This window comes from Augochlora pura, chromosome 2 (genome assembly GCF_028453695.1).
Source record: "Augochlora pura isolate Apur16 chromosome 2, APUR_v2.2.1, whole genome shotgun sequence".
NCBI classification, from domain to species: domain Eukaryota; kingdom Metazoa; phylum Arthropoda; class Insecta; order Hymenoptera; family Halictidae; genus Augochlora; species Augochlora pura.
In genome coordinates this window covers 1438800-1510888 of record NC_135773.1, presented here as the reverse complement: position 1 = coordinate 1510888, position 72089 = coordinate 1438800, and positions in this window count along the sequence as shown.

Here is a 72089-nt window from a genome sequence, read left to right as displayed (position 1 = left end):
AAGGGAGACGTCAATTATTAACGACACGTATTACCGATCGATAGGTCGTTTTATCGTGCTTTCAACGCGATGGAATTGTCCCTTTGCCGGCTTTGCGAGCGTTAATTCGGTAAAAACGTTTCTCGAAATTTTATTACACCTGACACGTCGCTCTCTGTCGCGAGCCCTGTTTGGCGAAACGGTCGTGGATCTATTACACCGCGCTTAAATAAATTACACCGTCATTGCGACACTTGTGTCACCGGCGTGTCCTGTCCTCTGTAATCGGCAATTATTAATTCGCCAATCTGCGTCGCGAAAGAAGCGTCTCGAATAATGTACGAGCGATCGATTATTCACAAAGATCCGGGCGACTACAATGCCGTTTTATAAATATTTTTAGTATTACATTCGCTCGTCGTTGTTGCAATATTTTGCATCTTTTTTTCTGGAACGTTGTTATTCGATGAACTTTCATCTGTTTACAAAATTGCTTCGCTATTGTCCACAGTATTGAAGTGAAATTCATGAATTTTTATTTCAATTAATTGTCATCATTAAATCATAACATGTTAAAGCAAAGTGCGAAGCCGCGGCTCGATCGGATATGTAGCTTCTTTCACCGGGTCTCCCGTAAAATTCAGCGAGCGGAGACAAAAGGATGTTGCGGCGAAATGCGGGTTAGGCTTAAGGCACCGTGACAAATGCGAAATCCTGATAGCATAACTCGCGAAACGGTAGAAACTATAAAAAAACAGGTGAAACGCCGAGGCGAGCGAAACCTGACGCGAGACCCGACCCGGCGGTGAAATATCGCGCGCCGCTGAGATTTTATATTTCCCTTGCCCTCTGACCCTGCGGCTCGCCTTTCGCGCCCCCGTATAATGGTTTAATTGGACTCCAACACATACGTCTAACAATTAACCGCACACGCGGGAACGCCGCGGCACGGTCTCCCTTGAACGCGCGCGGCAACGGCTAAATGTCACCATAAAGCCGAATTATATTCGGATTAAGCACAGTAAAAATATATTTCCCCCGGTGACGGTAACCAGGCTTTCCGCTCGGCGGACCTTCCCCTCGTTCTTATCCGCGATGATTTTGTTATCAATTCCGGCGTGGCGGCCGATGGAAAAAGCATACCCATTTTTCTCCGAGAGATTATGGCTTCTTGCCGCCGCCGCCGCAGTACAGGACATCGACGTCTACTTTATATATCGATTGAACACAAAGAAACACTGTGTTTTGCGTTCAGCGCCTCCATACTTGGTCGATCCAGCAACCACGAAAATTATATAAAATCATAATAATATAGTAGACGAAAGAAAAATTGGAAAGCAAAATTCCTAATTAAATTCAATCGTAAACACTAAATATATAAGAGCAGAAATTCATTTGTAAATCTGAACTTGTCGTGTGTATAATTATTTCGTTCATATAACTGTTTCTTATTAATAATAGGAAGCTTCTATTACAAATTATACATAAAAAGTATTCTATTACTTTATCTTTCATAATTGTATCGTAATACATAACCGTAAATGTGTATAATAAAATAGAAAAGTTTGAAATATTTAGAAAGATGCAGATATTGTATAAATTGCGATTCGAGCACGAAATTTTTATTCCAGCTAAAGGATTATTACTTGCGATTCGCCGTGTTGAACGTACGGAAACCGTGGACGTTGTCACGTCGAACATAATGTATTACGGGTTCCTAACATGCGTAACTCAATAATGGGCGCGTACGTGCAGACTCCGAAACGGTAAAACAGCTCCATGTACATTATGCGCGTAACATATGTACGGCGAGTGTGACACAGGGCGGTAATGGCCCTTTATATAAGTCCCCCGCCGGCGGCCCCGCGCAGCCCCGCAATATCTGGCGGAATTAGTTGTCGCCCAGGTTTCAGGGTTAAAGGGATTGCTAGACAACTCGTTAAAAGGATTATCCCCGCTTACGTTACTCGGCTCGACTAATGCTCTACACATTATTAAATCATTCCTCGGGCTGCGGCGGCTGGTGGCTCCTATTTCGCTCGGAACGCTGTAAGACGTTACGCTCCCTCTTATGGTTGCCTGTCGTGGATCTATCCGACGTGGGCGACGCGATTCGCCGAGCGGAGTCCAGAGCAAAGTGTAGAGAAATCTTCGAGGAGTGGCGCTGCGCCGCGGCAGAACACTTGGACCTTTAAGTTCATAAATATTTAATGCGCGCGACTCCGGGAGGACCCTCGAAAAGGGTAAGGTCAAATGCAATTTCAATGGGGAAAGATAACTTTGCAGGGCAAACTTCATTTTCTTGCCGGGGCTGCCCGCTGTCATTAGCATCGATAAGCCTTTAGAGTGCTCGCAAATTTTTTTTTTTTTCGGCGCAGAACCGACGCCGACGGCGAGTCAGAAATATTCGATCGTTTTCTTTTCACGATACCGTCGGTGTCGGTATTAACGATTACGTCGGTTACACTGCCGTTAGGATTCCACGATGATTGATTGTTCACTGAGAAACGGCAAACCTTTTTTTGATGGATGATGGGTCCTATGGCGAGGATGGAAACGAAGAGATTTTATCTCCCCTCGCTGACCAGTCCTAACGTCGTGATACACGAGAATGATTTTGTTCTTCGCTGTAATCTGTAGCAATTCGTTTATTCTATTATCTTATAATTTAACCCGGAATTATAGTTATAAATAATTAATATAATATAAATTATTAATCTTATAATTTAATTGCGGAAACCCAACACGATTTTTCAATACATTGGGATTAAAATTATAGAGTCGGTCATTGAGTCATGTTCCATCGATAGCAACTTGTCTGATCAAAGGGAATACACTACCACTTGTCTGATGAAAGAGAATATACTACTACTTCTCTGATCATTGAGAATCCATCACTACTGTTCTATCAGCCAATCAAGTAAAGTACACAATTATTTTCCTCGTTGGAATAATACGTCTGACATATGCTTGATAATACTACTTACTCGGTAGCGAATTCAGTTTCCTGATCACAATGCTGCTCGTCTGACCAAGCTAAGAATATACTACTCGTATCACCAATGATGAAACTATTGGTCCGTTTAGTAAAACAGACTGATTATAAATTGCATCTTTTCATCAAATCCGGTTAGAATGAAATCAAAAGGATCGGACGAACTTGTTCCAGTTTCACAGTTTCGTTTCTTAGCTTCGGTAAGCGAGTGCACGTCATAATTACGACCCGCTAAGATACGTCGTCTACGTCTAGCATGTATTTACACGGGAATATAATTCAAGCAACCTCGATCTCAGTCAATTTCGTGGATTCTCTATGTAAAGCGAATTTCCTTATCCTTACATAATAATTATAACTTTGTGCACACGGGAGACTTCTAGCTCAATTCCGCTCCTTCGACAATGTAACCAGACTACGGACTAAGTAACTCAAATAATTTGATTTCACGTTTCAGTAATTTCTTGATAGCGTTTCGGCTCTATGAATAAGTCCGATGGTAATACCACGGACGCTCCTTGGTAATTATCACGAGCACGGAATAGTTCACACTCTCTTTTCTATTCAACTTTCGTCGGCCGAAAGGTCAGGGTTCCCAGAGACCGTCGACGGCGCTTCAAGAAACAAACTATATTAAAATTAGGATTAATTTATGCAATTTTTATAAATCTGAAAGATATAGGAATTTAAAATATTTTGTGAATCGCAAACATTATGAAAAATACCAGCTAGATTTTTAATTTATAATAGGCTTTGTTTGTTATAGTTCCAAAAACATAAATTATTAATTACGGATAAATTTTTTATTTTTTATTTATCGTCTTAATTTTTGTTAAATTACTTCTTGTACCTTATTTTAAGAAGAAATATCAAACGAATAAAATAAAGAGGTTGTACACCGCCGGACAGCATCGTCATCGACAAAGTGCTAAATATTTCGCGAAATGTCAATTAGAGAAATATTCGTGGGTTACCAGAATCCGTGGGCCCGCGCGCGTTGTGTTTGACAGAACGTCGCCAGTTAAAAGGGTGCGCTTAATACAAGACTTCGGAGTTTATTGCCGAAAGGGATGGACCGGTGCGTCGAGCAATTTTAGACTGCTTTGGCTTCGCATGGGAATACATCTCTCCCCTTCGGCTGATGGCTCGACCTCTTAATGGTAATTGGCCCGTATTTCTAACGAGTCTCCGGAGGAGCGGCGTGACATTGATTTAAATAATCCATAGGGTTGAATGAATGCTTTAATTAGCCGGGATACAGCGGCACAGTTGCTCCGTGCCCTTACCACCGCGGAATTCTTTGTCCCGGCACAAACTCCGGCCGAGTATTAATTCTGCGAGCCTTTTATTGTTTCGCGGTAAATGAATATTCATGCCGCGGCACGCGTTTCTTGCTCTCCGCGGAATCGATTATGATTCCTGATTCGGGCTTCTGAAAGTCGACGGTGCTCGACTCCATTAAGTTCGCCGATCGATAACGATTAGACTACGGGAAATTATGCGCTCGGCGAACGCTTCGGAATGTTGCGAATAAACCGCGAATCTCTTTTTAAATCTACAAAAGTTTCTAAACATTTTATGACAAGTGGAAATTCAACAAAAATGTACATCCGCGTTTAGAAAATTCTTTTAGTAACTTTTAGAATTTATTATTTCACTAATTCATTTTTGTGGTGAATATCTTAAATCTAAAATGCGAAAGTAAAGATTTTATTCAATTCAATGATTAGTTTCCGTGCTATAAAAATATTTGTTCGTGCAACCTGTTCGATTCTGAGAGTGTATTGCACAATCCATTCGAATCATTCGCCCGGAATAAAACGGCGTTAAACGCGAGTGCAAAGTCTGCTTACGCGAGCAAACAACGACCGTGCACGACCAAGTCACATGGATATTAACTTATCAGATACCGGTTATCATGGTTCCGCGTTAGGCGAGCAAATCATGTTCGCGGGAAGAGAAATGTGTGACAGAAATTATCAAGCATTAATTAGCCGGCAATGGGTTGCATTCCATTTTATTCATTACCGGCGGTGCGAATTTTAAAACCGACCGCCGGGGGACGCATAATTCATCGTGTATCTGATTAATTTACATGCGCTCGACAACGTATCGTTAGTTGATTTAAAATCATAATGGTTATTTTATAGTTATACGAGACGTTAATGCCCGGCCGCTTGGAGCCCGCCGTCGGCTTGTTTAATTAGTATCTCGCTGCAATTAGACACAGTTTTAATTATCAGATAACGGGCTCGACGTTGACGGAAATTCTTTATGGCTACGCGATACACCTTAAGTGCTCGTTGCTCGATTGAATTAACTAGATTCGCTGTAACATGTGAATACCGCTGTAAAATTCTAATGCTTTTTGCGCGAGCGATGCGCGTTTGTTATATTAATTGTGAAACTATTGTGGAACTTCATTTATGACAGGATTATAAAGGATCAAATAATTCATTTCAGACATATAAGATAGTAACATATTTGAGATCCACGTTTTGCAAATTATGAAATTAGTTTAACTTGAATTAATGAGTGTGAAAGAACGTTTAGAGAGAATGCAGCTTGAACTGCGAGAGGAAGAAGATAATTGAATATAAATAAATTAGTGACTTGTAATTACAATGTACACCGAGTGTCGTAAAATATTAATATCTGTTAATTAAATATTTATAACTCGCTTTATTATTATAAATCCAACCATACGCGTGGCTTACTTTTGACCAGCATATTTGACAGATATTCGACGTCGACATATGTATAGAGAAAAAATCGGCAGGGAAAGGGTTCCGGTCGAGGATTGCGACTCGTTAGAAGAAAAAATAAGTGCAGTCAACTTTAAACGAAGCTGCCGGGTGTTCCTCCCGGTTTTATTTAAGATGAGGCTGCGTCAGGTCCAACAGAGGAGACCGACGAACCTTCGCCACGATATTATAATGCACCTGCCGCGATGCATACCGCCGAGTTTACGAGGTCGTAAACCGATATGGACCTTAATATAAGAATGTTATAGTTTGGTTTTCATAAATTTAGCGGGGAGGCGACGTGGCCTCGATGCAGCCGCGCGTTTACGATTTATTAGCTGGATAATCGAAAGCTGTCGCGTGAGCGCGCAGGATCACGCGGCGTTGACGACCGTTCTCTCCTCAACGAGTCCATGCATACGCTAAGAGACGTTTACGTGCCCGAAGTATCAAGCAGCCGTTAGATTTTACTACCGGTATGCCCGGCCCGTGTTTGCTAGTTTGTAATAATGCGATTGCCTTGATAAGGGCCGTCGTGTTTCCGTCGTGGACGAACGCGCGCGAGAAACTGAACCCGATTCATCGAATTTTCAATTTTCATCGTCGCTGCGCCCCACTCGGGCGACGTATTGGCACCTGCAACAATCTCATAAATCATTTCACGGCGTTCGTAAGTGATTTAAATAGCGTTCCGGAACTTCGAGCGAGGCTTTAACAACGACAGAGCTGTTCACATTGTTTCGTATGTTATTGGCGGACTCTAGAAGCAGAGAATCGGTGCAAACTGTATCCAATTAATACTCTTATCATTTATACTATTAAGTTATATATAAAATTCGAATTAATAATATTGGTGTAGATATCAAGCTAGCTTCTGATTTTTAATGTAAATTGAGACATCGGTAATTAATGCAATTAAAATATTTCGCAGGAATGGTGTAAGTAAAAAAATATCATTTGTAGATAACAAAGAATTAAATCTTTGTCAAATGCAATAACATAACATATTGATGCAACTTTTATACGTAATTCACTTTGAAGCTTCAACTTAAAATAATAAAAATAAATGGAATAAGATATTAAATTAAATTTGATTTACTAATACCAAATCAACACGTCAAGAATTGACTTGCATCACTTTCTCTTGGAACGATTCATACAATTCAAACTTCCTAATGTTATGAAAAATTACATCGTTGTACTTGTGAAAGTCTATATAATCTTTCTGCATAAGCGTTGCTAATATAACGCTTATGGTTGAAGCGGGAAAAATTGTTAAAAGTATCCCAAGTTCAAGATGATAGAGAAGAGCTGGAAGGAAATTATTCACCAAACAAAATTGTTAGCCTTTTCTATTTCCCGCGAAACGAATTAATTGAAAGCGACTGTTCCGCGGGGGAGCGGGTATTTTCGTGGAAATCTGACGATCGCCGGCACTGTTAAATCGACCCGACGACAAGTTTTCCACTTCCGGGAATAAAGTTCTCCCCGGCGGATACGATTGAGTTCGAGGAACAGCGGCGAGGATGTTTCTCGAACAGTTCCGTTCGGGGAAGAACGATTAGATGGAATCGGTTGACTTTCATGGGAGCGTCTCGATAAATATTTATGGGGATATTCGTGGGGTTAAGCGAAAACCAATAATCGAGGTTTTGCGTCGGGGCTCTATTACACCATTAATCGCCGAACCGGCGTGTCATTGGCTACCACGAATATCCCAATCTGCAACAACTGCAGAACGTGGTCGAGTCTCCGTTCATTTTTCATTCGTTCATCAAATGTCTTATCTGTATTTCGAAAATTTTCCACGGTGATTAATCGTGCTTGTAAAGTTTCATCGTCGACGGACCAAAAAAGAATAATCCATCGGAATTTTAACTCTAGCCAAAAATCGGAATCAATTATTCGCTGTCGATGGAAAGAATTTCTTAATTGAACCAGATAAACGCTTTCGGCGCGTCGAATGCTATGGGAGTGAATGGTGACCGGCGAAATCAAGATTGCTGGGATCATAATTGGAGTTTCCAATGCTCGAATTCGATGCTATCGTCGCTGCTAAAACGGTGAGAATACCCTCGATAAGACAAAAGCATCTAACATGATTATTATTATATGACAATAAGATATTCATGTTAGCAAAACGGAGAAATCGGGTAAAATTAGCGCGACATTCAACATGTTAAAACTGTATTCGAGGTGGACTCGATCAGTATAAAAGATTAATTAGAGCAATTATCAACGTGTCGATTATTCAATCGGGACGAGAATTGGTTCCACAGTTCTGATTCCGTTCTGGTTCCATTCTGATTCCAATGTAAGGGACACGGAAAGGTATTTCAGATCTCGTCCAAAGTTATCGCAGGCTAATATGATCACAGATTGATGCTCCGTTGAGAATAATAGGCAGGACCGAGTCAGATCTTACGAAGCTTTGATTTGTTCGAAGGAAGAAAATGGACACAAATTTTAATATGAATCATTGATGGACATTAATGTACTGTGATCAATCCAACATACGATACGCGAATCATGTTCGCCAAGAATGAGCAATTTCAGATATTTATCTGTTACATTCTACCACACTATTCTAGTTCTAATTAGATTTATTCCTCTTATTATTAACAGACTGTGAATTTTCATTCAATAAAAAAGGTTTGTAAGATTATTGTAAGAAACGAAAATTAAATAAAATGTCTTCAGAATTTTATATTACAGTTGCTTACTTTTGCCATGAATGCATGAAATCCGCAATCTACTTATTATCATAACTGTGATCATCACCAATCGTTAAACCGACGTCGTTTCACGATTATCGCTTTAGCAAACCATTCGTAAACGAACCCGTGTCGTTTCGTATTTCGTCAATTCCTTTAAACAGATTTTTCCGTATTAATTAAAACGGGAATAGTTCGGGCGATGCAGTAGCTCGGCGCAGCAAGTAAAAATAGAGGAAACAGCCGAGGATCCTCTGCGTAGCTATTTCGTAGGAACACGCGAGGATAAAGGTGAACCAGGAATCGCGTGCACTCGGTGCCGACGTTGCAAGAAGTCTGTAATCGAGGCGCGCAAGATGCGGCCGAGTCGCGGAACTTCGGATTCGCGAGAGGCAACGGTTTTGCAGGCCGGTTTTCGCGAGAATCACGGCTGCGGGATAAGAACGAATCGCGCCGTATATTTCCGTGGGACGTGCCGGGAGGGGGCTGCACACGGCGTTTAATAAACGCACTGCATGCAGTTCGCTTCTAAATACAGCTGGCGGCGTTCCTTATGGCGGTGTAAAGTCCACGAGATTAAAAATTCCCGAATATACCTACTTCGGAGATATACGAGCCGAGAGAGGCGCTCTTCCCTCTCCCGCCGGTCCTCGTTTCCTTCCATTTTTCCTTCGCGCTTCGTGCAACAATTACGTTAACTTGAAATTATCTTCCGGTCGGATGACGGAAGTCTAGCGTGCTCGAAGAAAAATTTTAATCAAGCGTCAGAACGGGCGCTGCGCGGCGAATTGTTTTTCCGGTAGTGATACCCTCTTCCACCGCTAGAAAATATTTGTTCGCTCACGGTGTACAGGATTCGGCGAGACTGAAGGAAATAAAAGCCGGTCCGATGTTTTACGATTATTATTTTACCATTTTTATGCGGGCACACGGCCCGCTCAATGCTCCCTGTATGGGGATAACGAACGCGATGAATATTTTCGTTCGGACTTTACGACCACGAATTCGGCTTATGTCAGTGATATTAAACGCGATTCGGATAAAAGTGTTATCGCTCTGCTAAGTTATCCTTCCGCGATCTAATTGGCCGTCATTGACGCGCTGTTGTTTTCGCAAACGGATTGACATTTAGCAGACGTTGTACCCCCCCATTAATTTTGCACATTTCGCGTATTCATTATTCATTTCAAAATCGGAGATCGACAGCCGAGAATTTTTTAAAAAGTCGTTTGAAGCCGATAGATATTTTATTCGTAATTTGTTATCGTTATACAGGCATCAAAATTATTGTAAGTGTATAGTAATTAATATTATTGCTATAATATTAATATTGCTATAATATTATAATATTAATTACTATATGATAGTAATAACATTACTACAATACTACTGTAAATTATTATTTGAAAGAAACTCCACGATCTTCATTTACTCTTAACAATTTGCACCGAAACTGTTATCGCGGATACAATAATTGTACGTGGATTTAATTTACTGAAAAGTTCGCAGGAAATAAAACGGGCACGAACAGGGTCTACCTCTTTGATTGTTCAACTGCTCAAATAAAAAAAATACTGCCCTTTTGTTGAATGAATGTTGAGTATGCTCAGCTTGTTTTATGCAACCCTGTTCCTTCCTGAACAACGACGGAATCTCTTCAAATAAACCGGCCGGCGTTTCGCGTAACGCGAGTTGTTAGAAAAAAGAGTTAAAAGAGAATGAAAAATCCATTTCGGTGGAACGAAGCAATGAGCCGGTCTACCTTTCCGCAACATTGTGTTGCGTTTCCCGTTTCCTGGGACGCGCTCGCGTGCGGTATTACTGTCAACGGGCCACCGAAGTGTGACGGCCGACGTAATTAAACAAAAGCTTAATTTTCGGAGGGACCGGAGGGGAAAGGCGAGGCGAAACGTTCGGCACGGTCGCGTCCCCCACGAGTCCTTTATTCGCACCCTTCCGTCAGTTTATTAATGCGCATTGCGAGCGTGCCGGCGCGGCCAAAAATTTTCCGTGCAATTAAACCGATTTGTATTTTCGGAAGTACCGGCGTCGCTGATAGCACGGCTCGCCGCCATAAATCACCGTTCAGCCGCATTTTTTCCCCCGCGATGGAAAATTACTGCTACCGCGCGAATAAATTCTACTGCAAATTCTTTATTTCTTGTATTTTTCTTTCTATGTGTGTGCGCGCGCGCGTGTTCCTCTGCTTGCGTCGAAAAAAAAATAATAATACAATAGCGAGGATAAATCTACCGGCGGACACGGAAACGTTCGCACATGCGACGCCGTGTCAATGAATTTTCCGGCGAAATTGAATTGTCGACGAATAATCTACTGGCGGGTTTGAAAACTCTTTATCCTGATGTTTTGCAGGTTTGACGTACATGATTCGATCGGTATTATCTCTGACAGAACGTGTTCGGTGCTCTACCATTTCTGCGGCATTCTCAATGAAATCGTCGAAATTATTTGAAACAAGAGTCGATCGGTTTCGAAATTATAGTAGAAATTATTTCTAAACGTTTGCCTCTTTAATGAACATTCTTAATCTTTGAGTCAACATTATCGAATTGATCAACGTCGAACCCATGATTGTCAATCACTTGTCCTAGAAAATAATTCTCAAAGTTATGTATATTAGTATAAAAAACCCTCGAGAATTATTTATTTCGCTTTATCTTTCTCCGACGAGAGATTGTGAACTGAATGCACGATTTGTAACAATTATTGCATGGATTAAATGATTGACAATTATTGTTGCAAATATCATTATATATTTTGAATTTGGAGGGGTCGACTCGGCTATGATTAATTCAGCAATGTCGGCAAGTGTGATAAGAGCGAATGACGAGAGAACGACTGCGAGTTCAGTTGTCTAACGAGCGTTGCGCAGGATGCCTGAGAGAGAATTAATAGGAGGGACTGTTGAAACCGGTGAGATTGCAACAGAGAACAGAGAATTTCGTTAATTTCGCATTTTGTTATTTACTTCAGCGAACTCTGTTTCGGTGTTTAATTACTATTCGCGGTACGATAAATCACGAAATTCAACAAGTCTTAATTCCAATCAAAACGGAATGGGAACGCGCGATTGGCAGTTTAATCGCGCATAAAGATTGGAAACGTTCTCGCGATTTCAGATGGCAGCCAGTTTTTAATAACCGAACGCGGTACAGGATTACAAGCTTAAGACAGCATAAAAATGTCCCTCGGATCGCGTGCCCCCGGTTTTTATGGGAATCGGAGTATTCAGAGTTGTCGTAAATCGCTGGCCGAGCAGTTTCTCGGTGGAACAGTCCTTCAGCGCGATGAAATATTACCGTGGATCGGTGGTAACGTTTTGTAACTTCGGTATCGCTATAAATTTCTTAATTCCTTCGATCGGTCCGCTGAAAGATTTAAGACATCCATAAACCCCGGCTCGAATTATGAAGTTGTACGATTGGAAATCGAATCAAACACAAGAGGGGGGGAGGAGAGAAACGCGACACGCCGTTCCGAACGCGGCCCTAGATGGTGGTCACGAACTGCGCACGCGATTGTTTGAAACTTTTACCGCGGGTTGTTCACCTCCGTGTTCCTGCGGCTCTCCCGAGGAAGAAATAATTGTGTACCCGGAACGCCGTTCCTTTTCCATCGGCGAGCCGCGTCGGCAAAAAGGAACGAAGCGAAATTGCCTATAACAATATTTGCGATAATATCGGCCGCTGGGCAACAACCCGCGGTGTTTCACTGCTAATTGAGATCGGAGAAACGGCGTGTTACACGTAATGCCAACGGTAATTGCACTGTCAAATCGACTCGCGACGCATTCTACTATTGCGCGCCGTTTTAAATGACATCTTTCACGAGATTTCATTATTACAGACATTTCATACTCTCATTTACAGGCATTTATCTACTCAACGCGTTATCCACGTCGATGGTGATTATGCTTACTCAACTTGTAAGCAAAAGTCAAAGAGAAGGTACTATTATTCGAGCTGCGTGGCTCATTTCTATAATTATTGACATCCGACGAATTAAAGTATTTATTTACATAAAGTAAGATTGCGTGTCTTTAATTTTTCTTTTTAAATGCCGATGCGTCATGGATCTTTTATTGTGTGCTGTGCCGAGGAAGAGTACGGCGTAAAACAGCGAATGTTCAGTAATACGGAAAACGAAGTAACCTAGTGCATCAAACCGGAATCCCTCGAATGGATGCAACATCCAAAGCTCGCCGAAATAAATGCATAAAATAACGAGGGTAAAAGCAGCATTAAATCGTTGAAGCTCTACTTTTAATCATCGGGAAAATATTCCTGAACAGTTTCGGATTTCGCGTCGCGAAAATTCGCATCGATGTAACTTCGTTACAGGAAATTTTTCAAACGCGCCTCATATTCGTCTGGATATCGCGCGTGCTCTCCTCACTCCACATTTTTTTTTTTCTCTACAGTCAATTGATGACGTTCCAATGAACAGTATTCAGCGTTCTGGTTCGAGTATATTGGCCATATTGAATTGTCGGTTTAGTTTCGAGAGCGAAGTGTGCTTGAATTTCGTTATTCACAGTCTGCGCATTGCAATAATCTTGTCAGCGCTTTGAAACAACACTCCCGCGCGTACGTTACATATCTGTAATTACCAGCGCGAGTGGTGTATTTAGAAAGAAAAAGGTGAAATGTTTAAAATGCCGATGCGTCCCGCGGGACACGTTCGCTCGAATTTAAACACGCGAGGAACGTCAACGTGAAAGAAATGTTTTCGATGATCCTAATCATCGTGATCCAACGACGCGGTGATACCGATCGCCGGTGGCTCGTGAAATATTAATGAAAATAAAACGTTCTGCCGTGCCGGTTAATGAATAATTTCGATTAAGATTTACGCGACGCCCGGATGATAAATAGGGACCGGCGACAGGGGAAAAAAATAGCGTTATCAACGTTGAGAAAGGCGGTCGTATTTCATCGGACTTTATTTAGCCCGGCGATCCCGCCGCTCAAAATTATCGCGTTTGCTTTGCAATGGCGCATAATCCGGGGTAACGTGAATTGGCAGTGGCTTTACGAGCCAAGATTGCGCGATTACAGCAACACTTGACCCAGTACCGGCTCGTTATAGTTCCGCCGACGTGCATTCCTGGAAATATTCCAGAAAGTTCTGTAATAAGACATTTCCATAATCGAAATAAAGTTGCGGCCGTGGTACGCGAAAGTTTCAGTTACGAAATTTTTACGTCTACGTGTCCCGAATTCATGCGGAAAACTTTGTCCCGTCTCCGCTGTATCTTTTATTCCGCCGCGATAAGGGACAACGTCCACAACATTAAACGCATAGAAATTCATCTTTGCTAGCAGACTGTCGGTCCGCGGTTTAAACATGTAGAACACTGTCAAGAGAGAACTGTAATAAAACTCGTACCGTTTTACTTTCTAAGTTTACCGAGCCCCTACTGCACAGAATTCATTCTTCTTTAATTACTGACCCGGTAACGCGGTCATGAAAAACCCGAGCTTTCGCGAACGTTCCAAACCCGGTTGTATTTTAACAACTGCTCGGTTCCCCTCTGCTTTCGTTTATTAATGAACGTCTAACAAAAGTCGAATAAACATTTTCCTATGTCACACTTAAACTTGATTTAGATATTTTAGTTCTAAAATCATCTCTGCGCAGTAAAAATTAATTTATACGCGGTAATATTAAATATCAGCAAATTTTATTTCAAACGTTCTCTGCACTAATTCCACCTGTTTAATTTTACACAGAACGGTGGGAAAATATAAATGAAGAACATAGTTTCTTCAAAATTGAATTGAATTAAATGAACTTTTTATTTCTATCTTTTTCCAAGTGATAGAAAAATTAAAAAAGAAGGTTGCTCGTGATTGTACGGTAAGCGAATACCTCGAACATCTCCAAAAAATTCCACGCAACTATATAGTCCAGTTTTGAAAAGGCTATATCGTTTTAGAGGGTTACCATTTACAGTTTCCCGCCGTCGGATTCCCATCGTGATTCAGGGAGGAATGATCCGCAATTTCCAAATAAACCAACGCTGAATATTCTCAACAAGCAATATCGGAAAAAGCTGTTATTTGATTTACCAAATTGGTTTTCAAATATTTCATTGAGCCGACGCCTAAAAAAAAAAAAAAAACAAAATGGGAATGACGGAATAGCCGTCGATAATCCGTCGGATATCCGTTCGAGTTCCTTTGTGATCCCGGTTCACGGGGGCGCCAAAATGGTCGGCCGGCGGTGGCGCGGCGCGGTTCGATTTTGAATTTCGGATTCTTCGGGCCAAATTGGGTCACTTGTGCGCATAATTGAATTTTCCGCTTAAAAGGCAATCATCTTTGCCGCACTCGCGCCTCTATTAGCTACGCGCCGCCCTGGAATAATTTTCGGGAAATTGCTCGTGTAATGGAATATTCGCCTGCTCGTCACTCAGTTAAGTTACATTATCGCGCGCTCGGAAAAATGTAAAATTAACCGGGCGCGCGGCCGCGGTAATTGCTTTCTCTATCGTTGTCGTACGTGCGAGTCGTGGCTTCGGGCCATAATAATTCCGCCGGAAAAGCACGCAACAAGGCACCGTACCGTCGCGTCGTCGCCGGAGGAGCCGGACATCCGATTTCCCCGGCAAATTTGCCTAATCTTTTTTTCCTCGCCTCTCTCTCTCTCTCTCTCTCTCTCTCTTTCTCTCTTTCACTCTTTCTCCCTATCACTCCCTCCCGCTATCTTGGTCTCTCGAGCGAACGTGATTCACCTGTTAGTTTGTCCGCCGAATTCGCCGCGAATTGAAAGTCCCTCGATTCCCGCGTCCCTTGTTTTCGGGACGGTTTTCGGGGCGGATAACTCATTTCTACACTTCGGCGACCGTTTCCGGTCCCCATGATGATGCATTGTGCATACCGTAAATTATACGCTGTAGTATTAATTGCGTTCACTATCTTTCATCCCGCTTTTTTGCGCCGCAATAAAATATTTGACACCGCCGCTGTACACAACAAAATATTCGTTGTATAAAATAATATACGAACGCCGTTCCCGGCGGAATTGATTTAAGCCGTTCAATTTCGGGAGCTGAACGCCGACAAAAACGTTCTACGCGGTGATGAATCGAAGCCAGCGCAAAGTGAATCATTGGATTTCTGAAGACAAAGTGGACGGAGATGAAATGTAAACCAAGACGAATGAAGGTTGAATAAAATGTATAGAAACGCAAATATTTTTCATAAATCAAGAAGAAACACGGCAGAATCTGTTAATCCAATGTCAACCTCTAGTTATCCTTGTGGCGGGGATAATAAGTTGAAACACGCCTAAAATTATTCTTCTTTTTCTAGAACGTCTACAGGTTTCGTACTAACGAAATACTAACAATTTTAGTTTTGTAAAAATTGATACCATAGCAGATCGTGATGATTGCTATAGAGCATATCATACTAAAAAAAAAATATTAAAAGTTCTATAAAAGATATGTCCAAAATTACATTTCAATTCATTATGTATAAATAAAGTTTATTTATATTGGTTTATAAAGGTTATTTATATTGTTTCACTTACACATTGAATTACGAAATAATAGCCGGTGACATGAGATAGATTCAGCGTAAAATTGCCGGTCAACAATGTGTTAAAGTAGAACATTAATTCTTGCATCAATAATTTCAGTAGTTTCCTACATATCAATTTCTAAGAGACCTGCAACAACGCAACAATTTGTTTCGTCGAGGAAGGGGCAGGCACGCATTCTGATGTTAATTACTTTCGCTGACATTGAACGGTAAGGGGCGGTTTTTAAAGTTTGCACAAACGCCGTCCTACACGCGGTCCGCGGTACGTTCTACAACTCCAAGGAACGCACGGTTAGGTTCACGTGCGGCACCGTGTGCACGACTGTAGGAAAGGTGCGCGAAAGTCTTCTGAAATAAGCCCCGATATGGATCGCGTGCATTCGCGAACGCCGCGTTGCAGGAACGGTTCGAAGAAACGAGCTTACGAGTCCCGCGATCGCGTTTCGCTCCGCTCGAGTCGGCTCGGTCTCGGGTCTCGGTCTCGGTCTCCCGAGCGGGAGCGGTCATTTACTCGCCGGCTCACGTCCGAAGCGACGGCGTGCCACGCCAGCGGAGAATGCGTTTATCGACGTGGCCGTGCTGGAAACAGAATCACCCAGGCTCTCTCCAGGCACAGGTATTTATAGGACCGGCTCCGCACGGCTGATCTACCGGGATTCGTAGTGACAATAATAGAGGGAAATCGATGCTGTCGAGCGAGCCGCATGCGCCGCGCCGGAGCCGAGTCGCAACGCGCCGCGCCGCGCGACTAATAACGCGTAATAATGCGTCCCTACATATGTACGAATATTATCCGGCGTGTACAACCGGCCGTGCACCCGGTGTTGATGATGATGACGCGCCGCGCCGCGCCGGCCTGCCTCCGATACCTACGCCAGAGATTCCCCGCCCTCGATCATGTTGTTACCGTTTCCAGATTAGCGTAATTATCGGCGCATCGATTAGCGACGGAACGAATAGAACCCGGCGCTTTTTCCCGCGGATACGAATTACAATCCGAGATTCGCATTGTTCTTTTTCTTTCGAGGAACTAGCCAACTTCTCGATCGTTTTTTTAGTAGATTTTTTGTGTTTAGAACAAAGCGAACGAAACATACTCTTTCCTGTTTTTTTTTGTGTTTTAACATTTTTCTGTTATTCGAACTTCGGTGACCGCGTTTAGCACTTTTTGATCCTTAATGCTAGAACTGATAAACCAGTTTGCTTTCTAATTTTTTCTTCTACAATCGCTGGTATTTCAAAAATATTTTTAAGGGAAAGTTTTAGATTAATTTCTCTACCTAAGCACATATTAACGTAGAAGTCGTATGAAATTTAAATAAATCCAATTTTGCCACTCTTATAAATAATATACATATTAATCTTCTTAAGAGCTCGGTATTTCTGGTGTTAATGATTTCCCTGTTATAATTAAACAATTTTTGAAAATTTCAGACTTTGGGTAACGAATAATATAATCTTATTTCGTTCTAAAAGAAATTAATAATATTCATATTTTGTAGATTATGATCGAGATCTTCCACAATAGCAAATGATCGAACGACATTAATATATCAATAAATCTTAATAAAAATTCATTTTTGGTAAAAATCGATTTGATGAAGAGTTGCTATTTCGAAAAACTATGTTGATCGTTTTTGTGTAAAAAATTAGTAACAAGATAAAGGGCTGATACGCAGAGAGATTTGACACTTATTTTTTGTGTCCCTATAATGCAGAATTCTATGCAAACGCATGTCGCTGTGAGAAAAATGTTGCACTTCCTTGAGGACTGAAATGAAAGGAAAAATTTTGAATGATCCGTGCACGGGTGAATTATGATCGACTGCCAAATAATTTCGGAGCAGTTCGTCGGTGTAACGCGACGCAACATTACGATCTGCAATATCCAGACGATAGATTGGCATCGATACCGCGAGCCCCTCGAATGATCAGCGTTCCAAGGAAGTTGAGTGGCGTTGGCGCCCTTCGTGCATACATATTTGTCGAGAGTTTCCGATATGCACATATTGGAGAGGAAAATCGATCGTGACTACGGCAAAGAAACGCCGGCTAAAAACGTACAAGAACGGCGCTGTCGCTTTGACGCGCTTATTCGTTATAACTACCTTTTATCGCGAATCGAGTGTCATTCATCTACAAGTATCGATCATGCCGATCACCGGTTATTTTTTATCGGATCCACTGGACAATGAAATTAGCGGTGCACTTTACAAGACCGCAAAATGCCGCTTCCCCATTAACTTGCACCTTCTCCATTGCTTTTCATTTTCTTGGATTAGGGAATATAGTTTTTTATTTAACACTGGAAACACCAAACCAAAATGATTGGTTTCTCATTTTTTCCTTTTACAATACCTGATGCAATAAAAATGTTTTCGTCCGAAATAATTGCACTAACTTCGTCAATTTAAGCACATGTTACTATAAAAATCGTAGGAAATTTAAATAAATCCATTCTTGTCATTGATATGAAATAATATAGATTAGTCATGTTTGGTTCTGGAAAAAATGTCAGCCACGTGCGTTCACTTTGAGATATCGAACTGAAACTTTCAGGTACTATTTCTCAAATAACCCATAAAGAAACGTATATGCTAACTTCATAATCAGAAAACAATTTTATACATTTAAAAAACGGTTAAAGGTCGGGCGAACGATGAAACGAATATAGAGGTAGAAGCGGAACGAAATTCGTCTCTCCCGCAGTAATTTCCTCGATCTCCGGCGCATCCGAGATTTTTTCGGCGCAGATTTCGGCAGCCGGCGGGAAACGGATTCGGGTTGACCCGATGGCCGAATCACAATTCCCAATTAGAATTCGTCAAAGCCCCGGGTAACGGAAGCACCAAGGGCGCGCGCTAATTCCACGACAGTTTGCAAAGAAGCCATGCGGATTTCTCGGTGAGCCGACGTCACATCACGGTTTAGGTAGCGGAATGAGATTACGAATAGTTAACGATATTCCGTGCGGACGGTAGGACCGAACTAATCTAATAACCGGGAGATCGGAGTTGATGTGTTTCCTCCTTCCCCGACGGCGGTGGCGGCGGCAGCGGAGGTGGCGGAGGTGGCGGAGGCGGCCGCGGCCGGATCGCAGGCCCTCGGCCTCGATCGTACCTGCCTCTCTCACCGACGATCCCCGAATCAACCGACACGGTAAACCCACCGTCGCTTCGCTTTTCCACAATTAACGCCGGTATACGCACGAAGGATTCGTCCCTTGCGATGGACCGCGGGTCCTAAAACAACGAAACCGGCGCGTGTCCCGACTGCAGAGCGCCAATCGCCGTGTCCACGGCTACAGACGAGAACAGACTACAGATGCAACGGGATTCTCGTACCGATCTCGAACACAAGGGAGTTCATGTGATCCGTACACCCTGGGAGAAGCTGTTTCGACGCTTAACAGATTTATATTAATTCTGCGTTAACCCGTTACGCTATGATTTCTTTCGTAATGCCAGCTCTTCTTCCTTTGTATTAATTTTAATGATAGAATAATATTAGGTTGGTGCATACGAAATGTCGCATTTTGACCACACAAGTGCAAAGGGTTAGCAAGAGTTAATTATTTCTTTATTTGATATTTAGCTGCCATGGAGAAAGTAAAAGGTATGCAATGTCAACTTGTCTCATATTTTATGTCCGCAGCAATCTTTTCACCTCACTATTTTTAAGAAATGTGGACAAGATTTCAACTTTAAAATTCAACTTTGAATTTATCAGCGCAAATTCGTAATGAAAGGAGTAAAAAATTGTCCTTTACCTTATAAAGAGTTCAAAACCTAGGGAATCATGTCCCATAAAAAGCTAAGCTTCGTTCAATATTAATATACTCTGCAAAACGAGAAAAGCCTGTGTCTATTGCAGGAATTGACTTTGTTAAACACATTGATACTCCTAAATTTGTCGATCTTCCTGCCAGATCTATAAAATCCACGGACTACAAAAAATGCAATCCTCGATTATTTTTAAGGAATTGCAACCCTTTCGCAAGATCTCACTTCGTGATTATGCAGCCGATGAGCGACACTTTCAATCTTTGCTGGCCTTAAGAGACCCCAGTCGAAGTGGCAGACAAATAATAATTCAGCCCTGGCTGCCAGCATACCCTAAGTTTCCCGGCTCGAGGAAACACGTCACACCCAAGTCTGGCTGTTTCAGAACAATAGGCCTCGTCCCGGCTGTTTGTTACGCGTGTCCACGGAAAATTCCGGTCGACTTCAGCCCGGGCCAAAGGTCATCCCGGATTGGGCTTTCGGTCCTCGCCTCGATAAGTTAATCTCCCCTGTCTGCTTCTCTCCGGCTGCTCGTGACACTGGCCTTTGATTTATTAGAACGTCGATCAGTGTCGCGCTCGATGGCCCCGTATCGAATTTCGAATGCGCCTGTTTGCCCGTCGATCCTTTTATGAAGCTTCTGCAGCGTGACGCGACAACCTGGAACCCTGCCTGGAGAAAAATATTAGCTCGGTCCGAAGATCACCGCCGTCATATTGACTGCCGTGCGGCGTCGATGATGTGCGATCGGAAACTGTACACGATCACGGTCGAACATATTTATCTGTTGATTGATTAAAACATTAATGTGTGCTGAACTGTTTCGATCACTGTCCCAGATAATTTCCGTTTCCTTCATTTTATTTATCACTTCTAGCGAAACAACCAAAAGACTAATAGTTTCATAACAATTGTAGTAAACTTAGTAAATAAATAGTAATCTTAAGATAAGTCGAATGACCGGTTCATCATTTTATAATTATTAAAATTGTAGACACCTACGCGAGAAATGATTAATAAATGACATCATTGTAGGAACATGTCCAACAAAAATAGTGCATATTCTAGATGAAGTGGCTTCTTTTATTTTTCTGGGTCAATTCACACCGGTCGATTCTGTCTGATAGATTTAATGCTAAAGACAAATAGCCATAAAATAACGCCAATCATTTTTTAATCTATTCCATTAAATTAAACATTTCAAGGGAATCGGTTCTGTGAGAATTATTGCAACGTTATCGTTGGCTTAAATGCAACGGATCGCCGAAGATAAAAAAACGGACGATAAAAGAGGATTTTGTTTGATCGATGGCAATTAGTGGCACGGTTGATTGAATTCGCATTTGTTGCAACTGCAATTAGAACGCGGCGGGGCGCGTCGCGGTGGCAATAACGTGGAATCTTAATGAGAGTCTAGACTGTGAAAATTCATTTAGATAGAACTGCGTCCAAGATGAAGGGTCCGAAGTAATTATAAACTGGAATACGTGACAATCTCTGCAATTCAATGGTAGTATCGGGCCGGGCCGGCGACGTCGACTTCTGCGGCTTCGGTTATCGATTGATTAAACTAAAGTTGCTCCGTCGCGAGTAGATTCCGAGCGAAAAGTAATTAAAAATTTCAGACAGCGGCTGGCGGAGAGTACCACTGTGGCCAGATAATGCCGTATTACGTAATTTATATGCTAATAATGACGGTGCCCGATAATTCAAATAAAATTAAATTATCGACGAAGAAGCTCGCCGGCAAATTCCCAAACTGTGTGCCCGTAATTAATATTAAATTGATATTAATAATCCCCCTTTTCCAAGGGGGAGGATAATAAAATTAAAGCAATTCCGAGTGAGAATTTTATTCGATCCGTTATCATAGTCATTCCAATCATTCCGTGCTAATTGTTACTTAAATCGTATTAATGCAATATTTACGTTGTCGGCATTGTTTCGATTATCGATCCGTGAAACGTTAATAACCGGCAAAATTCCGTCGATACATATACATATATACCTCATGTACTTCCGAAATGATTCGATTTCAAATTTATACATGCAAATTATACAAAGTGTCGTGTTCCTATTATTTACTTTGAGACAATACACGCATACTGTCGTACACGAACTTTTTTATTATCTTGTATATCAAATTATTGACACTTTGCACTCGAGTGATGACTCTAAGACATCACTAAAAATTGTTCTGTCATGCCTCAAAATAATTTATAAATTATCACAGTTATCAGTGTTTAAGAAACTATTAAAACTGTAACTGCTGTGCGAGTCACATGGCTCAATTTCATATGAATAAAATGCGATAAGTCATATAAAATGGAAATACTATAGATCAGAGAAACTATGTTGGAATTCGAAGTAAAATGGCTTCGAGTGCAAGGGGTTAATTCCTTGGAGTACCATTTTATTTACAATTATAATTATTACAACTTTTTCGATCGCAATAATTTCTTAAAAGAGAAAGAAAGTTTATATTTATTGTGTACTTACATTTACCAGATTGTTTAAATATTCGTCACGAGAGAATAAAAATTAATTCCGACTTTCATACCTCACAGGTTATAACTAGAAATCTCCGCCACGAGTCTGACTCATTAATGTACAAAAAGAGGTTGGACATCGTAGTTGAATTTACAAAATTACATCGTGCAATTATAACGCTAATTTAATGTTCTAGATCCGATTTCAACCACTTGGAAAGAAACAGAATGAAACTCACCCGAGCTGCGAAACGAGTCCAGCGATGATGGACGTCCTCGACGAACAATTCGGAGCGATGATGGTACACCGGCCTGGGTAAGGCCAGGCCGGCAATTATCACTTAAACACTCGCGGAGCCAGTGTGTTTCGGTGCCGATCCCGAAATAGCTGGAACTTCTTCGATCCGACTTCGTTCCTCGAATATCTGCGATCTAAACGATCTCGAGGTTTAGTTAACGACCGTGGAATAATCGCGGTGTAAACCGGGTTTCCATGGGAATCCACGAAACAGGGTGGGCGCCTCGCCGTCGATGGTGAACCGACCGGGTAGAGCGGGGAGGGGGGGGGGGGGCCGCGGGGGGAGACACAGGCCGGCGTAAAACTCATCAGGTATGCAGATATCAATAAGAGGGATTCTAGACTAGGCCGTAGCATCCGACGCCGTGCAGGATTCGATCGGCTCGTTCTCAGCAATTCGCGGCATGCTCCGGGCAGAGCAATACCAGCCGCATCGAAACCGTAAGGGTTGGCGCTATGCCGACCCCTTCGTTCAAGGGGGCAATAACATACCGTGCGCCACCCCTGAAGCACTACGAATAATGGAGCCTCTCGACTATCCATGATTAACGCGGCAATAACGATTATTTATAGGCCTAAAACAATGTTTCACGGTGTCCACCCCATGGCCGGTCTCGTTCGGTTCTCCAGGTTTGAATCAGCAGTTAGTACTTCAGGGGGCCGCCCGTTCCCTGGGCCCGCCCTCCGACGTCCTCGTCGTTCGCGCGCGCCACGCGAACCAGATTTATGCAAAAATTCACGAATGTCTCCGTGGGGTGCCGCTACGCAGCTAATTAATCGCGACGACGGCCACGGCGACGTCCGAGCGACGCGCGTACTACGCGCAGAACAGGAACCCCCGGCCGTATCGCGATCGCCGCTGATTGGAAAGCTGAAGGATTTAGCACCTGCGGAACAGCTTTTATGAAACCCCTGGAACGAGCCCCGGCCGGCCACCCCTGTCCATATTCACTCTCGCTACCGATCGCACTTCTGCGTTGCATCCCTGCCGCGCCGGGGTGATCCCGGGGACGGGGGGAGGGGGGTCCGGTTACTCGACACGGCCAACGTAATATTCGGATTATTTACGAGTGGACGTTGGGAGCAGCGCCCTGGAATTTATGCGAGTTTAATCTCGATTATCGGCGATCGTTTTGCTCGGGGTATCAACGGTTCTTTGGCGAGCCTTGCGCAACCAATCTGAAACGGCTTTGATTCGTAAGACCCACTGGGGAGAGCGAATTTGTTGCCTTGGTTCGCGACAGAGTCGGCCGCGTCAACGACGCACGGTTCGACGCTTCGAATGCCGCGCCGACAATTTTATCAATTTCGAAGAGTTTAAATATGTCATTTGAGGTAAATCTAATTAAAAGATTAAGTGGCATGACATCGGTTGCTTTTTCGAATTTAGAATCTGAAACATTAACAAAATTTATAATTACATTAATTCATTAAGCTGGGCCATTCAATTTTGTATGTTCAGTTGTTCATTTCTTTTTTATTTATATTAGGGCACCATAGCTCGTCAAATAAATAAATAAATAAATAAGTAAATAATAGACTAGGGTAAAAATTAATTCCCAAATCTGCGTAAATGATTCTGTGACACATTTATGGGTTACGTGGCAGCCAAATTATTAAGTAATTAATTATAAACTGAAACTAACGAGTACGTTTCATTATTTACGTAACCAATGAAATCATTACTCGGTTAATGAGTAAAAAAGACTACATCAGTGGTTCGAAATTCATAAAACAATTCTACTGATTCGCATTCGATCTACACAGTTCTGCAATAATTTCATAAAATCCCCGGTTTAATAATAATTACATTAGCCATCGGACTGTTAAATGATAAATCTCAGAAAGATTGGCTGAAAAGAGTAAAGTTGTTAATTTGATAAAGCACAGAGACGTGTACGAAACTTCCTGCGGTAGTCTGGCGTCGAATCACAGTGAAATCTATAATTTCAGACAGACGAAATGCAACCGTTAATTAGAAGCGGACGTCGCAATCAATCTCCAATTTACAAGCAATTGTATCGTCGCAGCTCTGTTTATTTTCGGAGAAGAAAAGACGATTACCGCGCGGGAAGAGATTGGAAACTGGCGCGGAATTGAACGTTAAATATTCCCGATAGCGGTTTTCCGTCGCGTCGCGAAGCGAGCTGACTTTTTCAGCCGGTCGGTATTTGTTTCTAAAATGAAGGAAAGGAGATCCGTTGGTAGCCGGAGACTCGATAAAACGGTCGCAACGAGATTGGAGACACAATTATCTCATTACCAAGTTACACGTACGGCCGGAGGCAACAGCAGCGAACGAGACAAGGTATTACCAACAAGGAACGTTCACGTGTCGAAAATCCGACTGCGATGTCCCAGTTAATCCCAAACTTTTGATTACTTTCCGAGGGAATCCTTTCCAAAACCAGCGGATAGCAGTCACTACGATTGATCCTTTCGACCGTATAACGAACTAGGAGGAAGTCCAATTTGAAATTTCCCTGGCCGGGTTCAATCAGCTTAACGAAAGAACGTCGTGGTACGGTTCGGAGGAGGGAAGGGGCCAGGGCGACGGGGATGGGGTTTGGAAAAGCTCGCCAGATATTTTTCATCCTGTTTACGGGTCGGGCGATATTTTCCTGGACGTCATTGTTTGCACGGGTCAGCGGAGGCATAGTAATAGCCCCGGCCCGTCCGCTGCTCTATGATGTGGCTGAAATAAAAGGGAGTTTCAAAGAAAACGTATCCATCGGCCAACGAGGGAGGCGACGAAAGGCAGCGAGCTCTCGAAGAAATCTGGGGGCGAAACCGGCCAAGTAAACTAGCTGGACATTACCACGGAAACGAAACCGTAGGAACCGAGCGAGAGCGAGAGAGAGAGAGAGAGAGAGAGAGAGCGGCGCGGCAGAGAGATCGAAGCTTGGGGAAAAGACAAATAAAGAAAACGAAGAAGGGATGCGGCGGAGGGTGAACGGATCGACGCGAAGGAGCAAGGTAACTTTTGGTTCGGGACCGCGGGTGGTTCGACAACCTTCGACTTTTCGCGCTCGATAATGCCGCATCGAAATTCCATCGGTCCGTCGGACCGCTCCGGGCAACTCCGCGCCGCGGCGTTCGCCGGCCGAGTGATGAATATTATTTGCGATAAGAATTTTTCGTATTTCGGGACGGATCGAACCGGCCATTTCTATGCGGAGCGCCTCCCCCGCGCGCGCACTGCCGCGTGGCTGACGGACCGGAAGCGCCGAGCAATTTCCCAAAGAATCCGCAGAATTCAATGCACCGCCGGCCGAGCCTCTCCGCGCGCTCGAATAAATTAGACGTACGCTCGCGGACGTTACGTCCGCGCTGTTACATACGAATCGGATGGATTCAGCCAGGAATTCGTTACCCGCCCCCGCGGGGATCATGCTATTGATTTGCATGCCCCCTAAGATTTCGTATTCCCTCGAAATGCGAATTTCGCGGGCCGATTTGCCGGCCGTTGCTGATTTATCGCCGTGAGAATCGCTCCGCTCTCGTTTCGTTGTTTCAACCCATTTTTAATTCAATCGCGGAGCCCGTACACTGCGAATGGTAATTTCTAGTGCAACACCACAAGCTTTTATACAGACGAGCAAAAGCAATCTAATTTTTATCCGTAGGGTAAAGCATGGTTTAACCCTTTACACTATAATATAAAGTCAGACTCGTGAAAAATGTTCCATGTAAGATCTACTATACAAATATTATTAATTTCTTCTACATCGAAATCTAATTCAATTTTTCTATTATCGAAGTCTAGTAACGGAAGTAAATAAAGACAATACAAGAAACAAAAATTATCTGGTCCTATTAAGGAAAATATTAAAGACAAGTTAATGCTAATCAACGCAGCGTGAGAAGGAGCCGTAGTGCAATGAGTTAAATTAGAATTTCGGGGCGCATTAGAAATTAGTGTAGTGGTGGCATATATATTTTACGTCTCGAGGAAGACGCATCCTGAACATATCAAAATGTTATAAAGAAAGGGAACTGTCTGCTAATAGTTCCATTTCTGAATAAACCGTGAAGTGTATGCATTTACGGCAAAAATAATTTGTTGAAACATAAAACAGAAGCATTAGATCGTTTGCACTCGAAACACGTTCCCGCGTGTGCATAAAACATCTTAAATGCTCCGAAGGCACATTTCAGTATGCTTCCTAAAAGTCGCGGGTTCTATAAAAGTGTCGGCCAGATAAAGTACGGTGCTATAAGAAAGGACGCGACTTATGAGACAACCTAATGTATTTTATTCGATTGTAATGAGCAAGACATTCCCAGCGTACATTGCTCAGGACGCTCGAAGGAAGATGATAATGGAACTTGGGGTCACGCAGCTCTTAGGTCTGACACATACGGTGTAATACTACTGGGGAGTTGCCATGCTCCCTCGCCGCACTTCGTATGTATAGTAAGTTAGCCGACCGCAACAGAGAATGATTGACAGCCTGGAGATGGGAAATAGAGGCTAGTAATAGTGGCAGCAAACCGTATCAATCAGACATGGAACCTCAGCCGTCAATGCGAGAATACAAGCTCTTAGGGTGATTGAATTATTTACGGCACTTGCATACTTAAGCCTGCGTGGGAAGCGCGATGGATCAACAAGAAGTTTTATCTCTTGGCGCAACATTGCGACAGTGATCCACCGATCGTCGTTACTCCTGTTTTTGTCGTTAATTTACCGTTATCATTTTACTCTTCTTTTTCTGTAAAAATTTCTATTTATTTTATTAACATCGGGGAACCGTGGTGCACGTCGATGCGTATCCCGGATGCACATTATACTTAAAATAACTGTAATAACACATCATTACTGTCACAAATGTATCCAGCATAATATTAAACCTTTGCACTCGAAAATAATGACGATTTAAACATATCTCTAATAAATTTCGTACGAATGTCATACATATTTCCAACGATTTATCAATTTGTACTTTTTTCGAAGCATTCAGAAAATTGCCCAAATGCAAAGGGTTAACCTTCCAGTTGACAGCATTAAACGAACTCTTTGCAACGTCCATTTCATTTTTGCTTCTGACGAACTTGTAGCAATTTGTTGCTTGCTTCATTATTGTATTATTTTTGCAGTTCGCAGAGAAAAGAAAGGGGTCGACGCGACGATGTAATAATTCCCAATCCCGCTGTTTGCCGTACGAGACGACGAATCCGTGATTCAGACTCCAAACGAATCGTCAAAATGGCTCGGCCGATTTGTACATTTTACCGTGTGTTAATTTAATCGGCGGCTAACGAACGTTACGGATGCCGGCGCGGCGACTTGTTTGCGCAACGGAACAGCGGCGCGAAGCCCACGGCGTACGATTGTCACGTGCATTATTTCTGGACGTGTAACGACATTCAAAGGAGGCCGGATTAAAAGTTTTCCCCATCGCGGTGGGCGTTAAGGAGCGGGACGAAGTGCAAACGCGGCTGCAAACACCGGCATCGACAAACGAATGTAAACGAGGCGCGGCGCGATAATTCATGCAACGAGAGTTTGATACTTGTTTACGCGTGTTTGTATTCGCCTCGCAGCGCGGTCGGCCCCCCTAACTTTTACGGGCCTAAGTTGCCGCGTGTCTATTATGTTATTTACTTTTCTAATTCCTTCGATTACACGGCCCTCGCTGCTGTACGCGTCCCACGAACGTCTTTAAATTACGATAACGTTTGAATTTTGTTCTGTTTCGAGAACGCCGCGGTTTAAAGGCTACGAAGACATTAATATTCAGTGCAATGGTTAGAATTTGATGAGCGTAAAGACGAAATGAAGATAATCTTAAATCATTAATGAAAGAATAAATTTATCGGAACTGATCACAGAATGAATTATAAAAGAGAGAAGCAATGTAGATATGATAACATTAATTTTGATGAAAGTAATAATTTACAATTGGATCTTTTTCATTCATTAAGTGAACAAAATACGAAAATATCTGCTGTCAACTCATTAATTTTCAAATAATCAGAATGGTAACTTCATTAAAAAATAAAGGCTTACTTACGGCACTGTACTGGACGGATCATTTTGTCGCTGACGCTTCAAATTTTTCGTTTCCGCTTCATACCGCGTTTCTGTAACAATTTGAAATTCTGATAACAGATCATATCCGGTAATTACGAATAAATATGGCGCACGAAATGTATTTATTATTAGCGAACACCGAAACGGTATTTATAGACCTAAATTTACAGAATATTATTCGGTTGTCAATATTTGTGTCACAAACAGCCGAATATGTATCTCAAAGTAGCGGTCGAAATTTATTATAAATTTACGTCAATAATAATGAATGTGTCGCGCGCGTCGGTACGTCCGGGAAGCAAATATCGATTACGTCGAAAGTTCACGCGAAACGACGTCACATTTACCGAATAACTCGGTCGTTAATTCGTTTTTACACTGAGAGCAACGTGGCCCGAATAGGACAGCGAGGAGGAAATCGATAAAACCAATAAACTCGGGCAATAACGTGCTAATATCCTGAAGACCATTCTCGCCTACGGCGTTTCTCCACCCTGTCCGCCGGTCTGCTAAAGTGTAAACGATGTTCGAATGCTTTTGTAATTGCTCCGCAATGACTTGGTCTTGTCAACTTGGTTATGAAGTAAAATACGGCACCGAACACCGATTACAACTGTTTCGCTGGCCGAATTGCGGATTCCATCGGAGAGGAAACTCGATTTCTATGTACGGAGACCGCTCAGATACAAATTACTTCCCGCTATTATGGATTGCGCGTATTAATCCGCATAGTTTTGTACAGAGTTAAAACATCGTGACGATTACTACGATTATAATAAAATAAAGTTAGTGGCAAGTACGAAGTTCCTTAGTCATTTAAAGAAAATATTTGGAAGATATATAAAGCAGATATCTCAAGTTTAGAAAGAATAAATATAAATACTTTACCTAGCCCCAGAGGGCGGGGACAATTAGCCAGGGTGCCAATAAGTATAACGTGTTGCATTCTTTGAAACTAAACTTTACAAGTTCGAAGTGTTATTATATGGTCACGCTAAGTTTTAATAGATTAGAACTACATTAAACGTAACGAAATCCACATATCACTGTAAAATTTTCCGTGACGAAAATATCATTATGCCTATGTGAGTTGTCTTTCTGGTACGACAAAATATTTAATTACGAAGTTAATAACATTTCACAGAAAATGAAATTGCTACCGCGAAGTACCAGCCACGGTCGAATAAAACAGTCTGGAATGACCGTCGCGGAAAAATTGCCGGTTGATTCGTCGAAGTCGGAGGAGGCGAAAATTGCAAAATGATTTTCTACCCGATATGCGAAATTCCCCGACCCCCATTGCGGATTCAGCGCACGGGGTCGCTCGCTACCTCAGTCTCGGCTCAACAAAGTTACACACTTGGCCCTCCCCTGTCAATAATGCCGTCGAGCCGGCAAGTAACTACACGCCTCCAGCGTCGAGCGACTCGGGCTATGTGTTCGTGAACTTACTGTCAGACGTCCGACTCTCCTTCCCGATGCCCGTATTTGAAATACGTCAGGTGCAAGGGGGCGAAAGCACCAGATATGGGAGGGGGCAGGGGTCGATTTAATTCCCTAATTCTCGAGATCGACAGCAACCGTAACATGACGGCCGTGAAACTACTCTTCCTCTTCCTCTCCGCTGCTCGTCCAAAATCTATCTCTTCGACGTCGCCCCAATGTCACACCCACGTGTCGCTGCCAGCGTTTCTAATCGATTTCCACGGCGGCGATCTCAGGGCGATACTTTTCCGAAATTGTGTAGCCAGTATATAAATAACGGTGCAAATCCTGGAAGCGAATGAAATTCTCTGCCGTCTTTAACCCCTTCCCGTGGCATTTAGCTCGACGAAACTCGGGCCCGAGCGGTCCGCATCAACGCGCGCTAAACAGACCAGACTGATGTTAGTAATTGTTCGCGACTCAGACTCGCGATATTCATGTTTGGGCAAAAATCTTCATCGCGAGTCTGACTCGCTAAAATACGGGAAGGGGTTAAAAATGGCTCGTTGACACGATCTTTGCGGTGCTTTTCACTAAAGGCTGATATATTACCTGTGCTTATTAATTATTATATTTAAGAATCGTATCTGTTTTGTTTTATATCGTTTTCTTGTAATATCCTATTCTCTTGGTAGATATATATATCCGTCGGTCTAATACGTATTACAAAGTACATTGTTTCAGATCAGTAAATTATTATGTAAACAAGCACAGTCGATCATACACGCGGCGCGGATTGTGTTAAACTTATTTACATAATATTAATAAAAAACTTAGAATATCATTCGGTTAGATTTTCATCTTATGCCTGCAATTTAATTATTTTTTCAAACGATACTTAAGACGCGAAACAGTTTATGTTGCGAGTCTCTTGGGCTCATAAAATTTCAACCAACATTATGAAAACATTTCATGAAATTCCGTAGTTTCACGTACATGCGTGCAAAGATCTAGTCTCGAGCGTATTATTTCGCAGCCGAATGTTTGGATTATTATCATCGTAGGACACGAAGCGCAGCGTTTTACTTACGGTGCTTTTCCATTACGTAACCCAGTTTCGCGTGGCAGCTTCATCCAACGAATGTTGCAACTCTCAAGTTAGGTTACATTAATTAGAACGCACTAACACATGGCAAGCGTAAACTCTCGGTAAGATTCATCTGAGACACTCGAGATACGACTGCTGCAATTGTCAATTATGACGCGAGCTACATCCGACGGATTAATTTAAACCGTACCGCTTTACTACTAATTTACCTAAAAATACATTAACAACGGGAACGAACTTACCTGAAATCAAGGGGGTTGAACGGTAATTCGAGTTCACGGCGACTCGAGCTATGGGACAAGAGGTATCAAGACGCAGCGAAATGTTCCGTTTCATAAGTACCCCCAAAATTTAACGTGGTATATATATATATATGCTCTTCATTTTTAATAACTACTAACGCGACTGCAAGATTTCCCAAAAATGACTAAAATATAAAATTATTATTTACAGTGTCCTTGTTTTCCTTATTTAATTAATCGTGGGTGGAAATACGTGTACGAGACATGTGTTTGAATTGTGCACAATTTCATTTCGATAGTACTCATTTTTGTTGACTTATATATCATTTAATATTCTTATTCGCGTTCAATATTTTACAAAACTATTTAGTAAAATTCAGTAATGTAATTGATGACTTTGTAATAAGAGTATGTTGGGGTAATCAAAATAACATTGATAATTATTAAAGTCATTTTTTGGGTGCTTTAAGGACTATAGTGGAAGATTAAGAACCTTGTTTATACAGTTAAAAGTCAAAGCCGAGATGAAAAATTAGTCCCCGCCACTTTCGTTCGAAGTGTTATTCAACGACTAAGGATTCTAATTTGCCGAAGATTTGAAGAAACGTCGCGGCGTAACGAGCTCGGTCGCTCGGCCGGTTCGAGTTTCCCGATGAAAAGTTCTTGTCAAGCAAGCTGGCTTCGTTAACATAGGAACGAAGGCGAACAACGAAATACCGGCGTCGGCGTCCGTGAAACGGCCGAAAGAGAAAGTTCGAAAGACGTCGCTGAAAATAGAAGCAGAGCGGTGGTCTGGGTTCGCGGAGGGGCCTGCGGGGAGCGGCGACGGCGCCGTTACAAGGGAGCAATTCCAAGTTGAAATCGTCCCCTGTCACGCTCGCCGAATATTAGTCTATATAAAAACCAACTGTTGCTCTTTGCGGTGGCATGAGCGGGGCCCCAGATCGATGCAATGGATGTCCACCCTGTCTGACCTCCAGCCACCCCCCCCCCCTCCTCTTCGCCCCTTCGGGCCGCCACCGCCGGGATTTTCGCAACGCGAATCGATCTCCTATGGGAACGCAACACGTCGAATCTGAATGCCGGCCACCATGGTGTACACGGTGACATTGACACGGTGTATGGGTAAATTAATATCATGCTCATAATCGATAACGGATTGACGTATTCTCCCCGGAAACAGATTGTAATTGGAAATTTCGCGACGTCGATGTGACGTCAACGAAAAATCTTTGTCGTTCTCCGCCGCTACGTCCGCTGTGCAACTTTACTGGCGGGATTTATTGGATTTGCGAACTCTGTTCTTGAGTTAATAATACATATATTTCAAGGTCCGCGAATTGCATTTGCTTTCGAAATTAATTCCGCGGCATGGAACAACGTTTATTCGAGGAAAAGTGGAGGAGTGCATTTAATATGAGGATTAAACAAATTGTAGTGTTTAATTATTTTGCCGGGTTCGATAATTCAATGGTACGAGCCACAGTGTGTATAACAGGTATTATTAACGAAAATCGCTAAATATTTCATTGTTATGCTTGCACGGTCAATAATTACTCTAATAAAGTGGAAAGGAGCCATGCGTGCGCGTCATTTGACAAAACTTAATGCAGTTCTCGTTGCTTTAAAAGTGTATCTGCCTTTTTGCAACGAAATAACTTTTTCCAAATTAAAATAAATAATTTGAATCCTTTTTTAGAAGAACTAAAGCGGCTAAAAAAGTTATTATAAAGAATTAAAATTTAAAGAGAGACTTTTGTAGCTGTTACATACTGAACTACTTGCTCTAATACCTCAAGAAGATATCCTTTCAAACGGAATAACATTTTTCAGCATTATCCGAATATTAATGCAAGCTATTATAGGCTCACCCCAATCCCAACAATAATGGAACAAGCGTTCGAATCCTCAGAAATTCGTAATCCATTAGCATCAGGCAATCTATATTCGTCCATTCATCACCGTGACAGAGATATCTAATGACCTGAAGCTCACTCGACTGTCACGATTCGGGCGACGCGTGTCAAAAACCAGAAGAATTAATAGAAATCGTGGAAGAACGGTGGCGCGCGCGCCCGTGTGTATGTAGATTATTAGCAGAAGCCTTTTTCCAGAATACGCGGGGATAACGATCGTTGAATCGCGCGGCCCGGCATGAATATTCCGGCGTGTGTACGTATAACAGGACTCGAGGAGTACCATACTAATACATTATAAATAAGTCGGAGTATTACGTGGGGGATGAAGTACAAGGGGGATAATCTGCGTGATCGTATTTAAACTAGTGACTCCGGCACGCAATGCCACGTGTACCAGGATCATTTTCTTGCGTCTACGGTCTACGGACTGCAGACTATCCGGATTACAGAGCAATTTCGTATTAATTTCCGGTCACGGTGCGCGACGAGTACACGAGGCTTACCGCCCATCCCCGACCCTTTATTTGTTAATGTTATCACGAAATTGTCTGCAGTTACGCGGACTCCCACCGACGTTCGCACGAGATTTATCGTGAAACTGGAGGGCTCGGCAACGGGAAGACCGCGCCGTTCCTTTTTTCTCTCTTCTCGTCGAATTAACGCAGCAACCGCGTCGGAACGACGGCTTTCAAATTTTTTCATTTACGATTACTGGGATCGCGGAGGTGCCGTCGAAAAAAATCGGGAATAATTTGAACGATCGCTAGATCGCGGATTTTTATTTATTAATTCTTTTAATAATTCTATTGATCGTTTTCTTGCGCGACAGACATTTCTTTATTATCAAGTGTGAATTTGGGAGTCAACTTATCGGAAACCAATAAACGATGAAACGAAGCGAAATTTGATTAGAATTAATTTCATCTTTTGTCAGTCATCGTTACCACCGCAGGAAACGAAGCTCTGCATAATTCCCCGTTCTTTTCGATTTTTACGATTATAGTTTCAATCTATTGCGGAACGCAAAGGTCGCGTGATTTTCTTTCATAAATATTTCCCTGTTTTTCAAGGGTATAATTCATTTGAATATTTAAAGAATATCGGAGACAGGCGCTGGCAACGCGACGAATAGTCGCGGACTGAAAATTTCCAATATTTACATAGCAACAGACGATCGGAAGCGTCGTTGTACGTCTGATGGCTAATTTTCGAGCGGAATTGGGAGGATTGAATTACGAGACGATGCTTTCTATTGGATTGGACACGTAGTAGACGGGCTTGTTGCGCGGACTTTACGTATCCGATAATAAAAGGTAAATTTGTACTTCCTTATCGAATCGCAGTCTCGAATTCCTTGATACAACGCAAAGAAGATGTATCTACGTTTCGTGTCATAATCATTGTCAGCCGATTGGACGATTCCCAATTGTTAGCTCGACGAATTTATACGGAAACGAGATGTATTCGATTATATACATAGGTCGTCGAAATTATTTTGATAACGCGAACGCGCGCCATCGTTGAATACGAAACGCTCGATTAACGCAATTTCCAAGCTTTTCGAAACGGTACTTAAGAGTAGATCTAAAGTTTCAAGGGTCCAAAATTGGACTTTAAAATATCACTCTTCTATCTCTGAAATTCTTTGATGTTCCCTCAAAGAAACATCGCCGGCATACTTAAAATGTACCACGTCCTGCCGCCGAATTATCTGCGGCAACTTGGACGGCTTTTGAAGCGAAAAGCGTTACGGTTAATCATGGAAGAATCTTATCAGCAACACCGCGTATCGTTTCTCATTTTACTAAATTGTTTTATCGAACTTTCGCAGCTATTGCTTTTTATACGTCATTTTGCACTCGGAAAACTAATGAAGAGACGAAAGATAAACGAGACAGCGTTCAAAAATTTAGTAACATTTGTTTTCACGACTTATTTCTGCTGAAAAGCGTGCGGGAAATTTTTCAAAAATCCGTTCAACATCAGCGACGGTCGACGAACGAAAAGACTTTGTTTACCTTCGCGGAGCAGCATTTCGAAATGCAGATGCAGCTAGTAAAAAAAAAATCGCATTTACGAAAGCGACTGCCCCGGGGGCCGAATTCATTCCGCCGACACTTCCGCCCGGGCACTATTTCTGCGAATCGAATCTATTTCGCGCGGGGGTTTTCGTTATTTTTGGCGGCTCGCACGAAATTCGAAAGGGGTTTACGAGGGTCGCGCACCACCCACGGCCACCGGGCCTGGCGAAATATACATGGGGTGGGACAGCGGCCGAAGGATAACCGTGCCACGTAGCCCGGAATCCGAAAAATGAAGGAGCGCGCGCGGCGGGCTGGCCCCCCTCGTCAATCGATTCGGTGTCGCCCGACCTCTCGCGCATTATCAAACGCCCTCGCGCGAAACGGACAAACTACCCGGGCTCTCCCGGCCTCGTATCGCAGACGGCCACGGTGAAACGGCCACTTCTCGCCCCGGGAAAACTGTTTTACGACGTATCTCGAAAGAATGTCGATCGGGTCGCGAACTATTTCGGGGATATCGGTGTACACCGGAGCCGCAACAAATTCCGACGAGAGCGCCCCCTCCTCTCACCCCTTGTACGCAACCCTTTCAATGCGATGTACTATTGGCCGCCGGAGATTTATCGATATCAGTCTATAAATTGCCGTCAGAATCGCCTGATATATCGGGCCCTCTGCTTTTATTTCGCTTGATTTTATGGTACACAAATACTGATGCTTTTTGTTGCACGCCTCTATCCGCCGACACCGATCTACCGTGGGAGGCGGGACACTCTAAGTCATGGGGTTTCCGCTACGAAAGATTGCGGTTTCAAGTTTTCGAGGTTCACGCACCTGCGGGCTTCGGCAATTCTAGCTGAATTTAGGGCAAGTGCTTCGATGCTCGATTTTTTTGGATAATTCAATCGATGATAATAGTTCAACACGAAACTATGTATGTCAGTTTAATTTATTCTGTGGTTTGATGGGGAATTTTTCGAGCTGAAATAACGTGGTTTAAAAACTAATACATCACTAGCAAATGTATTAGGTTGGTGCATATGAAATGTCGGATGTTTAAGTAAATCTATAAAACTGTATATCTATTTTCAAAAGTTGTTGATTTAATCAAAATATGCCCCGTTTGCTTTATTTATAATTTACACTCGTTAGAATTTCGTTGACAAGATATACTTTGTGACCATGCTCTTTCGATCAAGCACATTGTATTGCATCCGATTTTCATCTCTATTCTATTAATCCACGGAACAATAGTTTTAGATAGCAGGATCCTTGTAAATTTCTCAGCTTCATTATGCTAACGCGGACCAGCGGCAACACTACGCCCTCATATGATGCAAATCATAGTTCAATTTTCAACTGTACTTAAATTGAAGTATCCCCGTCCCGGTTCCCCAAGCGGTTCCCCTTGATAGCACAAGTTTTCTGCAGTTTCGAAGAAAACCTGTTCCGGCTATATTATCAAAGACGAGTCGAGAAAAAAGACTACCGCAAGTAATCTTATTTCCCCTCGTCTAGGCAAAAAGATACAAAAAGTCGGCTGAAGAATATGCTTATTACACGGAAACGTAGACGAATTCTCCCTCTGTTCCTTATTAACTTCACCGGAGAATATTTCTTCAGGAGGACACAGACTTCGAGAATTATTTTGACAAATTTCATTCACCTTTCCTTACACCGTGTCAAAATTATTTGTCGATGTCCCATTATTTCCCAGAACCTCACTTTCGTAACTGCGTTACTTTTTATTTGAGCAACTAAATATTTTTATCTCTACATAAAATAATAAAACAATTAGAGGCTCGAGTAAATCGTCTGTTTAACGATTAGGTTTATCGATTAAATCTTGTTTTACTTGACATACATAATATAAATTATTCGAAACCCGAATAAACACATGTATGCTGTATTTACGAGGCGATATAAAACAGCTGCTTCAATTGCTCAATAAATCGAATGATAATGGATAAATTTCAAAAAGAGAAATTGCGTTGACGCGTAGAAACAAGGGCGATGGTAAAAAGCAACGAACGTTCCTGCAAACGATTTTATTCCGTACGCATCGGAAAGACTGCGTTCGATCAAACTGCCGTCAAAATTGTAAATCAAGATGGTACAGACGGAAGCGAATGTTTATCGGTCCGGGGATCGCGCTCGAGGGAAGACGATTTATCATTCGTTGAAACACACCGATACCGCGCGGCAACGGAGAGGGATGACGTTTCGCTAGGCCGACGATGATTTAAATATCTCAGTGCCGCGAGGGAGGGCGGTATTCACCCCATGGCCACGGCTCGACAGCCGCGGCGCGCACACCGGCGTCTCTCGCAGTCGTTTTTCTTTCCTCATTTCATTGCGGAAGAATAAGATTTTCCGGCAAGGCTGTCCTGTCAGTCAACCACCGTCTCTTCCCGTCGACCCTCTGGCTCGTTTAAAAGGATATTATCTCCGGGACGCCGGGGCCCCGATACCGCATTGTGACGATGAATCATTGAAACCTTCATTCTCCGTACCGGCAACGAGGGGTTCTTTTAAAAAATTTAGAGGGCTATAGCGACGTTAATTAAGGCGCAAGCAAATCAAAGTTCCCGGGGACACCACGGTTCGGCAGCGAAATTCAATCTGTTCTCGATAAGGGTGAAAAATTTCGGACGAGGCGGACCCCCCGTCCTCTTGGCGTTCTTCAGAGTTTTCTGGATCAGTCTACCGCGAAAGAGGACAGGTGATATTGCTGCTAATTTCTCTTCTGGAACATCAACCGTATTTGCGCAGGGACGGAAAAGTGTTCCGGAGTGTCTCAAAGAGGTTACAATTTTTATAAATATTAATGATACACTTCTAAATTGAATTATACGTTACGAACTTCTAATAATATATCAGCAGTAACCATCTGAATAAGTTCGAAGACTTTTATTCTAAACTTTCATTCAATATTTAATATTTCTGCCAGATAAATACACATTTAAACTATACAAATTTCTACACTTTTATTTTTTCCGATAAATTTTAAAAAGCTAGAATTTTGTAGTTCAATCGACTGCTCCAATTTACAGCCGTTAGTATTTCTTTCGTTTCTCAAGATAATTAGAGCTGGCAGCGAAGGGAGAGACCAAGAAGATCACGCCCCCATCCGGATTCCGAGTCCGTTCCATGGAAACCGCAATTCGATATCGGAACATTGAACTAATCGTAACTTTCGGGGTCTTGTCTTAACGCTGTTAAGAGCATCGTTACCGGTAATCGATCCGGCAAAAGGCGAAAGTCGATTTCTCTCGCGGCGCCGATGGGGAGGGGCGCGCGACGCGACGCTGCTTGCGAGACTTTTTCTCCATTACGGCCGTGTGCCCCGACCCTTTTGATTCCCAGAGGAGCCGGTGCCGTACAAAGGTCACTCATATGTTGAACGATCATAGATCATGGTTAGTCGGACCCCTAGTTGCCTCGTGGTTAGCCGTAAGACTTTACCTTAACATCCTCAATTATCCACGGGACGGTTCGTTTCCCCTAAGGAACGCCAGGCCGTCCGCCGAACTTTCCCTTATAATTAAATCATTAATTAGACTCCAGCATCTCTCTGGTTATTGTTCTTCCGACGATCGATCCGTTAGTTATTTATTTATTATTAACGGAACCGTCTATCGATCGACGATCGATAAAATATACCAGATTTCTATTAAACATTGAATAAATAAAAATAAATGTCCATTAACTTTGGTACACCATTGTATATTTGTAATTACAATATATATTGTATACACCGTAATTAGGTGTATTTTTATTTATCTTAAATACTACAGAGATCAGATAATTCCTTACTTATTTATATAACTCCTTTAAACAAAATCACTAGACTGCAAATTCTTGTGCAAATTCATACTTGTAAATTAAAGACTTGCCATTATAAAAATGAAGAAAGGAATTATACCCGGTTAATTTGTACGTCTATACAATATTTATAAATTAATCGCTAATTTGATTGGCTCCCGTGGAACGTGGAATAGCTTCGCGAGGAGAGACGCGACTGAAATCGCATGAAATCAGGAGATCAATTAACATTCGCATATTTTACATGTGAAATATTCGCGAAGCGCACGTTTTATCGCGTTTGTAAAATGCCGATTTATTTGCAGCGTTTTACGCGGATAAATTGCGCTTTTCGCGTGCACAACGTAGTCGCGGCGCGAGGGTGAGCGGGGGGGGGCGAAGGGGCGAAGGGGAGTAGGGGACAGTTTCCTTTGAAAGCGAGGCGCTTCACTTCTATGGGGCTATTGCCTGTCGTTTTCATAAAGCCGTGCCTGATTCCGTCGCGCGGCAAAAAGCGTTTGTTTTATAAGGCTTGATTGTCACCTACCAAAGGTGAAGTGGAATATCGGTGGGTTAAAATATTGTATCGTAACGCATCGGGGTTCGAAACAGAATTGCGCTTTTAAATCGCGAATTATATACAGATGTCCCCCGGCGTAAATATCGGGGTCGCTGAAAATATTTTGAGAACGGTTCGCGTTATAATTCCGCGCGTACACAATAAACGTTTCAGTGTACGGCGAAATATTAATTTTTATTACGCTTTAAAATAGCAAAACAATGCAAATCGGCGCGCGCGATGGCCACGGGGCGAATTAAATAATTCGATTAAGCGACCTCTTTCGTTATTAATGAAACGATAAAAATTATTTTCGGCCGAATGGTCGCTGTAACAAATTTAAAATATTATTCCGCTAAAAATGTGCGAAATACTGCATTTTCATTCCCGACGAACGCGTACGAAAGATATTTCACCATTTCCCGTTCGATCTGTAAAAAATATTTTTCTTAAAATTCGTGGCGGTACGAAACGAAACGAGTCGAACAATACGTTACGTCTAGCGTTGAACAACATTTTAAAGTCGCGCGTCACGTTCACGTCGCGGATATAATCAGCGGAAGAAATTAATTCCTTTCCATAATGAATGTCCCTGATGGAGCGAAACCCCGAAAGCGAACGAACGCGACGATGAATAATTTTTCCTCTTCATGAAATATTCCAAGGTCACAGAGAATTGTTCAGATACAATTAGCGGGCGAGATTAAACCAGTGGTCGCCAAGTGGCGCATTAATTTCTTTCCGTAAATTGCGGCGAGCTGTGAAGCGTATGAAACGAACGATTAAAACAATAAATAATTCTTCGGTACATGAAATAATTCAAGGCCGTATTATTAATGCGTTTGTAAACACGTTCGATCGGAGATAGAAATTCGTTCGCCAGCGAGTGGCAGATTAATTTTTGTTTTGATAAATAATGAATGGAGATGCCGTACAAATGGAACAACAGTAGCGGATGCTCGAGCAACGAAAGCTCTCTGATAATCAGCATCGACAGACTGAAATAACGTTTCGATCCGCGATGACCTGGTTTTTTCCGGTCTCGAAAAGAGCGAATACGGAAGCTCGGGCTGTCGACTTCGTCGGCGCGTTCATTATCGCATTCGCGGAGCGAAGACAATTCGATGAATTGAGCCGGCATCGGAACGGGTCTCGAATTTTCCTCGCGGTTCATACGTAGATACGCCTGGCAATTAAGCACCAACGACAGGGTTTCCGATTGTATTAACTTGGAAACTGGGTCGCAGCGTTCGTTATCAAAAGGATTATCAGTTAATTTATACTGCACTGTGACCGCGAGCGTAATTCCGCGCATCCCTCTTCCGCCTCCTTTGTCTCTTCCATCGCAATTTGCACGTCGTTTCGTGCGTTTCAGTGGCCGCGCTCGTCCGCCATGCTTTTTATCCCCGCGATATCCCCGAGTATTGTCCTTTTTCACCGATGTTATTCGTATCGCGATATGAATCGACCGATAAAAACCGAAAACACACACGCACGTGAAAAATAAAACAAGAAGGTAGAGCAACGAAAAAATAACAGCCATCGAGGCAGGCAGGCAGGCAGGCAGGCAGGCAGGGCTGGCGGGTTGGCAGACAGACAGCCAGCGCAAATAGCTACACTCGAAAGTGATTAATTTACAAAAAAATACGACGACCCAGCCTCCAATCGAAGGCGAACCGCCGACAACTTTTTCCAGACCGCGCGCGCCCGATTCTTTTTCACCGACCTCGCCTCGCCGTTGCCTCGGCGTTGCCTCGCGGCTCGTCGCGTCTCGTCGCCTCGCGTCGCCGTGCTTCTGTTTCCTTTCCAACGGCGGATATATTTTATCTTTTACAGCCACAAAGGCAACGTATGTATCTGGGTTATCCAGCCATCGGTGGAAAACGCATTCGTCGACGGGATTTATTTTTTCCTCCCCCGATCGACCCCCATACACGACGAGTGCGAGCCCATGCATCGCCGGCAAATAACGTCCGCCATCAATGAAAACGCGGCTTCCGGCCGCTCGTAATTTTCGCGTTCGACAATTCATAAAGAAACGCCTGTACATAATATCGATACGTGATCCGCGCGTCCAGTTTCGCCGAGGGAGCTGATTTATCGGCGTTACGCGCTCGGCAAACACAATTTCTGCATTCCGGGTTACTTCGATTTCGAAATTGGGACTCGTGTCGCCATACAATTACACTATACACTTTCTGTACGTGATTTACGATTATTAATCGTTGTTCGTTAATCGGCGCGATATCCGATACCGTCTTATTATTTATATGAATACTACAAATGTGATGCGTTTGAACGAGGAAAGCTTTGAAAGATACTCAAGCACATTTTTGTACTCCTTCCTAAATCATTAATACTTTTAGAATAAAAAATTAATTTTTTAAATTAATCAATTAAGTCTATCTTCTACAATAACTTTTTATTTTCCATAAAAATTCACAATCTGCCGATGAAGTTTTGCTCTTGGCAATTTACCTTGACAATTTAAAAAGACGTTCCTGGGTTTACAGAATCTTTGATTTTTTTCAAACCGGGCATAGAAATTCGACGACCTTTGCTCGTATGAATATTCCATAGTAAAAACAATCGAACACGCACGTGTACAGCGAAAATATCTATTCCATTGAACGCGCGAAACGTGTTTCTAACGGAAATAGCTTTCAGATCACGCTTCATCGCAACGATTTCGAAGCGGCGCGGCGCGGCGCGGCGCGCGTCGCGTCGTAACCGAGTTTGTAATCTCATGACGGTTCAATTAGTTACACAAATTGTTTCAGGACGTCTCGGAGCGAGATAAAATTGTTAATTTCAGAACTCGTTTATTACTTTCGCGATGAACCTGCCGGCGGTTGTCATTCCAGAGAAAAAGGGAATGTATCTTGGTTTATCTTGTTCCCGGTTCACTCTCGGGAACGGGAATGAGTCTTTGTCAGCCTGATTGTGACGCGCCGTTGAATGCTGCTGATTGTTTTAAAGCGCTGGCCAACTTTTAATTTCCGTCCTCGCAGTAACTGCAGCTCGTTTGGAGATGTAACCTCGTTCGTTCGTTCGTTCGTTCTTTTCAAACGACGCAACAGCGTCCGCTTCTTTTCATTAACAATCAAATCTTTACGTTTCGTTCGCGTCGACGGTTTCGCGGGGTTTTTGTTGTCTAATTCGACTCTTATTAGAATTTCAGCGAGAAAGACGGATGGCCTGGAACTGAAAATGTCGTATATCGAAGTATAAGATGAATTATGATACGAATTATTATGAATGATAGAATTATAATATCGCATTCACAATGATCTCTGAATCTATACCCCCACGACGCATAAGTGAATTTCCCATCTCAATTAATCATTGCTTGACGGATAAAAATAGATTAAGCATGTAATTTCTATACTAGAAAAATCCAGGATAATTAAGGAAATAATTGATACAACACAATATAATAAAATATCAAATATTATTATAATATAAAGCAACGGTAGACGCTAATGCGTTCAAACTTGATGCGACGGTGAACAAATAATTTAAAACGAAACTAAAAATAAGAAAAAGATCGAGATGTCTTGGATGAAAATTTTACTCTCAGTTTCGCGGAATCTCGGTGGAATAAAATGAGTTTGTCTCGGACCGGTCGATGAATTATTAATCGCCGCCACGGAGAGCAACGGCGATTAGGATTGTTCTTGGTATCCGGACTGTCAGTGTCTCCGCGTGATTATCAGCGGCTCGTGCATCAATGCGGGGCCGCGGACGGCCCTGTTTTATTCATAAACTGTTTACCTGTCTACGGTGAACGAACTCCGGGGGCGAATCGGCGGATCGATCCGGAGGATACCGTCGTGCCCCGGTGTCTTATCGGCGAAACGGAATCGAACGTTAGCCGGAGGGTGCGACGGGCCTCGAGTCAAATTACCAAAGTTTTAATTGGCGGAGCAATTAATTTTCCCGTAAATTAATTAAAATAATATCGGCCTCCTTTGACCGAGGCGGCCCGTCGTCTCGCCTGGGTCCCGGGCAGGTTGCAAAGTAGCCGGGTGCCCTCGGCTCCTGCGAAAATGATCGCGACCCGATGGTGTTTCTTTTTTTCCAGCTGACGCCGGAATTCGTTATTCCTCCTTTCCTTTGACCGTGGCCCCCCCGCTGTTGCTGCGGTTGACGTTCTCGATTTTACTTCAGAGCCCGCCGTCGGATTTGTATAATCAAAGAAACGCTTCCAAGTTTTACGCTGGCCGTCTTCACTTTATTTCTCTTGGCTAATTAATAGATCCGCCGGCCCCGAGTGTACACCGCGCGCGCGCGCGCCTCTCGCTTTGTAATAAAGCCAACGAAACAAGGTCACCCTGCGCCCGATGAAACCACCCCTCGGTCTATCGACGCTGCTTTAGGTGTTTGCTATATTATGCCGACTGTAAACACCGCGATCGTTAATTAACTGGGCTGCTTTATGGAAAATAAAACTCCCGGGATGCCGTTCCTAAGGAATCTAGTCAAAGAACCGGAGAGAGAGAGAGAGAGAGAGAGAGAGAAAAAAAGCGAGGTTTCAGAATTTTATTCTGTGAACCTGCCAGATGTTATTCAAGGAAATTCCTTCGTATTTCATGTGATTTTTCTCTGAAATGTTTTTGTTTGGGAATCTCTAATAATTATGAAATTATTACTTATTTCCATGGTGTCTTGTATTCTAAAAAATGCTGCTTGTACCAAAGTCTTGAAAAATAATACAACTCTCCTCCATAGTTAAAATTAAATAATATAATTTTATATTCTTATATAATATATAATATAAAATATATAATTTTATTTTATAATATAATATATAAAAATATGCTGCAACCTCTTCAGAACGATACCGTGGAACTTCATAGACCATCCTGATTTGCTTTTCTACAAGATAGATGATGAAATCATTTCTCGAATTTCTTTAGAAAATAAAATCGTCCACAGAATAGAAACGCGCTAAAAATATACGGACTCGTTACATAATAATTTCACAAGCGTAATAAATATTTGTAGGACGAAGATCGAGTGAGCACAAAAGGCTCGGGCGGGATCCGCGTCTGCAAAATAACGTTCGGTGAGTGAATTCACCGTGAAAGTGATATCAGTAGAAATTGGGTCGCCCTGCAGCTGAATAAGTTGCTAGAAGGCCGGTCGCGAAATACACGCGTAGCTTAAATGGAACTTAATTAGAGAGTTCGAGGCGTGGTGGCAGTTTTTCTCCGGTAAAAGAGGATACGGTTCTCGCGTCCCAACAAAATGCAAGTACCGTCTAAGAGCGCGTCGTATCGCGGTTTAATTGGAGCGGAATTAATGTTCGCCGCGGTTAAATGTAAATGAAGGGGACCTACTGCACGGGCGAGTCGTCTTTCGGTTTTGTTCCCGGTTTACGTGCTGCTTCCGGAATGATCCATTTGTAGTTTCCCGCGTTGCGTCGAAACAATCCGCCGGCATTGCTCCGCGAATCGTACATTGTTCCCGGGATTTCTCGCTGACGATTAATCCTTTTCAATCTCGCTTAAGTAACTTCATTTTTGCTCACCTCGGAACGTTGGCGTCAAGTTATTTAGCCGCTGACGAATCGCGCGTAGATGCACTCGAATGGTATGACAGTTTATAGTTAACTCTGAATCTGTTGCGTAGGATGTTTGACATCCTACACAGCCACTTGTTTTATATTTAATTCCACTTTAATTCTTAGAGAAATGTCGAGTAATGTTATCTAGCTGTCAATAGCTGCATTTTTGATTAAGAGTTACAGAAGCGTGATTTCGTTCTCAGTGCATCCCAAGCGATGCTTTCTGGAAAAGCTAGTTACTGCAATCAGAATAGCGTTTGAACTGAAAATGTAGTTCCTTTTTAACGAATACGAAAGATTTTCATAGATGGATTTTTCTTTTGGAAAAACAGCAAGTGGCTTCTTCTGTTCGTCTCAAACGTAACTTGTCTCAGTGAAATAACTACCTGTTTTTTCTCTTCTCGCGCGTCGAATTAATTTCAAACTTGGCGCGAAACATTTCAAACTCGATGACATAATAAAGGAGTGGTTCTTTAGTATGTTTTTCGAAGAGGTTTGCTTAACACGCGCAGCGATTTCGTCGCGACCCGCAGGTCCAGCGAGGACCGTTCGGTCGAGGAGCAGTACTCCGTGCAGAGAAATGACGGAGCAGGTGGTCGGCGAGGGAAGACAGAGAGTCCGCTGGGAAACGACCAGTCAATAATGGCGCTTTAAAATGGCTTAAGAGTTGCGAAACAATTCGCGAAGCCCCGGGAAACTGACAAATGCCATCAAAGTTTTAATACCGAAGTCATTTAAAAGTTCGGCCCATCCGTCGCGTGGCCCGCGAATGGAACTTGCCTCTTTACCGGCGCGCCCTCGTTCCCCGACGCGACGCCCGTTTCTTCCTCGAGCGTTTCGTCCTCTTTCTCTCCCGTGTAGACATCTACGCTCTAATCCCGTGTCTACCCTTACCCCGGCCATTCCCCGTGCTCGTTGGAACGCAATCTCGCAAATTTGCTTTGTCCCGGCGAACGACGGCGCAGTCGAGGCTAACGGAGAAAGAGGATAGACGAGAGGGGGGAGGAGGTGGAGCCCCGGGAGAAAGAGGACACCGTGTTGCGAGACGGAGAACTGCGACGCGCGAAAACCGTCGGTACGGGATCCGGTTACATTATTATTTAAATCCCTCGACCTAGATTATTCTGATCCCCGGCAAAATGGATTTCTAACGTCCCCCTGTCTATGGCCCCGCGCTCCGACCGTTTTCGTTTGTCACGTCGCGCGTACCGCCCGCGTCCCGCCGCTCCGGGATCCGTTCGCTTCCGCTCCCGTTCACGCGTCGCCGAATTTAAACCGACCACGTGATTACACTCTATCCTGGATCTGCATCAACGTTTCTTTCGAACGGCTGCGTTATTTGATAAAGTGACGGGGCTCGTCCTGCACGTCGTTCCCGCGACTGTGCCGCAATGGTGGCCACTTTCAGATTTTGGCGAGAATAATATCGTTCGTTACCTTCTAGATCCACGCGATGTAATTCCAGCAATTCCACTTTCATTTGCAATCAGGTCGGAGAAATGGGGATTTTATAGTAATTCGTTGCAACGTAATTTGCAAAATCAAATCCTTCTACATGTCGAATGTCAATCTGATTAATCAAACAGCTACACTAATTATAGCCGCAATCGCGCACTTCGTAATTTGCGAATAAATTAAAAAAATATTGCCTTTTCTGTAGGACATCCTCAAGTATCCGTCTTTAAGAAAAGAAACAGGGTTGAATATTAAATTTACGAAGTACCAGAAGCATTTGTTTTATATTATTTTACAAAGCTAAAAATAAGATATTTATCCCGATTTGATGAAATAGCTAGTAATGTAACTATTAATGTAACTTTACGTTCCGGATAATTACAAATTGCAAAATCAGTGTTAAACACGAAGAATGATATAAGGAACGCGCGCGATGAAATACTTGTTCAACTGAATCATCCAGTTGACGTTTTTAATTGCAGCGATGTCGGACAATCTGAAGCATTCAAGATTTCACTCTGTAAGATTGCGAGCGTTCGTTAGCGGAGAGAAGATCGTTCTCGGCGATGTGTCCTCGTCGAGGAAAATCTGACGGGCAAAGTAGATTTCAGGGAAGATTTCAGCCGGAGCGGCGGCGGCGAGGGCGGCGAGGGCGAGGCGTCGCGCGACTAGTTAATCAAAGCGTAAATAACGGAACGAAACGGTGCTCGGGCCGGCCGAGAAAGCGGCGCGGCGCGGCGCGGCTCGGCGATTTGAGTGGCACCATTTAACAGTCCTCGGACGTGCATTCGTTTCACCCCTGGAGACGCGTCGTCCGTTTCCGGCTTCGGTGCACTTACACCTGCAAACGTGTCTGCCAGCATCCGTGACATTCGAGGTGGCAATCCTCCTGAGTAGTCCCCTCGGTTCTAGAAGTCAACGTGGATCGGACCCGGGGAACTTCTTCTCGGGAGCTTTAAGCGGCAACGAGAAAGCGCATTAGCGATAATTGCTGGGTTACGTCAACTTTCTCCGTTCCGTCTGGAGCGTAGCCAGTGGACGGCGTAATAATTGAATGGGAAATTAAAAAGACCAGGACGGTCGCTTTTCACTTTGCTGGGAGCGAGGCGCGCAAATCGGTCCTTCGGATATTATATTCTGAATTGAAATCGTTAGCTTATTACCGGGCCGCAGATTTCATGCATTTCTGAGAATATCTAGATTCGCTAGAATTGTATTTATTATTACGGATGGCAGGCCCAGGATATATGTATACATACTCGCGTTGAGAAATTTATTCTATACGAAAGAGTAATTTAGATAATTCTAACAATATTTAAACAAAATATATATAAAGAAAAATGAGAAGAATGAATTCTATATTTAAAAAATCACACTCTGGTTACAATGAAAGAATACACGAGAAAATGATAGAAATGATCCTCGTCGATATCGAATCTTAAACTAGCGATCATAGTTAAAAATTAAATGTTTTACTGCTAGGTCTTGTACATTGATTCGGCAGAAAACGCAATGTACCGAAGATTACAGTGTAGCTTGGGTTTTGGTAAATTTTTCATCCAATCGAAGGATGGAAGATTGAATTTAACCACAGCAATCGAGAATCAGTTAAGGATTTTTCGTAGGAGAATTTGTAGATTGGTAGCTTTCAATTGAATCGCATGCACAATAGCGTGTTCCGCGAGGGGGGATCGATAAAAGGTGAACGCGGGACGAAAGATAACCGGCAGTACACGCGATTAGATTGAAAAGGAACGGCGATATCGAGGGTAAGGCAGAAAAGTAAAAAGCCGATGAAGGAACAATGGGAGAGAGAAGTGAACACGGTGTAAAGGAGCGAAGGATTAATTCGAAAGATTTACAGCACGGCTGAACCATTATCGCGTTTCGTCGGCTGGATAAGAGTTTGCCCTCCGGGCTTTTAATTCCTCCGCAGACGCCGCACCTCCTTCTCCCTTCCCCCCTCCTCTGTCTCTCTCTCTCTCTCTTCCTTGCTCATTCTCTCTTCTCTACCTCCCTCCCACCCTCACCTCCACTCTCTCTTTTTTTTCGACACTTGCCGCAGCCTTAACCCCTTAACCGCCTTAATGCGCCTGGTACGCGTCGCTTCCGCCTGGTGTGTCTGACACTTAATTAGAACCGTTGTACTTGAAAACGGCGTGCTCAAAGTGCGTTCCCGCGAGGGAGCTACACAATTCCGTCGGCTAGCCGCAAGAAAATCCATCTCTGTTACGGGGGGCTTCGAATATTTTCCCGCGCCATCTGCAGCAGCTCGTCGAGGGGATTGACTTTCGATCCTTGAAATCAGAGCAAACGATCGGTGCAATCCGAGAACCCTCGGAATCGATGCAGGATGTACAGCGTTGACGACGACATTGGTGGCATCCAGTTCTGTTCCTCCGAAGAACGGAAAAAACTTCCAGCGGAACGTTTGTCCGTGTACACGCCCTCTCAAGATTTAAACGTCTTCGGTCCGCGTCGAAAATTCTATCGAAAACTCCGTGCTAGACTTTTGCATCCCGACGGAAATTCTTCTCGACGTTGCGCGCTGTTTCTTCGTCGTGTATCGTTCGAATTACCAGTCCAGAAGTAATCTAACTTCGAGTCGCTACTGTCCGAAAAGTCTGGAAATCGCGGAGAAATTTTATTTCATTTTATTTTATTCTTAACCGTGAAATGCGGAAGGCGAGACCGTTGCGAAACATTCGAAAAATCCGGCGAGGTATTTCGCAAACTGTTACGATCTCTGCCGCGAGAGTTCGACAAACTCGAAAAAAAAAGAGGAACAAACAGATCTTGCGCAGGAAATTGGGTCCGTACCTTAGCCGGGCGCGGCATTCCCCGATAAAACGCGAAAGCGCCCCGATAAACTTCGGCGTTTCTGATACACGATCCGCGGCGCGGATTTTTGTAATAAGTTCGCGCGAGATGGAACCGGCAGATATGCCGTTAATGCGATTTATATCGGCCGCGGTGCTCGGTGCTCCGAATATCTGCAGTTAATAGAACGGACTCCGACCCGGCCCCCGGGCAGCGCGCGTGCGCCGGTTCAATTGTATGAAACGCTCGCAGTGAAATGAAACCCCCTCTCGATTTTACGATGCCCCCGTTTTATTACGTCTTAACATGTGTACCCGGGCGAAACAGGACAGCCGCGCATGTTATAAAATATCGAATCCCGAAGAATATTCGGGTGGTTCCTGGAGCCGAACGATAAAGTTATTTCGCCGAGGACATCATAATATAACGCGCGGCGCTAGCCGGAGAATAAAAAGGTTGAAATAGGAAATCACTTAAAGTTCTCCCCCCAAAGCTCGCCTCCCGTGAATCCCTGGGACTGATTCGCGTCGAGAGGGCTGCCGGCGGGGGCCACGAGAGGGTGGGGGCGGTGGTGCCAATGAAATTCTCTGACCGCGCGAAGTCTAGAAAGCGGGCTTCAGTTTTACGAGCCATACCGGCGAAGCTTACAGACGATTCCTCGCCTACGCCCGCCTTCTTCTCCACGCCGAACGACTTTACTCCGCCAACCAACCCCCCCTCTTGCAACCCCTCCGCCGCCGCTTACTTTGGTTAAAGAATCCTATTGGAGAAGTTTTTACGATTGGTTCGTTTGCGAGAGGTTCATATTGCCTTGCCAAAACTGCCCGATCCGGAGATACCGGATGTAGGGATGAAACGGTTCCGAGCGAATATAATTGCGGAACTGACGAATCTGCTTTCCGATTTTTCCTCAAAGATATCTTACATAGATTTCGAACAGAATCTAATACATTTAGACCTTACTCGTCTATTTTAAATAGAAATAAATGTTACTCGACATATTGTTACAAATTACATCGTATATAGTTTAGGTTAAGTACTAATCTTCAAAGGAATTTTTTAAAGAAAAATAAGCTGTTGTTAAAGAACTGGAAAAAATCATAAGAAAAGAATAATAAAGCTGAGAAGAGCCGACGAATTAATTCTATGAATTAAATACAGTGAATGGATTCCACTTACTAAATTATGAAAATATTATTAATTTTATGAATCTATTAATCTGGAATAGAAATATGGTGATTTGAAAATACAGGAACCAATTTTTAAAAATTACGAACCCCAAACAAGTTTCAAAAGGAAGAGCCGAAGGAAGACTAAATTTATGGAAAACGATAACCGTGCCATTCGGTATCCATGTTTTCTTGTCCCGTAGTTCCCGAGGCTGCCCGAATCCTCGACACAGCTCGCAATCAGATCCCTCCATATGTATAACGTCGCCGTAGTTTAGTTTGACAGGTAGTGGAGCAAGCTGACGTAACGCTCACCACCAAATGTAACCGGCGCGGCGGCGGTGGCGGCGGCGGCGGACGAACTGCGGCGACTTCGCGAGCACACGCAGAATTTGAATAATCCCCATTGAAAATTACGTCACGTACGGGGAAATTGCGATGATTACGGAACTTGAGAATTCCCGGAGAATTCATCGGCGCGCGCGTTCGCATTCCGCTGGACGCGCTTCCAGCGGCGCGTCGGCCCAAGAGCGACGCTCTTTTCCCGCGGAAAAACTTTCGCGGCCGTGTTCGGCGGCCTATATTCGGCGGAACGGTAGCCGGCCCAATTTTTCCCGGCCGCTTAATTTTCGGTAATCCCGAACGCGCTCTCATTATCCGCGAAAACGGTTCCTATTGTCGCGACGTTCAACCGTCGCTCCGCAATCTGCTCTCTTATCCCGGAACGCTCGACGTTTCGTAATTATTGCGCCGCACGATGGATTATAATAGAAATTACAGGCGAAACTGGGTTACTATTTTCGGATGCGGGCATTACAGCGCGAGCATGCGAGGCTTTTCGTACTCGGCTGAGCAAAAAAAAAAAAAAAATGAATAGAGGAAATTCGGGGCTGTCGAGAGACCAGAAGAATTTGATTGAGTTTTCCGGTGAATTTTAATGGACCAAATTAAATGTGTCGCGCTGTTCAACGGGAATTAATTAACGGCAACGTGCTCAACGGCTCGAAGCATTGTATGTGCATACGTTAAAGTGTTTGTTAAAACATTGCATCGGTCACTGGGAATTTTCAATGCTCTGCTGCAATCTTGAAAAAGCTTTGACAGAAATCCTCCGTTTGTATCTAAATAAAGAACCATTTATTTATGGATACGTATAAATGAATGAAATATTAGCAGTCCATGAATCAAATAGCAAACAATTATTCGCATCACCTCCGCCGCGATTCAATCCACGGAACGGAAACGAATTTATCTTCGATGGAAGAAAGCAGCCGGGATACCCGAGACTAGTTACTCGGAATCCTCGAGCTAGCTCTGACCTCATAATTTTCTAAAGAAGTAACCGTCGACCCTGTACAGAAAAAAGCTACCTCGGGCCACTCGTTCGCCTTCAGAAAGAACAGTTCCCACCCGGTTCCACAAACCCGGGGCTCATTCATGTCTCGAGAACTTGGGTATCGACTCTTAGACTGAGCAAACATCTTCCCGACGATCCTCGGGGGGTAAGAATGCTGTCTGAGATTCGTTTCGACCCCCTTCGGCGCCCTCTGCCGGATGAAACGGAACGAGATAAAGCATAACAGCGTTCGCGCTAACGTCGGACGATCCCGATGATTTCACGGGCTGCCGCTTTCATAGATTCCGACGGCGGTTCGATGAACCACTTCGGTTACTCTCACGGTCTCCCCGTCTTTCTCCCGCGGCTCTTTATCTATCGCGCATATATCTGTCGCGGGGCAACTTCAGATTGATGGCCGATATCAATTTTACTGTCCGAAGTTATTGCTGGAATGTTTGCGCTCATTCGAATATATCGGTGCATAAATCAGGAGCCTCGCGGAGGACCGGCTCTCTCTCTCTCTTTCTCTCGGCAACCTAAAAGATTTACACCGGTGCCGATCGACATTCCGCATTCGTCTACTTCGTCTTGAGGATGCTTAATTATAGAGCGCGCATTGTGCAATTTTCATTAGTCGAATCTCGAGCTAGAATAACTAGAGGGAACATATATTTCTCATGCTCTCACCTCTCATTGGTCACCGTTTCTCGTTCATAACTCGTAAACAATGCCGCGCGGTTTGAATTTTTGGTTAAGGAAAAAGTTACTTGGAACGAACTCAGGAACCCCCATTTCTCGGAAGTGACATAAACTTTGGGAGATCCTGTATAGACGTGGGGAATCGCGATTATAAAAAGCAAACTCTGCGTTACGATCTGTAAATCAAGCGATATCGTAGTTTCAACCGGGCTGATCCACTTAGAGTTCGAGGAACGCCTTCGTGAGTCTGCGGCTTCGAATTCCGTTTCCCTTCACGCACGGGCTTCCGATTTTTCGCGTCCCGTAAAATTCACTGTTATCGCAGATTTGTAGCTGCGAACCTTTTACGCGATCAAATTTATCGAAAACTCCGGGGGTCTTTAATATAGCCGGCAATCGATTACGCTTGTACCACTTATCGGTCGGGGAACGGTCTTGCCGTGGAAAATTTGCTGCGGTCCGCGTTTAAAGTAGTGTGGTGGCTGTTGCCTCGTTCATGCTCGCAGACGCGTATCGGGCACCGTGGATCGATTCGAGTCGAGTCGTGACAGGACTGCGGGTCGATCTCTCGCAGGACAGATGTGAGTGACGCGGTTCGTTTTTAGCGAGAGCCAATTTCTTTCTCGCGGCCACTCGACGTCGAAACAACCGTCGACTTCTGCTGATTAATTCCAGGCCTTTTTCGGTATTCGGCAACAACTTTTCCCGAACAACGTTTAATCATTTAACGGAAGATCGTTAGGGACGATTTGATTGCAGTTAATAGAGAATGATAAGAGAGAACCGATTTCATTGGGACCAATAAAGTCTCACAAAAGCAAGATGAGTTTATTGGAAGTAATAAAATTGAGTGGATACCCTAATGAGAAACCGATACATTGATTTTACATTAATAATATCTTATATTTCTTTATCTGGACCGCTGAATATACCGAGCCGAGGGCTGACGTTAAATGACGCAATATTGGAAACTGTCCACGACCAAACTTTATTAAAAATTATTTACGCTATGAATTTGCATGTTGCGATGAGTTTTACTAATTACCAGATCACCCGGCAGTTAAAAAATAGAAGAAATATAACAATAATTTAATGGTTCGCGTCTCTCGTCTCGGTCCACTTTTATCTATCCGCTTTATAAATGATGGCTATTTAAAATTCATTCTCTCAATCTTTTCAGATGTTCAGCTATTTGTTTTCCAGGTCAAAAGTTTAACTTGTCTCACTATTATTTAATCGCTGATGCCATATTAAATTATTTTTGTATACATATTACCTATTATTTCTGAATTCGTAGACACGTTACAAATGTTTCTCGCACTGAATTTCGTGCATTATTTTATTCAACATTCAATTTATTCTATTAAAAGTTGACTGAACAGTTTTATTAAAGCAGCAACTAAAAATTTTCGCAGCGTAAATACCCTATGAAATGATACTGTTTTATAGTTAGACCATGCCTAGAATTTTGTTCTGTTATATGGTCTTCATACTATATAACCTCGCGCTACAAACAATAGTACGTTCAACACCTATCTCCGAGACTAACTTCACATAAACTTCACTGTCCTACGTTGCCGTTTGATCACGATTACACAATGATACAATCTCGCCTCAACTTGACATCTCTTGGGCATCGTAGAGCTGTGTACGAATTATTGTTTGTGTTCATGGCGTTAAAATGCTGCGTTTCTAAACCAAACATCTTATCCCCCGTATCAGCTTGAGTATTACCCGGGTTGTTTAATAAAACTATGACCAATTTAATTGCTTCAATAAAATTTTCCTTCAAATAAATAAATTATGCGAATCGCCAAATTACTTCTGATCTATAGTTTATTGATCCGAAAAATCAGAATTTCTTGAAGACAGACATCTATGAATTAAACTCGCGTTGGGAAAACTATATAGAAACAAATGGGGCACATTTTGATTAAATTAATAGTTTTTGAAAAAAGATATGCAGTTTTATATACTCGCTTAAAAATCCGACATTTCATATGCACCAACCTAATAGTACGGCAAGGGATTAATAATATATCCATTCAAATAAATGTATGGATGAATGAATATCTAAAGCAGGCACAACTATAGCGAGCATTATCCGACTAATTATCAGGAATAGCAGCAAATTGAACAGTTTCGGGTAAGAGTCACGGTAGCAGCACACTTCAAAACCATGACTCGCCATCCTGTCGTGTGTAACGGAGTAGTGCCACGCTGGCATTGCCGTAGCATCCAGGTAAGCACCGAGCCAGCAACTTATAGCGTGGGCGATGTAAACGTTGCGCAAGGGTGCGGAAGGCGCGGGGAAGGGCAGGCTGGTTGCCCGGGTGGTATAACTTCGAACTTGGTTATAGAGTTGGTTGAATTATGTGTCACGTAGCTAGTCGCGCGCGAATGCGCCACCCCAAATAGGCTGAAGCACCCCCTTGGATGCGCCTCCTGCTCCCTACATGTGTGTATTAGTCTATATAATAATGTATTAACCTCTGTAGCCACCTATGGCCGCCTCTGCTCGCGTTACCGTCCTTCCATGACAGCGATTCAGGTGAAAATGCGTATTACATTGAAACTATAGACGTTTTATGCGTATATTCCGCAAAACTGTGTAAAACTGTGTAAAACTAGCGAAAGTTACATTGAATGTATACATGATGTTTAGAAAAGAATGTGCTAATTTATGAAATGCTTCGAGAATGTTTTAATTCGTGCAAGAAAATATCGTAATTTGTAGAAAAGTGTTAATTGTTTCCTTGCAAACTATTCAACACTACATAAATATCCTGTGATAACTGGACGGTAGATTTACAATCAATTCGATCAAGCTTGCTTGAAAGAAAAAACAAAGAATAACTGTGCATAATAAATGTGCAACAAAAGTGATTTGTCTCCATAGAAGATTTAAAGAATATTTTCTTTTCAAGGAACAAAAACGGAGCTGTTAAAAAATTTTTAATCGTAATCCTTTTCATGGCGATTTCACTAAATTTTTATCCGTATAATTTCAACAGTTTGAAGAATGTGCTATTCATTAGTCTTTATCTCTTATCCGTCATATGAATACAATTTTGTCCAACGGAGAGCCGATATCTCGTAAACGGCAGCCACCGGTCGCGAATAACAGTAATATTGTTTCCGTTCGCAGCCGGTAGTTTCTTTCGGCAATGAATGAGGAATCGTTCGATTGGCTCGAGCGTTCGTTTGTGTATACGAAGTTGATGATACACCTTGCGCAGCCTCTTCCCTGGAGCGAAGTCGTAGTCCGTATTCGACAGAGAACGCGGCCGTGTTTGCGAGGTAAAGCGGCTGGCAAAGTTGCGGGACCAACTTCTCTCCCGCAGTATTATACGAGAATTGATAATGCCGAAGTTGTTAATGCATTCTCGGATCAGTGCGCCATTTATGGACCGTAGGAGGAAGGACCCCGGCCGACGCCCCCCCACCCCGCCGTCCTCCTACCTCTGTACTACCCTTGGCACAACCCCCCTTTCAGAACGTCCCCTGTCGTATCTGCCCGAAATACGAGGCGCGAACCGAGGCGCGAGAAGTGATTAATTCGTTTCGCAAGTTCGCAAAGGCGACGACGCTCTCTGCCACCACCGGCGAACGTGTGCGCGCACGGATAACAATAACGACGGAGGAAGCTGGCTGGCTGTTAATCAATCGCAGTCGAAATGAAAACAATCCATCGGAGGGAGCTCTCCCTTTGCCTATGCCTGTCGGTGAAAAGATCTTCCTGCAGGGCTGCGATCGCGACCAATGTGGCCTTTTTATGGGACATCGACGATTAATTAGCAGACACAATTGCCGCGATGGTGTTAATTCGTTTACTCTTCATTTTGTATTACGTTTAGGAAGGAGCACGGTATTTACAGTCCCCTGTTTCTATATTACAAACGTTTATTTCGTGGCAATATGTTAATTATACGTTCCTGAAATTGTATGAAAACAATCTATATGAAATGCATGAATTATGTTTGCTTAATGGAATCATTGTATAAAATATTAGCCAATAATTTAATGGAAACCGAGTTCTACGAGTTGACTTCATAGAAAATTTCGATAAACAAGGCGAACAGTTAAATTGGTGGAAGGAAGCGTACAAAGCGATAATTTTCCGAATTTCACCTGTTTAAATTCTGTTCGAAAAACGCCTATCGAAAGCCGAAGGATAGTTGAATTTTTCAATAAAGCACGAAGATATCCACGCAGCGAAAATTGCGAAAGGTGAACCGAAACGAAATTCGGTAACGCGGAATTGACTAACAGTAAGGGAAACGGAAAAAAAAACGGTGCATTTCGCATGACCGGAATTTCACTTTGCGCACGAGAACGGCGACGGTACATATTTATTAAACGATTGCTCTTACTAATTATTTTTGCACTTTTGATATTCCGCGCGTGACACGCCTATCTTTTATATATATATATTTTTTTATAAATCGCAAACACGAACTTCGATTTATCGAAGGGCATGTTTGTTTCTATCGAGCGGCGGTTCCGCTAATTGGAAAAAGTCAGTTATGAACGTGCACCTCGCTCGACGATTTTTCAATATATGCATATAAACTTTGTCCACCATCGACGACGCGGCGGTACATAGACGGAACGAGTTCGCGGCCCATCGGAATGCATTTTTATTATTAACGACATAGATGCCCGCTGATGGATCTGCCGGCTGATATTATTGGTCACGGGCCGTTGTGCTTGTTTTTTTTTTTTTTTTTTTTTTGCAAATGCAGAGTTCGCTCGCGTAATATTTAGAGATCGCGGAAATATCCGTGCCGTATGAATTTGTTAATTAATTACGCTAGAAACTCTGACAGCGTGCGCCGGTCTGGTGGTGCATCGGTTATACTGTGTGCAAATGTCAAACGTATTAATACAACATCCAACGCTCCGGGTTTTATCTTGACCAAATATTTTATATAGAATATTAAACAACGGCCGCCGCCTCTCCGCCGATAATATCCGCGAAGAATCATGTTCCGCGTGAAAATGTGCATCTAAATAGTGGAAATCGTGACGCCACGATCGTACGAGTGCTACGTTAATTACGAACGATCATTTATCGGTGGTCTAGCGAAACGTGCAAACACACCTCTGTTTAGTGTACGCTCTCATTTCTGATTTCGGTAAGCGAGTATATTTTTCATTAGTTTCTCGCGGACAACAAGATTTTCGTGCATGCTTCTCGTTTAAGTGAAGATACTATACGCTATTCGATGAAAATATGATGGAAGAATGCCGCATTTCTGAGCCTAAATTTGAAATGGTATTTCTACGTTAAGCACTTGCCATTTTATGAATTTTTTACAAAAGGTGTCTTTACTTCAGCTTTTACAATCTGTGTTCACAGAGTGGAGACTATAGAAAACAACTAAAAAGTGTTTGAAAAATTGCTACAAAAGACAACTCTTCCTCAAGGCAACCCTTTAGGTAAAGGCAACGCCTGCTTCAACCGAAAATGTATTAATACCTTTTTAAAAAATTCATTTTCTTGTAATTTAATTTATTTAATTTATCCTGGAAAGCCTACGTTACTTATTATGAAGATCTTATTATCAGTTTTTCGAATATTAAATGATTTCTAAAAGGTAGATTTTTTCAAAGTTCATTAATTTTCTCCCGTCAGACGCGAGTGCGTTAGAAAGAACGTATTGTTTATCCTACGTGGAAGAAGTGTGAAGTGCAAATCGGTGGCACTGTGGTGTGTGCCCCGTGTTAAGTTGGATAGCAGGGCGCTGGTAGTTCGGTAGCACGATCGAGCGTTCAAAGAGAATACCGAGGCGTCGCTTCGCTTCGGCTAGGTATCAGCAAGTCGATGAATGCTAGGGTAGGGATCGGGAGGTGCTCACGTCTGAAGTAGTCTGAACGACTTTGTCCTGGTCGATTCTGTCCGCTTCGGTGCCCTTCAATGCCTGCCATCGCCACGTCCTAATTATTCTGGTAATTATTCTAGCCATTATCGTGCCGACAGAGGATCGATAAAAGCGGCTTCGGGATCGTTTATGAGATAAAGTTAGGGAGGATGTGCCTTACGGAGCCACCTCCGCCCGGCCAGGCCCCCCTGGCTGCCGTTCAATCATCTCCCATCGATAATCTTCCATGGTGATCGCGCGCGGTGCCGTCATTGGAGCGACTAAAGCCGACCACGGATTTCAGCGTGACGCTAGCCGACCGCTCTAACGAGAATCCAATAATCCCCAATTCTCCGGGACGATGCTCGGCAAATAGAAGTTTATTCGAAAGGCGCGCGCTTCCGATGGACATTGTGATCCACGGATAAATACACGTTCGCGCCGAACAGCTCGCAAACCTGCTACTACTCCAACGCTTTCCCTTTCGGCCGGAGCTGTTACTCGGCTGCGGATTTTTTACGCGAAACAACAACGGTTTCCCACGTCAATCGCAGCAAATAGATGCTTCCTTTAGTCTCAAAATCGACTTTTATTTCCCGATCTGCCTTCTTCTAGTTTACCAACGAAAAAAAAACACTTTTGGGGATTTATAGATATATCGTAATAGGATAACATCTGTATATACCGAGTTTAACAAATTTGTTTCCATTTTATCTTACACCAGCTTAAACACTAAGGCTTCAGCTTTGCATTGATATCTTATTTTGTCGGATACGATTTTTTTGTTCGAATTTACTGCACATAGAATAAAAAATGTGCTTTGAAACGCCGTGTTAATAAATTCAAAATAGAAAATATTAAAACCAATCTCTTTAAAGGATTTATGTATAATATTCCACTCAACATTCGCAAATTATGTCTTCTTAATAATAATCCTAATTCAACATAACCCAACCTTAATACTCTTATTACAAACCCGAATTGTCTTAATAATAAATTTATTTCAAAATTAGCTATCAATCCAGACATAAATATTGTAAATCGAAGAATTATAAATAAATAATTCATCAAATGATAATTTATAAAAAAATTATTATTAAATCGATTTATTAAATAAACACCCGCAGTAACTAACGTTGAAGAATGAATTAAAGAAGAAATTGGAGTTGGAGCAGTTGTAACAGCTAGTAATCATGATGAAAAAGGTATGTGAGCTCTTTTAGTAATTATAGCTAAAATTGATATTATTAATATTAAAGTACCTAAATTATAAATTATTAAATGTCAAAATCTAGTAACTGGTATAAGGCTAATAAGTATTCAAATTCCAATATCTCCTACTCAATTACTCGATTAATTTTCACTTTAATTTTGTGGATTTCGTGAATTATTTCGTGATTTATATCGTCATAGATACATAGATTGAAACGCCGTTTTTATCAGGAATAAAGATGACGTTAAGGAAGTTGCCAAATTGCGACGCCGCATAGGAAAAACTGTAATGTCGTTGACTGCGAGTTGGCCGAGAGTGTACATTCGAACCAGACTATAATGGCCGCATCTTCGAGAGCCAGAACTTAGTATAATGAACCGACCGGTATAGAATGTTGCTTATGGGTTATGGTGTTCATGGTAGTTAAAGTTCGTCGACATCGGTTGAACTTCGTCTGACGATGAGTTGGCCGATGGAAAGGGGCAAGGAGGGAGAGGGAACGAGACAGAGTTGCTGTTCAGATCTTACTAATCTTCTATTTCATTTGCAACATAATTTTCAGTGTATTTCGGTATTCACAATTTTTGCAAATAATTGCATTGTTATTCGGTGCACGAAACGCAGCCAAGTAAAAACAGAAATTAGCCGGTATAGATTTTCCCATCGATTTCTAAAGCACAGAAGAGTGATTAAACATTCAATCGCGGCGAGTATTGCGTAAACAAAATGAAACAAACAGTGTTACTATTTTTGACCGAACAAACAGGTTTTGGTTCCTTCGCCAAACACGTTCTGTTTTCGTATCAAACTCGATTCGAATATCCAATATTGCTATTTTTAACCCGGCAAATAGGTTTTTCGGGTTTCCGATAAATATCCCCAATTTTCCTTCTAATCCCCATCGAGCCGACGGTACGCGAACGTTAGCTAGAATTCCTGCAACGGAGGTGGCTGCGCCATATTCCGTATATTACAGAAACGAGCGCCAAGAATCGTACGAAACCTTTTCCACGGAGCAGCGGCCGCAAACTTCCGGAAAAGAATACACGAAAAGTTTCGCGGCTCACGCCGCGGAACGCTTCTTCTCCCGGTTGCGTCGCGCTGTTTACGTCCGCCGCGCCGACTACGCCGAATGAAAAGTAAAATAAAAAAGAGAGAGAGAGAGAGAGAGAGACGGGAGGTGTGGGAAAAAACGCGCGGAAACAACGGGCGGAATCGATAACCGCAATAAATAACCGCGGGGCGAACGCCGCGAGCACGCCAGGCAAATTACACAATTTGCGACCTAACGATAACGCGGCGAGGCCTGCAAATACGCGCGCAGTTCCGAAACTTTTTTTTCGTACGCCGTCGAATAAATAGCGGTGTTGCCGAAGTCGTATTTTCCGGCGGCTCGTAATTACTTATTACCAGCGTAAGATGCACCAGCAGTTCCCGATATGTGCCCGCCACGAAATTAATCGCGGGAATTCGTGTCTAATTGGCAACTATAACATTCTGAAGAAAGATCATACAAAAATGAATCTAGACTCGTTTCGAAGCATTCCATCTTCAAATCCATCCTTTCATTTCTGCTAGGATTTTCTCGTTCGACATAGCAGATAAGGGGCAAACATGTTTCCTCGAAGAAAAATGCTATAAATTGAAACGTGAATAGGAATACGAGAAAATTTTGTTCGCGACCGAAACGGCAATAGATTCAAAGATTGAATGGCCCCCTTCACAACGATCCCCTAAAACTTGATCTACGATTTTTTTCGGCGATTTTATGACACAGAAACGGGGAACAAGTTCGGTCATGCAAATCCCTTATAGTGTACCTTACGTTGCTATAAAGTTTGCGGTACACTTTTCGTTCGGACATCGACAGAACGACCAGAAAAAGTTGTACGTCAATGTTCCTAGTGCGCTTGTAAAGGGGAGAGACGCCAAACTTCAAGTCTATGATGGATTCGTGCCATTACGTTTCGATTCCGTGCCTCTTGCTTAGAGGAAGCAACGATCGATAGTATTTTTCGTAACATTAGCATTTTCAGTCGCCGTCGAGTGTAATAGCAGTCCATCTCCTCGGGTTCAAATTAATTTGAAACTTACCGCCACGGTTTTTCACCGGCGGGTGTCGGTCCTCGCGTTCGATTTTTGTTCCGCCCTTCAGCGCGAGGTCCAATGTCAGAGGGTAGACGGAGAGTCCGACGATTTATTTGATATTATGTAAATGGCGGCACGAGGGACGGCGAGAAGGAAAGGGCAAGGGGAGGGGAGGGCAGAGAAAAAAAGAGAAAAGGAAAAGAGAGAGAAGAAAAAAGAAAGAGAGGAAGGAGCGCCGAGGGAAGAGGATAGGGGTGGGGACCGCGGGGGCAGAAAGGGTGATCCGAGAATCAACGAGTACGAGCCGGAGCCCGAGTCGAGCCCGAGCACGGCGTGGACCGGAGAGCCGCAGCTTCTTTCATCTTCGGATATTAATTTCACGGTGGGAGGAGGGAGCGAGCGAACGGCGGAGGGCCGATTCGAACAGAGAAGAAATCAGGAACAGAGAGAACACCGTAATCCAATTTACCAATGTCTCTCTCGAGCCGGGGGCTTTGTCTGGTTATCCCGGCCGATCTTCTTCCCCTGTCCCTGTCTTCCTGCGCCGCCGGGAACCACTTCTCCCCCAGGATATTCCCCTCGCGCACTCGAGAACTCGTCAAGGTATGACTTCGGGGTCGAGCCGCCCGCGACCCGCAAGGTTTTGCGACGTTTCTTCAAGGTGTCTCGAGTGGCGAACTCCCCCCTGATGCCCCTCTATTTTTGGCGAACCGTTTTCGACGCGATTCCTGGCCTGACGGATCAGGACCGATCGATTACAAATGGTACACAAGTATCGAACGTTTTTACAGTTGACGTTCTTTCTTACATTCCTAAATTGTTTGTGTGATTGTAATTCGAAGAGATACATGCCTAAACTTTTATTTTGTGTACGTGTTAAAGAAATATTATACATATATTCACTCATTTGCATCCCTCATGTTAATTTAATGTTGTTTCTATTACTGTAGACAATAATCTAACCATTTCAACCTTATCCCAATTGGCCTCGAGTTCACAGTTTTAACCCCGTTGTTCGTAATAATTTCCCTAATAGAACCAAATCGTTTTTCTCTTAGTTTTGTCTAGATTATAATAACTAAATTGCGACAAAGAAAGAATTTACAGAAAAGTAGTTCCTTCCTAAATTTTTCCCCTTTTCCTATAATTATATCACTATCCTCCAGTAGTGGACCAATTCCTAGTCGTTCTTAAAAGTCGCCTTCCAATGAAAAATATAACTTGGTAATAATAAAAATAGGAAGAGGAGACTGCATCAATAAAATACCGCGAGATAGTCGTGCGAACGCTGTATCAACTGTCGCGAGGCTTATAAAAATTAATTAAAATGAACGTGATCGAGCAAAACCTCATGTCTCAGGTCGCAAGATCGAGGAGAGAGAAGCACTCGGCGAGGTTGGTGGTCCGCGTTCCGGTATCCATCTGGATCCAGCGTCTCGTCTCCGCGATCAGCAAGCCCGTTTGCAGGTCGCATCTGCGCGCAGCCTTCCGCCCCCACCTTCTCGGAAAGGCGCAATCCCTTTAGCGCAGGAGGGAAATATTGTTGCCGACTGCGGTACTCGGGACACCTCTCGAGTCGGACAGCGAGCGGAACTTCTTTCTCCGGTTGACGACCAACGACCGAATGAATCGTGCACGCGAGAAATTTCGTTGCTCGGCCTTGGGTGGGTCGACGGCAACGGGGTGGGGGGCGCGGTTTCTCGAAGTCCGGCGGGAAGTAATGCCATCAGCAATACTTTCCTAAAGGGATCCCGGGGCATTTAAGGAGCGAGGGGGCTCCGGTCTCGGGTCTAAGTGCAGCCCGGGTAGGGTTACTCACTATGGCTTGTAATATAACCTGCGCCTTCTTGTCGGATAGAGATCAGAGAGCGGACGGCACGGGGGTGGGACGGAGAAACGAAGACGACGGGGATGGAGCCACGCGGTTCCGCCCCCGGAACGTAATGGTATTTTCAAGGGAGGGAGCGAGCCCGCCGTTCCTGCCAATGTTTACCATAGGTTGAAAGTTTTCGGCTATTCCCCGCGATATCGCGTGAATACCGAACGAAAAAGGGAGCGGGACCCGTGTCAAACACCCAAGCCGCCCGCTGGAATTACAATTAGCTTGCGAGAAAGAATTTTAATGTTGCCTTCACCCGATTGGTAAATCGCTTTTAATTTTTCTTCGCTCGTTTACCTATTCTATGCTCGGTGTCGGGGGCTAATTCTTATTTTGACAAGCTTTACGGTGAGTGGCACCCTCGATGTATTTTCATTTCGCGTGGTTCCGTGAAATATGAGGTACTCGCTGGGGGAGGAGCGTTTACTTTTATTCAAGTTGTTAGCGGAGTTTACGAGAGCAACGACTTTGAAATTATGCCTCGAAAAGTCTTGGACGGAGAAAGCTTTGAATTTTTTAACAGACATTAATGCTCAATTTTCACGGCAACGAGCAGACTTTGTTAGAATTTTGTGACTTGTATCTTTGAATCTAATGAAATCTATCTGTCAAATGAAAGTATCTATTTTGTAAAAAATATTTTGCAAAGTATCTCATCCTTTAAAATATCTATTTTGTTACTAGGTGTAACACGTCACCTGAAATTTATTATAATTTTGTAATTACGTCTATAAATGAATGTGTAAATTTATTATAATTATGTAAAATGCTCGTACGGTACCGATACAATAATTATGATCGTGCCATGAATAATTCCGATACGTCGACGTGTCTTCTATGTCTTTAATAATCTTTAATAGTCTTGCATGCCCGACTCATTAGGTAGTAATGATCACTTAAATGCAGCCTCCGCGAGAATACGAGAAACGTGAAATACCTCGGCCAGCTTCACACGAGATCGAGATTCATAATTTGGTCGAACCTCATTCCGCTTACGGCACGCGTTGATCGAGGCTTTTTTTCCCCTCGGCCAGAAGCAATTTTCTGTTAACGGGCCAGCGCGGCGGCGGCGGCGGCGGCGACGGCGGTGGCGGTCGCCCGATAAATTCGAAACTTTTGTGGCTATCCGGGGCTCGGTGGCCGCGGATAATAAGATGAACAGTGAAGTGGCCGCGCGGCCGCTGCCACGTTGCCTCGCATGGACGGCGGGCGGCAGAGGCCGCGCCGCGGCTTACAAAGGGTTACCGGGTGGCCCTTTATTCGGGCGGAATTGTATCTCGCCGGCGGAAACCGTAATTACCTTCAAATGACGCCGTTAAACGCAAACATTTAATCCGGGGGCCGGCGTAATGAAAGACATTAAAACAAATTCACTTCTGCGGAACGCCGGAAATGCCCGCGTAACGGACAGACATTCGGGATCCGATCGTCGTCGTTCCATCTGCGGGGCATTAACATACCATCGAAATTGGAAAAAAGGGCGACGATAGGGAGCGAGAAAAACCGGAACGGGAACGGGAACGAGAGAAGCGATCAATTCTAAAATTCCAAGCAAATACGTGGTATAGGATAGGAAGCGATCCACGGTACTTGCGAGCCCTAGGCATTTTATAATGACTCCGCCATCGGGTTCCTCTTATGCCAGTTCTTTAGCTCTGTGTACTTATAGCGCACTTATAGAGTCTCACAGTTATTCGCAATAGGATGCGGTTGGGCAAGAAAGCGGAATTTCTACGCATGCCTCGCGTTACGGGCTCGTTAAATCGATTAAAATAGCAGCGATATCGTTTGCTGCGCGAAAAAATATTGGCACACCATATTAACTGTATAGTTTCATTTATAGATACCGTACTATAATTGTGTCAATTATTTTTTAATATGTTCAAAGTTTTTCATTTTACCATGAACTTTAAATTAAATCATTTTCTAAAAAGAGTAGCGAACAATTACGATACTTAATTCTGTAAAATGAAAAGTAATGAAAATATTTGCTTGCAATGTGTAAAATGATTAAAATAGATTACTTTGGGTCCTGTTTCTTGTCAATAATGTATCAAAATCAGCATCGTTGTTCAGTCTGCTTAAATAATTTGAATAGAAAATGTACAGGCGTGAAAGCACGGGAGACAAATTAAAGTTATTCAAACAGTGATTATTTAAGCGTGGGCTTGGATCGTGGGGAATAACTTTCAGCACTGATTTTCCGCAGGAATCGGCCCCTTGTATAGGCCGACATCGAAACGAAACGTCAGAGATTCGGAGGAAAACAGGGCGGTCGTTTAGGGGGCGGAGTAATTAAAAAGTTTGCGACAGGGGTTGCTAGGTATAGGCCAGAAGGAGTATCTGCCAAATAATTACACGTTAATGGTGGAGGGAGTGGTCTTCGAATGAGTGGCTCGCTTTCCCTATTCCCTCCACTTTGTTTCCACTTTTGTCTCGCCGGTTACTATTGTAAACGACGTTAGAGCAGGATCTCTGCTGTTTCTTCCACCGCTCTTCTGTGACCCAGCTTCTCCCCCCCGTTTCTCTAGGATCCTCCGCGGGTTTCCTCTCGCAGACATTCGGTAACGACAAGCCGCGCTATTAACGCGAGAACGACGAGGGTTCGTTTCTCCTTTTTGTTTTCGTAACTGCTGAAAATATCCGCTTTCGGCAGACAATGATACGGCGCGTTCGCGGTTTGCGATAAATTCTGCCACTGTTCAACGTTTGCTTTTTCTTTTTTCACCTCGTTTTCTCTTTTCTCTCTCTCTCTCTCTTTTCTTCCTTTTCCTCTTTGCACCGCTTGACTAACTGAAGCAGTAACTAAAAGTTTTAACAAAATTAAGGAGACTATTTACAGAAATTAGCAAGACCACCTTTGAAATGACAAAATTGTAAAGCATTTAATTATTTAGAAACAGAAGCCGAGTAAGAATTCATCTCATCCTTCAACATAAATTCTGTATTCATTTTCATCTGTCTTTATCACGAAATCAATGGATTACTATTTTAAAATATATTGCTGTTTAATTTTTACAGTATCGAGAAATTATATATCGTTGCTGGCTATATTGAAAAAACATTTAAATTTTCTAATTAAAATTTTGTACGAAATTTATAATGGAATCCTATCATTAACCCTTATCAAATTATATCAATTCGATTCAATATCTTCAAAGTGTTAAAAAATATATTCAGTTGATATTAAGACCGCGCTATAAAGATCCACTTTAATTGGCCGAAGATCAATGTCAGATGTTTAACCGCGCAAATAAATGAAAGAACTGGTGAAAGAACTCAAGGAAACTATTAGTTCTGAAATAACAAACGTTCTCGTGCTTTCAAGTGCCGGTAAATCAAGGGAGAAGCCCTGGCAGGCGAAGGGCGTTAATTTGTTCTAAACAAAGGCGGGGATAGCGAGAGAGAGAGAGAGAGAGAGAGAGAGAGAGGGAGAGAACGAGAGCGAGCAATCTTCTCCATACTTTACCGCATCTCGTGCAGGCATTCTACACTTTGTGTCTTAAAGTTCGTTCCGGTAAATTACCTTAAACGCTATTGTGCCGCTCTCGTGGAGCAAACGATCCAGCGCCGCGTTAACCTTAGCTTGGTCAAACCATAACCTTTAGCCCCTAAGAAGATCGGTAATAACACGGCTCGGCGAGCGCTGAATGGTCGCCCGAGCCATATTTTCCGAATTCCCTATGAACCGGTGTAACTTCTTCATTAAAATCGGCCATCCAATCTATGATATGTTTAAGAGACACTCGATCGAACTGCTTCGATCGCTGTCGTTAGTTTTTTAAGAGGTTCTTCTATTGTAAAACGTGTTCCTTCTTCGATATATTTTTACAAAGAAACTACGCATTTTCTTGCGTCGACGTTTTGCACATGTATTAGTAATTATTTCGACAATATATACAAATTATTGCAACGACAAATAGTCAATATTAATAATACATTAGTAATTTGTTGTAGTACAAAGCCTTGCACGTAATATGTATCAGAAAGACCTCGTTTTTCTGATCGTTTCATTAATCCGAAACGAAAGAACTTAACTAATTTTAGAAATTCGATTTTATACTTCTGCGCATAAATTTCAAAGATTTCGATGGAATTCCATAAAAAATCGTTCTCTTCCCTAGAAGGTTCAAGAGTGGAACACTCGCTTAAAAATGAAATCCGTGCAAAGGCGGCCGTACGTTTCGGTGCACGGTTACCGTTGAGAGGCGGTTCTTTTTCTGGTGCAATTGCGTGGCAAAGGGATGTTTTCTGGGCCGGGATATACTGTAAATATCAGTTTGCCTTGACTGAGCACCGAGAGAGCCAAGCCATTATGCGGAATTTACGATCCATTCCCGAGGCCAAACTGTCCTAACGCAATATAAGCATTAATGTCCAACGGACAGCCGGCACTGGGTCACGGCTGCTCCCGCAGATAGGAGAACGTTTTCTTTCCGCAAATGAATTCTCCTTGAGGCGAAAGCGTTTGTCATGTTTAATGCCTTGTGAATATCTGCGAACCGCCGCCGGAGACAAATAATTCGCCCCGCGTTATTTGCCTGACCGTTATGATTGGCCATTATATCGCAAATTGAACGATGGATGCGCTTCTCCGGAACGACTATAAGACATTGGTTATTATACGGACGTGAAGTATGTGCTGCGGATCAAAGTCGAAACGAATTTTCGCTGCAAATTAAATCGCATGAATTGCTACTATTTGTCATATTTAATGACATGCGAATATCATTGTTAGCGGGCACAAATAATTTTACGGGTTATTTACATAGCCACTATAATTGGCAGTTTCGTTGTACATTATTTCGCGGCATGAATAGTTAAAGTGACTGCTTTGATCGATTGAATGGTAAATAATAGGGAAGACTAATTATTGCATGAATAAAAGATTTTCGTGAAATGCTAGCAAATAAAATTACGAAATTTCAGAGCTACGTCTCTCACAGTGAATTTATAGGAGTATCCACGGCGAACTAATTAATGTTTATTTCAGTCTCTCAGATTATGTCTGCATGACGAAGCTACCCATTTATAATACGATATAATTAATGTTCCAGTTTCTCAAACAATTGATTTGGGAACGGCATTATTTTCATTTAAATGAACCGAACTGTGCGTGAAATATCATTGTACAAATTCAGTCGTTATCATTAAATACTAGATATTCATTAAAAAGTTTCGTTCAACAATTTTTAGACTCGATAATGAAATTTAATCGCGAAGTTCATTGAACTGCTGCAAAGAATAACTGAGTAGGTTTAGAATCATTCATAATTTCATTCACCAATTTTTCTAAATATATTTTTCTATTTTCTCTGGACACGTTAGCTTTTCCATAAATTTTCATGATACGAGTAAAAATTGAAATTAGTCGTCAGAAACAATGGAATAATAATTTCTAAAACCACGATATAATTAAGAGTAGATAAAGAATCGTTCCTGGTTTTATACAATTTTCTTAAATGTATTCCCTAAGGTATTTTCTCTTGACACGTTTTCGCTAAACCTTGCCATAATAAGTACAGTATAATAATAATAATAATTTCCACAGCTTACTTCCCGAGCGTTAAACAAACTTCTTCGGTTGCACGGAGCCTCCCTCGTGATCCACCAGTGCCGAACATTTCCCCGACTTGCATTTTCCCACCATTTGCACCCATTTCGGAATCGCACGCATACATTCTCCTCCGGGAAGTTTGTAATCCCCTTTATGGCTCCCCTCCCGGAAAAGCTTACGATTGCAAGAAGATTTCGATTACCACTGACACGTTTCCCGATATCCGGAGATAGAAAAACTCTGCGGCGGAAGGGATCGCTAGAGAACTCGTGTCTCCGACATCATACAGCTTGACTACTGGCTCCCGAGCATGTAACGCGCGTAGTGTGCGTGACGCGCGCGGTGTGCGTACAGCATGAATAGCGTGCGTAGCCTCGTCCGTGTTGGAACGACGGTATCGCGACTCACCCGGGAGAAATAACAAGGAGGTGGTGTATCTTCCTCGCCCGAAGCCGCGTCTTCCTCGTGTCCGTACATGCAATAATATTTTTTCGATCGTATCTACACGGTTCCCGCCGCTGTTGTTGCGCCCTCCGGAGCCCGCGCACTTACACAAATATACTTTATGCCCGACAATATGTCTGAGCACACAGCCGTCCGGCGGCCTGGGAACCGGTATCTTTTCCCGGAAGAAAGATAAAGCAGCACGAAATTGAAAGAGAAAGCACGAGAAAGCTGTGCTGTCGGGAGAAAGGAACCATCAAAAATGGATGCTCGGGTTACTGGCAGATTCTCTTCGCAGCTCGATGCTCGACGTACCTTTGCTTCGAAGCTGTTCGGTTCATCAAGAGCACAATTTTCTGATCGTAAATATTGTCAGCGGCGATAACACCTTTAGACTTCTTCTCTGTTCATTTCTCAGTCGACACGCACGGCCTGTTCTCGAATGAATCCTGACCTGTTCTACTTACGGCCTTTGTACCCCAGATCTTTCGAATCCGAGTTCACTCTACGCGCTACCATCTGGAGAAGCAACTGTTGCTTTAACGCGCTAAATCCCGTTAAAAATGAACGTTGTTCCGTGCTTTTAAATTTTGTTCTCTTGTCGTCAATATTTCATTGTTCAAGATGAATATATCTCTTTTTCCTCGGAGAAATGATTACAATCGAGAAACTGAATCGTTGTCACAGCGAAGATCATGGTACGCCGAGGGATTAACGAAAATGTTTCTCGTGATATATCGATCACTATTCCGCAAGGATGTAAATATAAGCTGTCAACTATCGAATAGAGAATTCGAAAAATTCTCAGTGATTTGTTACAAAAACGAAGCCCGAATGAACCAATATCGTAAAACACATTTTCGTTTAATTTTACCAAAGCGTGGCACATAAAATCCGTAACCCAGATACGAAACATGGTATGTTACGTAGCGACGAAACATTTGACCAAATAATAAATCTGATAAACAAATGAAGTATAAAAGGCGGAAAATTGGTGGCGAGTTTCGAGGAGCCGTGTAAACAGAGATAAAAGGAGGCGAACGGGGTCAGAAGAATGAAGAGGATCGTCGATCCCGATGCACCGTTTGTCCTCGATTTTCCGGGAGCATTGGCAGTCGCCGTGGGTCCGCTCGTAGGTATATAAAAGTTGGTTTACGATCGAATCACGCGGCCGAGCCGGCACGACCCGGAATCGATAAGGGCTCGTAAAACTGCATCGATTTCTTCCTGGACGAGCATCGGTGCGGCGCGACGCGGCGAGAAGAAGGCAAATGAGGGTTCGCCGCTCGGAAAGAAGGTTTACGTCGCTTCCACCGGGAAGATTGATTCGAAGACGCGGCGAACGCGCACGGCGAGAGCGAGAGCGAGCCGAGCCGCGCGTCGTTCGCGCATCCTCGGACGATATCCATAGACGGGAAACGGCCCCCGCGCCGTGCAATTCAGTCGGCCAACTGCCGCATAGTTTGAAAATAGTATTTCAAACTCATCACCGTAGTCAGCCACGGCTAGGCTCCTCAAACACGGCCAGACGGAAGACCGAACATGCCGCGCGCTCATTCGTTTCGCTCGAACTCGGACAAGCCTCGAAACACGAAACATCAGCGTACATGTTAATGCCAGTCCTCCTACTCTTCCCACGCAAACTACAAAATCTGCCGGCCGAAATTTCGGCCGCTGCAAACGAAGCATATTATTCGCGGAAGAACGGACGACCTGTCGGCCGGCTGCCATGCGCCACGGGTTCGCGCGACTTGTCAAAAACAATAAGCCGGCGAGACGTTCGGGGATAGTGCAAATTAATTCGGCTCGCTAAGGCTGCGCTGTCTTCAACGTTATTTGCTTAGCTCGAATGCTTCGTAATTACCGGTCAGACGTAAACGCGATCCTTGCCCAATGCTTTCTTGTCGAGATCAATACGTGTTCATCTTGAACGAGTACCTCGTGTGGAGGTATACATGTATATTGTACTGTTTTTAGGAATTTTCCTGCTGCAGAATCTTTAAGCATTCGATTGATGAAGAATCAGTTAATACCTGATTGGATGTGATACATAAAAGGAAGAGTTTCGAAAAAATAGATTTCGAGCCAAATGAAAGTGTAAAGTCTATGACAAATTGAAGTGAAATGATAAAATTAACCTTCATAGATCCTCTATTCCTTCATTACTGATTCTCCAAGTAAATCTAATATTAATGCAGATATAACGACGATCACATGCAACCGTGCAAGTTGCAGCTGGCTCACTTCACTAATCAAAGATTTCAGAAACGTCGCGCCGCGATCGTCGATGGGATTCACAATTGAGT